The following is a 54,788-nucleotide window of genomic DNA, read 5'->3' as shown; positions in this document are numbered from 1 at the left end:
TCTAGGGTTAGTTGGCAGCAGGACTGGTGAGAAAGAAAGCAGTTACCTCCCTTCAGCTTGCCTTCATGGCTCCAATCACAGCCAGAAATGGGATTGGAGGGCAGCTTGGCTCAGTGTGAGGGCTGACGGGGGCTCACGCACATAAAGCAGGCTTGCAGTCCCCAGGAGCTTGTTTTCCAATGAAGGAGAGAGAAGTGAGAAGGCGCCCTTAAAAGACACTGGGAGCTGTCATCACCTGGCACGAGCTTAGCACAGAATATGCACTTGCACAGTGGCTATTTGCTTGCTTGGGCTGCACGGCCAGGGTGTCAGGACTTGAAGCACTCGAGGTCTGTTGAGTGAGTCAAGGAATCATTTAAAGGCTTCACTCTGGCCCGTGAGCAGCTCAGAGACCGCAGTATCCAGGAGAAACTCTTCCCTTTTCCTAGCGTAAGGCATAGAGACGTGATTCCAAGACTCCCCTGGCTCTCTCCTCCCCTTCCCAGATGTCCATCCTCAGATCACCGTTCTGGCACAGGCCAGGCAGGAGCATTTTAAGAGTGGAACTTGGCAGTTTGGAAACTATGTGACAAGAGCAGCTAAGAGTGAGGAGGTAGCTGGGGCATCCTAGCAGGGCCTGGAATGTCAGCGTGAAGGGTGTTGGCGGTTTGGTGAGTTAGGGAGTGCCACTGAGAGGTAGCGGCGGCGGGTGGGGGGACACCAGGGTCTTGGTAGCTCTGGGTAGCGACTGAGGTGTGGCCCACTCCCTCCTTGCTGCTCACACCTGACATCCAGCTTCAGGGCGCTGCAGACCCCACCCTGGTTAGGTTACCCACGATTGACCCACACCTGCGCCTTCAGAGGGGCGAAGGCGAGGGCAGAGCATTTCCTCTGGACTCGCCACCCTCTTCCTGGGCGGCCGCAGGCTCAGCACAGGTCCTGGGGGGCGCGCAGCCCTCCCGGTGCGTGGTCCACGGCCTCAGCACCACGTTGGGGTGCGGGAACCCTCCCGAGTCCCCGGGAGCCGACCACCACGGTTCTCACCTCCCGGAGGACTGGCTCTGGAAGGCCCCGCCTCTCCTCCTGCCTTTAGCCAATCAAGTGTGTAGGCGAGGAGAGAGGCGGGCACCAGGGAAACCGGCCAATCACAGCTGACGTTGTCGGGAGCGGACCGTTTTTTGTCCACGCCCCCAAGCCACAGAGGGTTGCTAGGGCAACTGTCCCCGCGCTCTGGATTTCTTTTTTGTTTGTCGGTCCTCACCTAAGAATATTTTTTCCATTGATTTTTAGAGAGAGTGGAAGGGAGGAGGGAGGGAGAGAGAAAGAGAGAGAGAGAGAGAGAGAGAGAGAGAAACATCGATGGAGAGAGACACATGGACTGGTTGCTCCCGCACATGCCCCCACCAGGACAGGAGGAACCTGCAACCCTTGACGGGGAATCAAACCCAGGACTCTCCGATGTGCGGACGGAGGCTCCAACCACTGAGCCCACGGCTAGGGCCCGACGCTCTCGAATTTGAAACTTGCCCCTTTCCCTTTAGTCCGGCGTCGGTTGCAAAAGGAACCAATGACTGGGGGCTGGACTCCTGGTGTCGTCGCCAGCCCCAGAGCCTTCAGACCGGCCTTGGGCCTACCACAGAGATACCAAGCCTCCTGCGGTCCTAGACAGGACGCGGACGGAGGGCCAGGGCCACTTCCGGCGTCCTGCTCGAGCCCCCATCACCTGGTTGCTGCCCCGAGACCCGGGGAGCCCGAGCCTGGCGGCCACATCCAGCCTTGATGGCTGGCCCTTCCGCGGCGCCAGGGAGACCCTGCCCGCGCCTCCGGCCTCGGCCCGGACACCTGCCGCTGACACTCACCCTCCGAGCGGAGCAGGGCCTGACGGTGCAGCCAGTGAGAGCTGAGCGCTGGCGCGGCCACTGCCTGAAGGAGACTGCGGTCCGGCGGGGGGGGGGGGGGGGGGGGGGGGGGGGGTAAACTGAGGACTCCGGTGCGAGGTGAGGGGGTGGTAAAAGGCGGGAACACATTAAATAGGGTCTTTGCAGCATTCACTCATTAATTTTTCAAATATGAAACGAATGCATTCCAGGTTCTTCGCTAAATGCAGAGGAATAGGCGATGAAAAAGCCACACAAGATCCTTGCGCTCATGAGGTTGGCCCTGGTGGAGGAGACTGACAAGCAGATAAATGCTACATTAATTTCAAGTAGTGGCAAATGCCAGAAAGGAAGGACAGGTGAAGCAATGGAGGATGCTAGCAACTGATAGAAAAGGCCCATGCAAGGAGGGAACGTTTAAGCTAAGACTTGAATAATGACAAGAAGCCGTTTTAGGAGAATTTGGGGGCAGACCCTTCTAAGATAGGAAAACAAAACAAAGCCAACAACATCAAGGCCCTGCCAAGAAGAGATGGCGTTTCATGAGGCGAAATGACAACCCCGGTGGGAGGGAGGGGAAGCTAGAGAAGTGGGACTTGGGAAGGGCCGTGGCCCGAGGTTTCTCCCTGGTGTCTCCTGGATGGTGGAGAATGGGAGGTTATGAGGACGGTCCAGCCTTCCTCGTCCTCATGTTCCTGTGACAGGGTCAGGCCGCCTCCTGTCTGGGTTCCAAATGCAGCACCCGGTGGCCTGCGACTCACCTTCCGGAGCACTCCGGTTTTTCTGATCTCAACGAATAAAGCTCCAGGCCAGCCATGAAGAGTAAGACAATGGAACAGGCCACTGACCAGAGCAGGTTGGGCTGAAATCTTCAGGGGAAAGTGGAAAAGATGCCAGGGGTCCTAACTCCTGCAGCTTCCGGGTACTCTATGCCCCTGACAAGTTCCCAGTGGTGATAATGCCCTGAGACTAACCACTCTTTGCTGAGCACTTACTGTGTGTTAAGAGTTAATACTGGCCTACTTGGATTCTCTCATTTATGTAATCCTTATAATGACGCTATGAGGTAGTCAGGATTCAGTTCAACTCCAAATAACAGAGGCTTAAACATGGTATTTCTTTCCCTCTCACATTACCTTCCTGAGTATAAGTCCAGGGCTAGTTTGGTGGCTCCACAGTCAGGAGGAATCCAGGCACCTTCCATCTTATTGTTTTGACACCTCTGGATGTTACTCTAATTTGCATGGTCCATGACACTATGTCCAAATTCCTGCTAGCAGTTGGGGAAAAGAGACTAGGGACGTGACCTATCCCTTTCCAGGAAGATGCATACATCACATCTGCTCACATCTCATTGGTTTCACTTTAATTACATGGCCATACTTAGCTACAGGAGAGGCTTGGAAAATACACTCTTTATTCTAAATGGCCATGTGCCCATCTAAAGATTCTTACTATAGAAGGGGAAAACTGATATTAGTGAACAACTAGTAGTCTTTCTGCTACAAATGAGAATAGATGTTGCTTAATATGAGCATGGCGATAAGAGACAAACAATAGACAATTGTAAATCATTAAAAGTACTTTAATTAGCCAAGAGAATGATGTCTGCTGCCCTAACATTGTTTAGGGAGTTCTGGACAATGCTATAATGCCAAGAGCATAATGCATATAAGTTCTGGAAATGAATATAATTTTTTTGGAAAGAAATTTTTACTTTTTTCATTATAGATTATATTTTCTAGCTAGAAAAATAAACTAAAATACTGTCAGAAGGAAAAGAAAGTTCAACTAGGTTGTCAATTTCGTATATCTGTATGAAAATAATTTATCATCTACCAGTAATGCCCAATAGAATATATGGTAGGTGTGTTATTAATTTGTCTGTCAGCCCCCAATACACTCATTTTGTCCTTTGTGATACTGAAGCCTTCCGGATCCTGTAGACATTCCTCCTTTGCTCGTCAGTATGATGTTAGTTTTTGCCAATAGAGGGCGTTGGTAGAACACTATAAAGGGGACTTTCAAGTTTCTTCTTCCCCTTGTCCTTTTCCATTGAGGCCAGTAGAAGGAGGGGAATCCAGTAACACCCACCTCAGCTGTTTGATAGAACAGTCTTGGCTCATGTCCTCCAGCAAGTTCCCCAAGGGAATGCAGCAAAGCGTATGTAGAAATACAGAAAAAATGGAAACTAAATGCCCAGTAGTAAGGGGCTTTAAGTAAAATATGCAACTTTCATGCTATGGAATAATACAGCTTGAAAAACAGATGCATTCTTTTATTTATCAATGCTGATATGGAAAAATATCCCTGATAGACTTTTCAGTCAACAGAACATTACCTGCGGGGAGGGAGAGGTGGAGGAGGGTATGGGGGATAAATGGTGATGGAAGGAGACTTGACATGGGATGGTGAACACACAATACAGTGTACAGATGATGTGTTATGGAGCTGTGCACCTGAAACCTGTATAATTTTGTTAACCTGGGCGCCCCCATAGATTCAATAAAAAGGAAAAAACAAAAAATGACAAAAGATTACTTACATAAAATGATTCCAGATTTATCCTCACCTGAGGATGTTTTTTATTTGTTTGTTTGTTTAGAAAGAGAGCAAGAACATTGATGTGAGAGAAACATCCATTAGTTTCCTCCCGTATATGCCTGGACTGGGGATCAAACCTGAAACCTAGGTATGTGCCCTGAGCGGAAACCAACCCACAAACTTTTTGCTGCACAGGCTCACGCTCCAACCAACTGAGCTAATGATTCCAGATTTACATTAGAAACATTCATAGATGTAGAACTGTAAGAACAGACTAAAATATTAATAGTATTTATTTCTGAGTGGCTCTATTAGGAATATTTTAAACCTTTAGTTATTCAACAAATATTGTGTCAGAAACTATTCTCGATGCTGGGAGTAAGGCAATAGTGTGACCTCATGAAGTTTGTAGTCAAGAGACGGATATTACACAAACATGTCGGGTACTGAATAAAAGGAAGAAAAATAAGGCTGGGCCGAGCCAGGGCGGTGTGTGTGTGTGGGGGTGCTATTTACACAGAGTTAGGGAAAGCCACTGTGAGGGAGTGACATTGAGCAAAGTGAGGGAGCTCACCTTGTGGATCTCGATACCTTTATAATTTTCCATATTTTCTTTTCCACGCTACGCATGCAATGCTTACATAATCAAAACAAGAAAGCCTTTTCTATTTCAGAAAAAGATCTGAGGGCTCAGATCTCCAGGTCGAGGAGTAAGTAGCGAGGGTGGGAGCAGGTCCAAATCTGTGGACAGGAGAACCCCAAGGTTCCCGGATACGGCCCGGCTGCTCTAGCTTCTCCCTGGGCCCGGGATCCCCGCCGCCCCGGAGGCGAAGGTGCCGGTGGGAGAGCGCGGGGCTCCCTGAAGTCAGAGTCCCCGCCTGCCGAGTCCCGTCGGGCAACTGCGGCCGACGCTCCGGGACAGAGAACAGCCGCAGGGGGCTCCGCGCCCCTCACTGCATTTCCCAGAAAGCTCCGCGCTCCTCAAGAGTCGGAAGAGCTGAGAAACCTGAACGATGAGCGAAAGGACTGCCCAAGTCAAACGCAGACCACAACCCGCGGGCATGGGTGTTGACGCGCAAGGTAACTCTCTGCGTTCATTGGCCATCGGTCAAGGCAAACGGGCTCACTGAGCAACGGCCTTCTGGGGGATGTAGTTCCGAGTCCTTAGAGCAGCGCGTGCGCCGTGCCGTTTCCCGGCGAGCTCCGCGCGGACTTCCGGCGCCGGAATCCAGCGGAACTGGGAACGCCAGGGCGGCTGTGGGGGGTGTGGCCCCGGGCGGGACGCGGGACCTGGGCCGCTGGACTCCCAGGTCGAGCTCGGGTCTCCCTGCGGGAGGGGCCCGCGCTCCCAGGCAGAAGCCGAAGGGGGCGTGCACCGCCGAGAAGCGCTGCGGGGAGCCCGGGCGCTGCACCCCCTGCCCGCCCCGCCGCCTCTCGGCTCCGCGCAGGCGAGGCTGCCGGGGATCGAGCCCGGGGCTCGGGCGGTCCGCGTTCCCGCCTGCCGCGTCCTGCCGCGCGACCCTGGTGAGTCCCTCGCCCTCTCCGAGCGGAGCCTCCTCCTCGGTCACTAGAGGACGAGAGTGGAGCGCGAACCTCTCAGGGGTGTTGTGAGAAGTTACAAGAATAAAGTGCGCGCCCGCCGGATTGCCCGGTTTGGTTAGACAAGAGCGTCCCCCTGCTCCGCCGAGGCGGCGGGTTTGCGCCTGGGTCAGGGCACAGTCGAGAAGCAACCCGTGAACGCATAAATAAGTGGAACAGCAAACCCATGGTTCTCTTTCTCTCTCCCCCTCTCGCGAATAAATAAATAAAAATTTTAAAAGGACAGAATAAAGTACTTAGTGTGCCGTAGAGAAAAGGACTGGAACCAACCTGAATGCCTCCCTTGGGTATTGGCTCAGAAGCGAGTACATCCGCACCGCGTGGCTGATGAAGAAGCGGTGTTAGGTGGGAAAGCGTATTGCAAAATAGTTTGTGCAAGAAGACCTCATTCTGTGAAAACACACAGAAAACACTTTCCGTTTCTAAAAGCACATTTTTAGTAAATGTGCTTTAGGGGAAGGCCTGGGAGATTATATGTCAGGCTGTTGATGGGAGGGTGCACTGCAGTGTCGAATGGAGAGTTTCTTCTATGTATTGTGTATTGTGCAGCCCCTCTCCCCTTTTATTACAATGGCTGGTGTCACTTTTTTTTAAAATATATTTTATTGGTTTTTTACAGAGAGGAAGGGAGAGGATAGAGAGTTAGAAACATAAATGAGAGAGAAATATCCATCAGCTGCCTCCTGCACACCCCCTACTGGGGATGTGCCCGCAACCAAGGTACATGCCCTTGACCGGAATCGAACCTGGGACCCTTCAGCCCGCAGGCCGTCACTCTATCCACTGAGCCAAACCAGTTACGGCAAGGTGTCACTTCTTTATTGAAACAAAAAACCAGAGTTCTAAAATACACTCTTTTCGAGACTTTTATGGCAATGTAAGGCATGATACACATGTCAAACATTCATACATACCTGTGGATGAATGGCTTAGCATGATGCCTGTGAGCCCATCGCTGGCACCCCTGGACCGGAAGTTGTTTGGAATACAGAAGTTTTTACATTTCAGAAAGATAATACAGTGCACGTAGTATATAAGTAACCCCTGGCAGCAGAATCTAGGGCAACACTCAATCAAACCTGTTAAATTTTTTTTTATTGAACCATAGTACACATACAGAAATACACATGGTAAGAACAGCTTGATGGAGTTTTACAAACTCAAATACGTGAATACTTCTGCTGTAAAATATAGGAACATGTACATTAAGTGGGATAAATGGAGATTACAAGCATGCTCACATCAGTAGGCCAGCTGGTATAACCTGGGAGTTTGGGATGTCAGAGCTGAGGATAAGGGGCTGTGGACCTGTATTGGTAGCGGGGGGAGTGTCGAATGAGCAAGGCATTACAGGAGAGCCTACATAAGGCCTCAGGGCCCGGAAAGGATGGGAGCTCAAGTCCCTGGATGTCCCTCCAGACGGGTGTTTGCTCATGTACCTTCTTCCCTCCTGCTATTTTGCTCTTTCCCTAGGAGCCTGCGTCCAGATGCTGGCCCAGTTGCCACAGGGAATCCCTCTGGGAGACGGAAGGGCAGGCTCCTGGGTTGAGGCCCACCAACCCTGAGCCTTAGGCCAGGGGGATGGCAGCCCCCCTGGAGCCCCAGGACCAGGCCCCTGGGGAGGGAGCAGGGCTTCTTATTGTGAAGGTGGAAGATTCCTCCTGGGACCAGGATTCTGCCCAGCAGGAGGACAGCAGGGACTCGGAGGCCTGCCGCCAGCGCTTTCGGCAGTTCTGCTACAGGGATGCGGGCGGGCCCCATGAGGCCTTCAGCCAGCTCTGGGAGCTCTGCTGCCGCTGGCTGCGGCCGGAGCTGCGCACCAAGGAGCAGATCCTGGAGCTGCTGGTGCTGGAGCAGTTCCTGAGTGTGCTGCCCGGGGGTGTCCAGGACTGGGTGCGGGAGCGGCGCCCCGAGAGTGGCGAGGAAGCTGTTGCCTTGGTGGAGGACCTGCAGAAGCAGCCGGTGAAAGTATGGCCGCAGGTGAGGGGCCCTTCCCACATCCCCGGGTGGGGGTGGGGAGGGTGCGCAGAGCCAGGGAGCACACCCACAGGAGCATGTTGTCGCAGGGGCTGCCTGTCTGAAAGACACTGTCCAGGTGAATCTGTTTCCTTTTGGTGGCCTTGGCAGGCAGAGCAGGACCGAAGCAGGCATGTTCCAGAAAGGCAGGTTTTAGCGCCACACAAGCTCTGCCAATGTGTATTCATGTTCTGCTCTAGGCCAGGCACTGGGGATACAGTGATGTGCATAGTGAGAGCAGCAGAGGGGGCATGAGAAGGTAGAGCTGTACCTGTGGGCCCTACGGTCTTGTGAGGTGCTGGGTCCTTGACACTGGACGCATCTGGGGAGGTGCTGAGTAACTGGGGTAAGGGTTTCTTCCTTCACAGGGAGGTCTCCCCAGCCCATACACACACACACACATTCCTCCTTGCTAAATGGCTCTGTGATTCTCTCCTTTGGGGGCTGGTTCTTGCCTTGTGTTTGATCAGTGAGTGTCCCCGGGTGCACGGCACTGCCTGGTATCCTCTGGATTTTCCTGGGACCCTGTATTGATCTCTCCCCAAACCCCAGCTTCGTGAGGGACATGTCCCATGTCTCCTTCCCAGGGGTTAAACTCCGTCTTCCCCACCTGGTCTCGGTGCTGATGAACATGTTGTGGTTCCTGCACAGGACGTGCCCTCAGAGGAGGTGGAACCCCAGGCTGCAGTCCAGGGATCTCAGGCCAAGGGACCTCCCCCTAAGGCGGGGGCACAAAACCAGCCACCTGTGCCCCGGGAGCAGCACAGCCACGGTGGTGAGTAAGCTCCTTCCCGGGCTTTGCCCTAAGGGTACCAGGAAGGGTACTTGTTCTGCGAAGCTCAGGCGTGTGTGTGTGTGTGTGTGTGTGTGTGTGTGTGTGTGTGTACATGTATGTGCACATAGGAGAGTGTGTGGGGTTTCATATCTAGCTTGAGCTGGCCTCTCTGAAGCTTTGTTATTTTCTTTCAGCCCAGCTTCCTGCTCCTCTGAAGGAGGGGAGTACCAAACAGAAAACGAATGCCTGCTTTGCCTCTGAGATCCCTGTAAGTTACCCGTCCCTTTGTCCCCTCTGAGGCTACTGGTACTGACGACTCTCTGAGGGCCTTGCCTTCTCAAAGCCTCTCCATCCTCCTGCTCCTGCTTGGGCCCAGCCTGTTCCCCAATCCCAATCCTCTTCCTCTCGGCTGCCAGGCGAGTCCGGAGCAAGGCATCCCTGAGCGGGATCTCTCACCTCATTTCAGGGGCCTGTGACATTTGGAGACGTTCCCTTCTATTTCTCCCAGGAAGAATGGGGGTCCCTGGACCCTGCTCAGCGGGACCTTTTCTGGGACATAAAGCGGGAAAACTCCCGGAACGTTGCTGTGGGTAAGCAGTAGGTGCAGCCAGGACCCTGGGAGTCCTTGGTTTCTCTGAGCTGGAGGCAGTAGCCTCCCTGGGGGTCCCAGCAGCAGAGAGAGGGTCAGGCAGGCCACACTCCCCTGCACGTCCTGCTGGAATCCTCAGTCTTCCTCCTCACTCCCTCTCAGCTGCCTCCAAAGTGGGCTTTCCCAGCCCGTCTGCAAGAGCCCTGGCTGATTTATTTTTGTGTGTTAATGTTCATTTTTCTTTGCCGTTGAACATGTATTAATATATGGTGGGTGCTTGCAACATGCTAGCACTGGCTGAGCACACATATGGACATTTTCTCATGTGGTTCTCACAGCCCAGTACATAGAGGTGTTCTCCTTGTTTTATAGACAAGGGACCTGAGACTCAGGTCAGTGGACACCAAAGGGACAGAGCTGGGACTCAGTCCAAATGGTGGTTGCAGGGCCCTCCAGGCTGCCCTGGGAAGAGGTGCTGACCGTGAAAACACGTGCTGGGCCCCAGGGCCTGGGCCTGTGCGGTAGAGGCCACGCTCCCTGGAACCTCTCCCAGCCAGGACCTTTCTGAGCTCTCTCTGGGGGTCATCTCACATAATCTACACGACGCAATGTGGTGGGCTAGGATCCCTCTGGATCCAACTCCGTTCTTGAGCTTAGAAGACAAGAGCATGGCCCAGCGGGTGTGGTCAGTGGTTGAGGGTCCCCCCATGAACCAGGAGATCTGGGCTGGATCCCCAGTAGGGGGCGTGCAGGAAGCAGCTGATGAATGATTCTCTCATCATTGATGTTTCTCTCTCTCTCCACACTTTCTCTCTGAAACCAATAAAAAAATTTTTTTTAAGTTTATAAAAAAAAGAAGACAAGAGCTTGTGTAGTGAGAGGAACCACGGTAGCTGAACCCATGTGAGTCCCGTTTCTGATAATGAATAGTGAGAGTTTGGATCGTTTACGAACTTTACCTTAATCTCTTAAGTTTTGGAGTTTGAATTGCCAGGGCTCAGAGAGTGGGGTGTTGGATCCTATTATGGGAGGGAAGCCTAGATTGGTGAGGTGTATACTTGGTGCCTCTGGGGCAGGATCAGCGGACTCATTGCCTCTGACTCTGCTTCTGCCCCTGCCCTCTCTGCCGGCCTTTTATCATATCCCCATTTTACGGAGGAGGAAACAAGCTGGGGTCTGTCCAGCCCAGGACTCTGAACCTGACAGCCAAGGCGCTTGCCACTGAGCCCCGTTTCTGCCTTGCCTCAGCTCTGAGCCCAGACCAGATGGGACTGAAGAGCCCACCTCCTCCTCTTCGCTTGCAGGTTTGGGGCTCAAGAGCCAAAGGGGGCGATCCCCGCTGGAGGAGGCAGTGAGGGTGCCCCCAGGCCAGGCGGGCAGCGATGTGACTGTGGCCTGGAGCCCTGAGGAGGCGGAACCCTGGGAGAGTGAGGCCCAGCCAGGGGCGCTCTTGGAGCCAGCAGTGGGGGCGAGGCGGGGGCGGCTGCCCACCTGCAGGCGCCAGTTCCGCGACCTGGCCGCTGAGAAGCCACACAGCTGCGGCCAGTGCGGCAAGCGCTTCCGCTGGGGCTCAGACCTGGCGCGCCACCAGCGCACGCACACAGGCGAGAAGCCCCACAAGTGCCAGGAGTGCGACAAGCGCTTCCGCAGCTCCTCGGACTTGGTGCGCCACCAGGGCGTGCACACGGGCCAGAAGCCCTTTTCCTGCTCTGAGTGTGGCAAGAGCTTCAGCCGCAGCGCCAACCTGGCGGACCACCAGCGCATCCACACGGGTGAGAAGCCCTTCAGCTGCAGTGACTGCGGCAAGAGCTTCTCGCTGCGCTCCTACCTGCTGGACCACCGGCGCGTGCACACTGGCGAGCGGCCCTTCCGCTGCGGAGAGTGCGACAAGAGCTTCAAGCAGCGCGCCCACCTCATCGCCCACCAGAGCCTGCATGCCAAGATGGCCCAGCCCGTGGGGTGAGGGCTGGAGGGATATTCCGGGAGACGGAGCAGCCGGATGGCCACCCCTCTCCAGCCACCACCCCTACTGCCCTGCTCTTCTCTGCCCCAGGACCTGGTCAACACAACCAAGTAATGGAAATCCCCTATGACCTCGCAGCCATTCTGGGGGTTTCTCTTGCCCTCTGGCCTCCCGGAGCCCCAGCACATTCCTGGCAGGTGGTCTTAGCATGGGAGAAAGACTGAGGCAGCAGGGAAGTGTGAGGATTTGGGCAGGACCCAGGGTCCCCCCTCCAAGAAACTGCCCTCAGCCTTGCTTGCCCTGTGGCTCTTTGTTCCCTGCCTTCTTGGCTGGGTCCATGGCCAGGCCCTCTGCCCTGCCAACCTGTGCCTTCCCGTAGGGGTGGAGGACAGGCTCTGACCACGAGTCAGCCCACACTTGTGAAGATCTGGGCCCTCGGTGAGGCCGAAAGGGCTTTCTGGCCCCCACCCCCTCCCACTTCTGCCCTGACCACTCTGCCCTGTCCTGGCAACACGCTACTGATCTGTACCAACTTCCCCCTCGAGAGCCCACCAGAGCCTCAGCTGAGGCTTGTGGTAGCTCCCGGGACTGGAGGTCTGTGCAGACCAAGATCAGGGCCAGTGGAAGCCCACTGCCCCACACTCCCCTCCAGAGACGTGGGGTTTACAGTACTTAACACTAGCACTCTGTCAGCACTTTGTCACTGAGTCCTTAGGCACTGCATTCCATGTTGTCTGCATCGTCTGCAGATTGGCATTCACAGGGACACACCACAGGCTCTCCAAAGGAGCTCGGCCCAGCCTGCCTCCAAAGGCAGCAAAAGGGTTTGAATAAATGTGGAAACTTCCTCCAGGCTGTTCTGTTCTTTAGGTGGCTGCTGGGTAGGGGAGCCTAGAATTTGTACCCCTTGGTCTCCTGACCTGGTAGTCCTATTCGCACATGGTGCTGGGCAGTTACCAGGTAGAGCCACATTCTTGGCTTCCAGGTGAGCTGGGCCCCGAAGGGCAACTATAAGCCTTGAGACTCTGATCCTGCTGTGTTGGTCAGTGTCTGCCCTGGGCTGGGGCCAGTTCAGGATGAGACTGCCAGTAGCACCCTTCCCTATCCCAGCTGAACAGGACTTCGGGGTCTTTGCCAGGCCATTCCCTTTCTCCCCATTGGTGAAATGAGGAGACAGGGTTACTGATCAGGGTGGTGGTGTCCTCATGCTGGTTCCTGTGCTCAAATCCATTAGGGAGAGGGCTGCTGAATCAAAGTGGGCCTTGCTTCCATCCCCCACATAGCCCTTGACATCTGACCACTCGCATGCGCAGACCCCGGTTGGGGCCTGCCTGTAGCTGCTGGGCTCATGTCAGCTCCTTCCATCCCTGCTGCGCCCTTCCCAGTGCACCAGGCCTCAGCAGGCTCACTTGAGGAGAGGTGGGGCTGGCTGAGACAAGATGTTCCGTTCCTTGGTCTCTGTGCCAGCCTCTCTGCCCCCTGGGCCTTTCCTCAGCCAGTCAGTATATTTTATTGACTTCAGAGAGGAAGGGAGAGAGAGAGAGAGAAACATCAGTGATGAGAGAGAATCATTGATCAGCTGTCTCCTGCATGCCCCACACTGGGGATCAAGCCCACAACCCGGGCATGTGCCCTGACTGAGAATCGAACCTTGACCTCCTGGTTCATAGATCAGTGCTCAACCACTGATCTGGGACAGACCCCTCTTCCCAGATGAAACAACTGGGGTCTCACCATGGACAGCTGACTCCAGTTGTGGGTGGGTGGGGGGGATTCTACCTCTGAGACAGTGCCCCTCACTCTCTGTACTTTAATGCTTGAGGCTGCTGTGTGCATGTGTGTGGGCATCTTGCATGAGTGAGTAGGGTGACAGGTGGCAGGAGTAGTGCACAAACTTCTGATGCTGATGATTGGCTCAGAAGAGGCACTCGGGTGTAACAAAATCAGACAGGAGGTGGCCCAGGAGCTAAGAATAGGTTTGGGCACAGGCTCCTGGCTTAGGCAGGGGCATGGCAGTGCCAGCCAGGAAGTAGCCTAAGGGGACAGAGTCCGGCTCAGCTCATAAACAGCTGATAGATCAGAGATCAGGGAGAGAGCAAGTACTGAGACCGAAGGCATTGGTGCTGGGGCCAGGAGGTGAGCTCTGGCTCAGAGGAAGTGCCCAACTGGCATCCATGGCCTTCCTGGTGTCCGGGACACTGCGGGTGGCCGCGCAGATAGCAGATGCTCAAGACAGCCTGGGAAGAAAGGTAGTGGGAGGCACTGCCTGGCCCTCCTCACTCCTGGCTCCCAGCAGAGCCCCACCCCGCCCAACTCTGGCCTTGCCTTCCCAGGGGAAGTACAGCGTGCAGGGTCCAAGGGTGGCCTTGACACTCAGCAGCCCTGAGGTATCGGCCTCTACAGTGGCTATCCTGGAGAGTGTGTTCCAGACCCTGGGCTTTGAGAGCTGCCAGAGGCGGGAGGCCTTGGTCCAGGTGAGCCCTACCCTGCCTACTGCCTCCACCTTCAGCCCCACCTGGGGCCTCCCCAGACCCAGGCCTCCCTCTTACTCTTGCTCTAGGACTTCCTTGAGGAGCTGGCTGGGTTCCGGGAGCAGCTGGATGCCCACGGGGTCCCTATGGGCTGTGTCCTCGTGGCCTTGGTGGCCCCCAATGGGCAGCTGAGGCAGCCACAGAAGTTGGTTCGGGAGCTGAGTGGCTGTGAGGCCCTGCGGGGCTGCCCCAAAGTCTTCCTGCTGCTCTCAAGTGCTCCTGGGGGTGAGTGGCTGGGCAGGGACCCCTATTGTGGGGCAGAGCAGACAGAGTGGGGGTGGACGGAAGACCAAGACCTTCCCTTCAGGCCAACCTTGTACTTTTCTACCCAGCTGCCCCCAAGCCCGGGACCTTCCTCACTGGCTTGAGTGAACTCTGTGGCCGCTGTCCTCACTGGTCCCTGCTGCAGCTGCTGACAGAGATGGGAGCCCCAGATGGGGAGTCCCAGGGAGGGGGGTGAGCCTGTGACACAGATTCATTCACATGCTTCCCACCCGTTCATTCTACAATACTATTCTACAGTTCATTGTATACACACGTGGTAGACGTGGCCCCGTGTTTCACCCCCTTCCATGCCCTGCCTCAAACCCACTCAGACCCTCCAACATCTTCGCATCTCCATGCCTTTGCTCCAGCTGTTCCCTCTACTTGCCATGCCCTGCCTTTGTCCCGGTAAGCCTCATACAGCCCCAGGCTGCCCGTGAGATCCCCTCTCACACTCCCTGAGTCAACCCTTATACTTCTGCCCTCCCGGTTCACACTCATCCAGGTAGTGACTGTTCCATCAGACTATAGGTCCCTGGAGGGCGAGGTTGGGAATGATTCTGTTCTAGATCCAACACCCAAAGATCTCACTGGATGGTTGGGTGGCCCTGGGTGATCCTGCAAGTGAGGGGTGAGCCCCAGCTCTGCTCCAGCCTGGTGCCTTTCCTTGAAAGGCAGTGGTTAATGGTATGGCCACTGTAGAACCCATGTCCAGAGAAGCATATGACCTTGAGCCTGAAATAGAACTCTCCTTGTAGCCTCCCCCTCTTTCATGTGTCTCCTCCTCCCTCTAACTGGCAGAGGAACCCAAAGAGACTATAGTAGCTAGGAGTCTGGTCGAGTCATTCCTTGGAGCCAGGTTCTCTTCTCGTCTTGCTCCCATGGAGCAGCCCCCTGAGGACCCTGTGGCTCCATCCCCCCAGGTCTTCTGCAGGACAGCTGGAGAGTCCTCGGGGGCCACCTACTGCCCAGTCCTTCAGAGCTCCTTGCGGGGGGCGCTGTGCCTGGGGGACGTGGATCCCTGGGGGCCTGAGGTAAGGGGGCAGGAGGAGTGTCCAACCATGTGGCACAGTGGCAAGTGGGACAGAGGCTCAGGGAGACCCGAGGAGGGGGAGACAAGGAGCTGGAAGTCCTGTGACTACGTTCAATGCACCTTGTCTTGTTTATAGCCAGAACCCAGCCCCAGTGCTCAGTATGACCTGTCTAGAGACAGGGCTGCCCTCTTCCTAGCTGTGATCCGGGACCGGCCGGGGGCCCAGTGTGATGTGGAGGCTTTGGGAGGCCTGTGCCAGACCCTGGGCTTCGAGACCACCCTGAGGACAGACCCTACAGCCCAGGTGAGGGGAAGCCCAGAACTTGTGGTGCTGCTCTAAAGAAAGGCACACCCCCACCCCGGACCCTGGGGACTCTCTCCTGGGCCTCTCCCCCGTGTTGGGCAGGAAGGGCAGCCCCAAGTCTAGCCCCCATCCTCCCTGCCGCATGCACTGGGAATGCCTGCTTCTGGAAGCCTGGGCTTCAGGGCTCCTGTGGCTTCCCAGGCTGGCTGTTTGCTCTCCTGATCAAGGCCCCAGTTGGACCCTCAGGTTTTTCCTGGAAGGGTCTCAGGTTCCTTCCCAAAGCTCATCAGCTCACTGCCCTCCCCTCATGCCTCTTAACTTTTTTGGCACCAGAGGACCAGCTACAGAGCCAAGCACATGTCTGTCACCTCCAATAAGGCCATGCCAGGCTTTGCAGCAGGTGTTAGAAGGACTTCCTTCCTGGTCCTGAAGCTGGCAGGAGGTGGGAGGTAGGGTTGGTGGGCTGGAGAAGTCTACCTGGAAGGCTTCCAGGTACTGGGAAGGCAGTGGCCCGGACCCAGGGCTCCTCTCCTTGCACTCCAGGCTTTCCAGGAGGAGCTGGCCCAGTTCCAGGAGTGGCTGGACACCCGCAGGAGCCCCGTGAGCTGTGCCCTTGTGGCCCTGATGGCTCATGGGGGACCTCAGGGGCAGTTGCTGGGGGTTGATGGCAAAGAAGTGCAGCCAGAGGCACTGGTGCGGGAGCTGAGCCACTGCAGGGCCCTGCGGGGCTGTCCCAAGATTTTCCTGCTTCAGGCTTGCCGTGGGGGTGAGTGGGGTCTGGGGCCCTCCCTGGGGTCAGCCTCCAGCCTGGCTCCTGTTCTAGATGTCCTCACCCAGCCCACCTCCTCCAGGAAGCCTGAGCACTAGTCCTTTTCCTGCCCGCGCCCCCTCCCAGTGTCTCCTAGAGGTGAAGTCCGTGAACTCGAGCACTTTGCCCTCAGCACTTTTCATTCAGTGCTCTGAATGTTTCCAGCCTGGCAGACCTGCCCTGGAGTTCTAGGGGCTGGGGGTTGGACCCCTGGAGGCACCTCCAGGATCTGCTGAATGAAAGGACCTGTCTGTCCTCTCCTTCTCTAGGACACAGGGATGCTGGCATGGGGCCCACAGCTCTCCCCTGGTTCTGGCGCTGGCTGCAGGCACCACCAGCCACCCCCTCCCACGCTGATGTCCTTCGGATCTATGCAGATGCCCAAGGTGGGTCTGTCTTCCTTCTGGATCCTGGCCTTGGGCAGGGCTGGTGTGTGTGTGTGTGTCAGGGGCTCTGAGCTGGGGTTCTGCTGCCACCTCTGTCCTCTCTTTGCCAAGAGGATGGGAAGAAAAACCATCTGAAACCACAAGGGCTTCTCCCCTACTTGAGCCTGGAAACAACCCTGGAGTTAAGAAGGTGAAATCGCTTTTTTGAGGCCATACAGCTGGTAAGTGGCAGGGCTGAGATTTGAACTCTAATCTGTCTTTCCTGCTCTGCACTCTTTCCGCTGCGTGTGCTGCCCTTGAGCCAGACTCAGGGAGACTCCAGGGATGGTGGAGTCCTGGGTGCTGAGTAAATGCAATTGATCCCTCTTGCAGGCAACTCTTCTGGGGGCTTCACGCCAGGGAACTGTGACCAAGCAGACATCCTAATGGTCTATGCAGCGGCCGAGGGTAAGGGGAAGGGTCATCAAGAAGCCTCGTTACACAGGACCCAGCCTGGCTGGAGGTCTGGTGTGGCTTTAGTGGCAGCTGGGGCTTGACATGTGTGGCACAGGGTCATCCATCTGATTCCCATTAGGTCATTTTCCTTTCATGTTTATTATTATTATGTTTTTTTAATGTATTTCTTTATTGATTTCAGAGAGGAAGGGAGAGGGAGAGAGAGATAGAAACATCAATGATGAGAATCATTGATTGACTGCCTCCTGCATGCCCCCTACTGGGGAATGAGCCTACAACCCTGGCATGTGCTCTTGGCCGGAATCTGGGACCCTTCAGTCCACAGGCTGACGCTCTATCCACTGAACCAAACCAGCTAGGGCTCATGTTTATTATTTATAACTAGAGGCCCGGTGCACAGATTCGTGCACCAAGTGGGTGCCTCAGCCTGTCCTGCAGAGATTGTGCCGAAACTGGCTCTCTGACATCCTCTGAGGGGTCCCGATTGCGAGAGAGCGGTTCTTGAGTGATGCACCCAGAATCAGGCTCCCTCCTCTCTGGTTCCTGAACCGTAGCTGCCAAGTCACCACAGCTCTGCAGCTCCTGCTTTGAGCATATGCCCCCTGGTGGTCAGTGCGCATCATAGCTACCATTCTGACAGTCGGAGGGTCGTTTAGGCTTTTATATATAGAGATAATAGTAATGCTGGTGAGCATGTGTTGCAGGCTGACTGTGCCAAGCACTGTACCTGCAGCATTCCCTCCAGGCTGTATGTTTCATGAGGGCAGGGCAGTTCTGCCTGCTCAGGGCCCTTCCCAGTGCCCAGCAAATAGGATGTTCACAGTGAATGTTTGTTTAATATTGAAGTCATCATATATTCATTCGGCAAATATCAAGCAACCACTTGTTTCAGAAACAAGAAGCTCCCGCTCCCTGCCCCGTTTGCTTGCCTGACTCCCAGGGTCTTGTCTACTTGCCCCACTTCCACCATCAATAGGCCCCTGGGGATGGGAAGGCGGCTGGTCAGCCTTTCTGACGCGCTGCCCTGTCCTCTGGCCTAGGCTGTGTAGCCTATCGGGATGAGAAGGGTTCAGACTTTATCCAGACTCTGGTGGAGGTCCTCAGAGCGACCCCCGAGGGAGACCTCCTGGAGCTGCTGACGGAGGTGTGTTGGGGAATGGGGGTTGGCAATAGGGGAGAGGCCAGATTCATCCTTCTTAGCCCTGGCGTCCTGATCGCCTCCTGTGCACCCCGTTGGTGAGGGGGGGATCCCCAACCTCAATGGGATGGGACGGCCGAACACATGACACCCACAGCGGCTATCAGTCAGGCACTCACAGCCTGGGGGGCGGACACCCTACACCAGGCAGGGCCACTCGGGGCTGCACTCAGGAACAGAGTGCACCAGCAGGAGGAAGTGACGGGCTTGTCTGAATAGCTTTGCAGGTTGGCAGGGAACTGAAGCCCCTTGGGCAGAGGCTGGGGTGGAGTGTAGCTGGTCTGGCCGGTGGGGGGACTAGCTGGGTGGGGAGCCTTTCCTGCTGGGGGGTGGGGGACGTATCTGACAAGAGCAGGGGGGCTCCTGGCTAGTCCTTTGGAGCCCTATGAGGCCCAAAGATATCAAGGCAGCACTTGAAACTTTCGGCCTTACAATACACTGGGTGCCAGACTCGGCACGAGAGGAGCTGGGCACAGGCTGAGTGTGGTCCTCGCAGGTCAATCGGCAGGTGTGTGAGCTGGATGTGCGGGGTCCGGACTGCAATGAGCGCCGCAAGGCCTGCCTGGAGATCCGCAGCTCCCTGAGGCGCCGGCTCTGCCTGCAGGCCTGACTGCAGCCACCCAGTTGTGCTGACGGAGTGGCCACACCCAGGGCCACCACCGACTCCATCCAGCCTCAGTTCCCTCACCTCTAAATGGGGCATCACAGCAGGTGCTGGGCTCAGCTGCAGACCTGGCCTCTGCCTTCAGGACTGTCAGAGTCCAGATTGGGCCACAAGGCCTGGAACAAAGCATTGACGGTTAGCGGTGCTGTGGTGGGGAAAGCACAGCGGTGCGGGGAGCAGTGGGCAGCTCCTGGCCCAGCGCCAGCCGGGAGCCTGCGGGAAGCGATCGGAGGGGCCCCTCCCCGCAGGAGGGGCCGGGCGGCCTGATTGGGTCTGGAATTTGCAGCAGCAGGACCACGTCTTCAGTCGGTGCTCAAGAGCCTTTGTAGCCGGACCGAGCCCCGCCCACACGGAGCCCGAGGGGCTGGGGGTGGGGAAGGGTGGGGGTGGGGGGCAGCGCTCCTGTTCACTCTGAGCACGAACACCGATGCACACCACGCAGGCGCCTAGACAAGCTTTATGGAAAAAGCCGTACAGCATTTTTTCACAGGGCCGCGTGGCCTAATGGATAAGGCGTCTGATTCCGGATCAGAAGATTGAGGGTTCAAGTCCCTTCGTGGTCGCTGCTGAGGTTGGTTTTTCTCCCTCCGCTTAATATTTCCCCTCTAAGAGCCCGGAGTTACCCGTGGCGACTCCGACGCCACTCCCGGAGCCAGCGCCGGCGGGAAGCAACCGGACTGCGGACCCCGAATACTGGGAACTGCAGGAAATACAGTTCAGATGAAGAAAACCGTCCCAGAGGAGGTTTCGGACTGTTGGGGGAGGTACGAATAGAGGATTTGCCCCAGGATGCCTTTTAAAATGTAAGAGATTATTGTGATGAGAAAGGTTTGGAAATAGTGGTAATGGCTGCACAATATGTGAATGTAATTGATACCACCGAATCGTACATTTAAAAATGGTTAAAGCTGAAACCGGTTTGGCTCAGTGGATAGAGCGTCGGCCTGCGGACTGAAAGGTCCCAGGTTCGATTCCGGTCAAGGGCATGTACCTGGATTGCGGGCACATCCCCAGTAGGAGATGTGCAGGAGGCAGCTGATCGATGTTTCTAACTCTATCTCTCTCCCTTCCTTTCTGTAAAAAATCAATAAAATATATTTTTAAAAAAATGGTTAAAATGGCAAATTTAACTATATATATATATTATATATTTACCACAATAAAGTATTTTTAAAAATGTAATAGATTACTTCAATTTCTTGCACTGAGTGTACCCTTAAATTACTATGTGAATGTATAGAGTGTCCCCAAAAATGTATACACAGTTTGAATAATCATTAATTATTAATTCCAATTAATAATTATTTAAACTGGATTAAATCTGAAAAGAAACATCAATTGAGCTATCAGCTGTTAAATGTGGATACATTTTTGGGGACACCCTATATATTAAAATTTAAATGAAGAGTATGCCCAGGATTGAGCCATCATTTTGCCCAGGAAAAATGTCTCTACCTTTGCAAAGGAATTCTCTCCAAAGGATTCTGACCAATGACCAAGGTGATGGGACCCCCCCCCCCCCCCCGCGCGCCCCCCACACACACCAGGGTAAACGCTGGGGGAATGGCACCCCATGATCAGCTCAGCTGACCTGGGGTCATGCATTGTGTCACTTTCTCTTTTATCATTTTGGTGATGTTTCAGTGGTTTATTGAGGGCTCATAAATATAAAGAAGAAAACGTCATTAAAATAAACATTTTACAGATGAGAAAGAACACCCGTCTTCCGGTAGGAAAGTAAACGCTGGGCTCTCTCAGAGTCTCAGGCCCTGCAGCTGAGCTAGCCAGGTGGAACGGGACAGGGAGCCATTACGCAGGGTCCTGAGGACAAAGGCCTAAGGCCATCGGGCTCTGCTAGAGACCGTGGAGACCTGGGCCCAGGTACCGCTTTGGACCAAAGGGGCAATGTGGGGTGGAGGGTGGAGACAAAAACTGGCACTTTTCTCAAGCTTCTGGCTGAGCCCACTCTCCCCGAAGCTCCTACAAGTTGCATTACCTTCCTGCAGCTCCTTATCCCGGGACCCAGACTCTCCTGAAAGGAGGGGGGAAGGGTTCCTCTGGGATTGAGCCCCTGACTTCCTGCACCCTTAGTGAGGGTGGGATCCCAATCCAATGAGATGACTTGACGGCTGCTGTCCCAGGTTTTTGGCCTCCACAAGTGCGCAGTCTCTTCTAACCTGAGGATGCTCCGGGCGGAAAGCATCTGAGAGGGAATGCGGGTGGATGCGGAAGTGGAGGGGCAGTAGAAGGCTGGGATGGAACTTGGAGACTGAGTGTAACCTGCAGGAAACCAGAAGAGATGATTGAGAGATTGGTGTCAGATTATTGTAGTACACCCTGGTGGCCTAATGGCTAGGGCATTGGCCTCCTAAGCCAGGGATTGTGGGTTCAAGTCCCATCTTGGGTACAAAGGATTGAATTTTAGACCCCTCAATCCAAAAAGTTATCCAGATGTATCCCTTAGATTTCAGGGGGAAATGCTGGCATCCTTTATACTATTTTAAAAACTATTTTAAAAACAATCCATTCTACCTGATGATAAAGAATAATTATTTCTTTTTCTAGGTGTGTTAATTGTATTATGGTTACATATGTATTTTTTCCCAGTTTTTTTATTTCAAGAAAAATGATTTTAAGTATAATAATGTTATATGCAATAAACACCAATTATTCAAGAAAAATGATCTTACATATAATAATATTGCATGCAAGAATAAAAGGATTTTAAGTATAATATTGCCAAAATTGTACTAACATAGTATGATCACAAAAGTTGTAGGAAATATTAAAAATCTGCAAATAACAGGATTACTTCTATTATATTCTAGAATATTTTCCCCCCTCTGGCTCTATTTTTGTTCATCAGTTTATGTTGTTCATTATATTCCACAAATGTTGCGGCCAAGGGTAAACTGAGTGGGGGGTGTGAAAGGATTAAGGAAAGACAGATAAGAGAATGAAAGCTGGGTCTCGGTGGGACGCTGCTCCCTGATGAGGAGACAGCGCCAGCGTCCACAAGCCCTGTCTTTATTTTATAGCAGGTGCCACGAGGCAAAGTAGGGGCGTGATCACGTTGTTTACAGCATTCTCCTGAGCGCCAACCCTACTCAACTACTTGCACCTGAACTCTAGCACAAGGCACGTGGGGCCACATGTTTGGACCATAGGCTCAAGCTTACAACCACAGCCGTTGGCTATAATTGTGCTGGGGGCGGGGCCCTGCCCTCAGGCTGGGACTTGCACGTGGCAATGAGAGGACCCTGTCCTTTCATTAGTCCGAGGCTTGAACCTGGCCAAAACACCGTAACCATGCCCCACACACAAATGCGTAAGATTATGTGATATTTATCTTTCTCCGACTGGCTTATTTTGCTTAGCATGATGATCTCCAGGTCCATCCATGCTGTTGCAAATGGTAAGAGTTCCTTCTTTTTACAGCAGCGTAGTATTCCATTGTGTAGATGTACCACGGTTTTCTAATCCATTCATCTACTGATGGGCACTTAGGCTGTTTCCAGATCTTAGCTATGGTAAATTGTGCTGCTATGAACTTAGGGGTGCATATATCCTTTCTGATTGGTGTTTCTGATTTCTTGGGATATAGTCCTAGAAGTGGGATTATTGGGTCAAATGGGAGTTCCATTTTTAATTTTTTGAGGAAACTCCATATTTTCCACAGTGGTTGCATCAGTCTGCATTCCCACCAGCAGTGCACGAGGGTTCCTTTTTCTCCGCATCCTCTCCAGCACTTGTTCTTTGTTGATTTGTTGATGATAGCCATTCTGACAGGTGTGAGATGGTACCTCATTGTTGTTTTGATTTGCATCTCTTGGATGATTAGTGACTTTGAGCATGTTTCATATATCTCTTGGCCTTCTTTATGTCCTCTTTTGAAAAGTGTCTATTTAGGTCCTTTGACCATTTTTTGATTGGATTGTTTATCTTCCTTTTGTTGTATGAGTTCCCAGTAAATTTTGGAGATTAAACCCTTATCAGAGATAACATTGGTAAATATGTTCTCCCAAGCAGTGGGCTTTCTTGTTGTTTTGTTGATGGTTTCTTTTGCTGTGCAGAAGCTTTTTATTTTGATGTGGTCCCATTTGTTTATTTTCTCTTTGGTTTCCATTGCCCTAGGAGCTGTATCGGTAAAGATATTGCTACGACATATGTCTGGTATTTTGCTGCCTATGGATTCTTCTAAGATTTTTATGGTTTCCCGTCTTACATTTAAGTCCTTTATCCATATTGAGTTTATTTTTGTGTATGGTGTAAGTTGGTGGTCTAGTTTCATTTTTTTGCATGTATCTGTCCAATTTTCCCAACACCATTTATTGAAAAGACTATCTTGACTTCATTATGTGCTCTTGCCTCCTTTGTCAAATATTAGTGGAGCATAATGGCTTGGGTCTATTTCTGGGTTCTCTGTTTGGTTCCATTGGTCTATATGTCTGTTCTTGTGCCAGTACAGGCAGTTTTGAGAACAGTGGCTTTGTAAAATAGCTTGATATCTGGTATTGTGATCCCTCCAACTTTGTTCTTCTTTCTCAGGATTGCTGCAGCTACTTGGGGTCTTTTTTTATTCCAGATGAATTTTTGGACAGTTTGTTCTAGGTCTGTGAAATATTCTGTTGGTATCTTTTTTAAAAAAATATATTTTATTGATTTTTTACAGAGAGGAAGGGAGAGGGATAGAGAGCCAGAAACATCAATGAGAGAGAAACATTGATCAGCCGCCTCCTGCACGCCCCCCACTGGGGATGTGCCTGCAACCAAGGTACATGCCCTTGACCCGAATCAAACCCGGGACCCTTGAGTCCGCAGGCCGACACTCTATCCACTGAGCCAAACCGGTTCTGGCTATTCTGTTGGTATCTTAATGGGGATTGCATTGAATCTATAGATTGCTTTGAGTAGTATAGACATTTTAATGATGTTGATTCTATCAATCCATGAGCGTGGTATATTCTTCCATTAATTTATGTCTTCCTTTCTCTCTTTTTTCAACGTCCTGTAGTTTTCTGAGTACAGGTCTTTTACCTCCTTAGTTAAGTTTATTCTTAGGTATCTTAATTTTTATTTTTATTTTTTTGCAATGGTAAAGGGGATTGTTTGTTTAGTTTCTCTTTCTGTGAGTTCATTATTGGTGTATAAAAAAGCCATAGATTTCCTGGTGTTAATTTTGTATTCTGCTACATTGCCAAATTGATGTATTAAGTCTAGTAGTTTTTTTGTGGAATTCTTGTGGTTTTCTATGTACAATATCATGTCATCTGTGAATAAGGACAGTTTTACTTCTTCTTTTCCAATTTGGATGCCTTTTATTTCTTCTACTTGTCTAATTGCTATGGCTAGCACTTCAGTACTATGTCGAACAGGAGTGGTTAAAGTGGACATCCATGTCTTGTTCCTGTTCTTACAAGAAATGGTTTTAGTTTTTGCCCATTGAGTATGATGTTGGCTGTAGGTTGTCATTATATGGCCTTTATCATGTTGAGATATGCTCCCTCTATTCCAACTTTGCTGAGAGATTTTATCAAAAATGGGTGTTGGATTTTGTCAAATGCTTTTTCTGCCAGCCTGGTCGCTCCTAACTGCCCTCCCCTGCTGGCCTGGTCACCCCTAACCATCTCTGCCTGTGAGAACATGATCTAGAAAACTAGAAGTTTCCTATATATAACACATGCCTGTAGAAGAGATGACCACTGGAGATTTGTCATCCATCCATACAAAAACATAGTTCTGCAACATGCATAATTCAATTATGTATTGGATTTTTAACAATATCAGCCACGAAGCTATAAAATTATTTTATGGCTGTCATAAAATGTCCCTGTCTCTGAACACGACTTAGGCTGAAAGTTTAAAGTCTTGATCTTGTCATCTTCTTTCCGTAAGCAAGCCAGTGCACGCAGTATCCTTTCCATGCCACGGTCCTTGTAGTCACCTTTACCGCCGTAACAGTCCAGTGCAGCAGCCACGTGGTTCCCCAGAGCACTTGCTTCAGTCACCACGCTGTCATTATCAACCAAGTGATTGTGGTTTGATCATGAGGCCACTGTGTGCCATGAATTACCAGTATCCCGTTTCATGTTGGCAAGGAGCTCAGTACTCCGTTCAAGCCCAAGTTCATTACTGAATTAAGGTACATAAACAATCAGAAAAACCATCCATTTGGGGGTGAGAGAAATGGGGAGAGGTTGGTAAAAGGTACAAACTTTTAGTTGCAAGTTATGGGGATCTAATGTATAGAATGATGACTATAGTTAATAATAACATAGTGTATACTTGAAATTTTCTGAGAGAATAGATCTTGTGTTCTCAACACATGTGCGGTAACCAGGTGAAGTGATGATGTGTTAATTAGCTTGATTGTCATAATTATTTCACAATGTATAGTTATATCAAATCATCATATTGTGTACCTTTAATATATATGATTTTTGCTTGTCAGTTATACCTCAATAAAGCTGGGGGGGGGAGAAAATCCACTCATTATTTTAACAGATTATTAATGAAAAAATGATTAATAAGGTATAAAGAATTGTTAATGAGGCAGAAAGGGAACACAGAGAAAGCAGCTACCACCTATATAGCTGGGAGACCAAGGAAAGAGGTGAAATTTTTTAAAGCATTGATTTGAGATTGAAGAGAGAGAGAGAAAGAGATCCATCTGCCACTCCACCCACCCATGCATTCATTAACCCACAACCTTGGGGCATCAGGAAAACACTCTAACCAACTGAGCTAACCAGCTGCCTCCTGCACACCTCCTACTGGGAATGTGCCCACAATCAGGGTACATGCCCTTGACCAGAATCGAACCTGGGGCCCTTCAGTCCGCAGGCCTACACTCTATCCACTGAGCCAAACCGGTTAGGGCCAAGGTGAGATTAGTAAAAATTAGAAGCTTGGAGAGGGTTTAGGGAGCTCTGAAAAAGAGGTGCCACTCAGCTAGTGTGGGTGTTTTTGAGCTCAGAAAAGAGCTGGAATGCAGATCTCTGAGGAAGGAACCTTAGTCAGCTTGCACTGATGTTTCTAATGAGCTATGATGAGGCTGATTCTGTGAGTGTTGGGAAAACTTCAAACTGGATTCAGCTGCAATTTCTGGAATGAACTGTTGTTGCATGGATAAAAAACAAAGGGAGGGGGATGCAATAGGAACAGGAAGGAGGCGGTAGGGAGTCCTTTCTCTTCCAGCCTTTCAGTCTCTCTAGTCCCCCCTCTTGGCAAATCTACACAGTCTCCCTAAATAGGGGCTAAAAGGGCGAGTTTGAAGTGGAGAAGTAAGCGTGTAATAACTGGCACACCTGCCCTATCCTATTCTCCTACTTCCTTTCAGATGCCTCCTGTCTTAGACTTATTTCTAGGAAACTTGTCCAAAAACAGTGGGAGCCAGACTTCAAGAATGAGGTTCCAGCCCTAGCCGGTTTGACTCAGTGGATAGAGTATTGGCCTGTGGACTGAAGGGTCCCTCCCGGGTTCGATTCCAGTCAAGGGCACACGCCGGGTTGCAGGATCGATCCCCAGTAGGGAGCATGTAGGAGGCAGCCAATCAATGATTCTCTCTCATCATTAATGTTTCTATTTCTCCCTCTCCTTCCTTTCCTCTCTGAAATCAATTATATATATATATGGAGAGAGAGAGAGAGAGAGACAGAGAGAGAGAGAGAATGAGGTTCTAAAGTTGAATCACTTGCTGACTGCCTCCTGCATGCTGTATTCCGTTCCCAGATTCACTCTAGCCCCTTCCCCTTTATAATCCTGCCCCCTGCACCTTGCTGGAAGACAGGATTTGAATGCCTGTGAGCACCCTGTTTTCTTGGTTGGCTGACCTTCTCAATAAACGCCTTATATGATTCAACCCGCCTTCGTAATTGGACACAGTGACAGGCAGCCCGAGCTCAACTGGGAGTTTCCCGGGTAACACTAACCCGTCCCCAGAAAGGCACCCACACTTCCCTCACTGCTTGCTTCTCAGGAGCGCAGTGACACCTAACCACTGTTCGGAGGATCCCACGATTCCCATTTTCTTTCTACTTTAGGTGGGGGAGGTGCTGGAACAGGGCTGGATGACCAATAAAGGACTCCCTTCACTGTTGCTTCTCTGTCCCAGGAAGGAAGAAAACGGAGGCAGGCACGGGCACGGGCAGGGGCACAGTGTTGTGGAGGTGAGAGTCCTGGGCTGGGGAGCCCCTCAGGACACCACACCTCGTGGAGGGAAAGGCTCAGGACCCGAGTTAAGAGGCTCTACCTTTAGCTGGAAGTCCAGTTCCAAGTCCTTTACTGTCGGTCTCCAAGTACTTCAGGGGGTAATTCTTAGCCTAGATACTTTTGTGTCAATTTCAACTTCTTAAATTACAAATATATATATATATATATATATATATATATATATATATATATATATATATATATATATATATATATATATATATATATATAAATGAAACACGAATGAGACAAAAACAGGTTATTCTGGTGAGACTGGGGTCAGCTCCGTGAGCTGTCCTCCCTGGGCCAGCAGCAGGTTTTCCTTAGGAAGAGATTTCGTTTTCATAGACCCAGGCACCTCTGCTTAGTCCCCATGGGGCAGAAGTCACACCCAGCGCAGGGCTCAGACCCGCCACCGGGGGTGTGGGGGCTCTCAGGCTGCACTAACTGAGCTGGCCAGGCAGTGAAAGGGCTCATCACCCCAACGCTAGTTGCAGCTGCCTGGAACTTTCGCCCAACACTGGTAGGAACCACCCTGGATCCCCTCGTGCTGCGTTCGGCCCCGGGCGCTGACTTTGCGGGTCCTGTGGGCAGGAAGCGAGGGGGCCTCCGGCGTCCGTCTGCCGCCCTGTGGGTCTCGGTGCCTCAGCAGCTCCAGAGGGCGGGCAAGGACGGGGTGTGGGAAGTGCCGGATTCCAACCACCGACTCCCTCATTTCAACCTCGCAGCCCTTCGTAGGGCGCAGCAAGAGGCAAATCAGGAAGACTGGCGGGGGGGGGGGGGGGGCAGGTGGATGCATCAGGAAGACTGGGGGGGCAGGTGGATGCATCAGGAAGACTGGGGGGGCAGGTGGATGCTGGCTGAGGAAAGAAAAGTTGGGGGCGTTGGAGCTGCCCTTGGGGAAGAAGTGCGCTCCGCTCCGACCCCCTCTGACCCCTGCGTGGGTTCCAGAGGGCTCTCGGCTGGGGACAGGGGCCCCGGTCTGTGCGGACCCCGAGATGCTCGAGGATCCCCTGGGGGCGACAGAGCGTGACGCTCAGGTGCTGCCCTCGGGTCCCACTTGGGTGAAGTTTCCGGGCCGGGGCCCGCCTCCGCGCTCACCCAGGCTCGGCCCCTTCCTGCCACCGCCCCTCCTCCGGTGATTGGCGCCGGGGCTCGGGCTCCGCGGGTCCAGGGGAGGGGGAGGCCGCGGGTCCCCACCGCGCAGGCCTGGCGGCGCCGCGCCTCCTCCCTCCGCAGGTCCCGCTCCCGGGACAGAGAAACCCGAACCGGCGGGAGGGCGGGAGGGCGGAGCCGGCGGAGGCCTCCAGGACAAATGGCAGCCGCTCCTCGGCGAGCCGGCTCGTTGGTCTAGGGGTATGATTCTCGCTTTGGGTGCGAGAGGTCCCGGGTTCAAATCCCGGACGAGCCCACTTTTTCCCCCTCCCGCGACCCGAGGCTTCCTCCCGGAGCGGAGCCGGGACCGCCGGGCGCGGGACGAGCGAAGATGGTCGGTGTGTGCCCCGCGGTCTCCAATCCCGCGACCGGGAAACATGGCTGCGAATACCTTTTTGCTTTGGGTGTGAAAGGTTATAAATTCAAATCTGGAGGAGCCACGTTTCCAAACGCCCTTTTCCTTCCTGGGGGGCTGTCCGCAGGGAAGGAAGGACCCCGCAGCGGAAGGCTGGGGGGAGGGGGGGCGCCGAGGGCAGGAGCTCCTCCGGTCTCCGAGGCTGCGCTCCGGCATGGGGCGTCTTTTCTTCTCGCTGAAGGACTGCAGTGCTTCCTTACTCAGATCTGATGAGACCACCAGCTCCGGCCATTGAAAAGACGGCCTGTTACTCACAGCTCCCAAGCCCTGGGGACACGCGGCCTCAGGGGGAGCACCAGGTGGGTCCAGGGCAGAGGGATGCGGGGGACCTGGGCCAGCGCTTCATGGTGGTTTCCCGGGAGGTGAGACAGGGGGGGCCGGGTAAGCAGGTTTCCCAGTAGATGGGCTCGTTTGAATAATTTCAGCCGGCTCCGGGTTAGGTGCCGTCCTGCGATGTCTGTTTCCTGGCCTCGGGGTGATTCTGGAAGGCGGACCGGGGCTCTGAGTGAGCCAGATACAGAGCTGCTCTGGGGCAGTGGACTCCGGATTGGTTGGTTTGCATTTGAAATGCCTGCTCGTGGGGAGGGGGAGTTGCTATCTCCACAGACTGGGTAACTCCGGGAGGGGCAGCCAGAGCTTCAGGATACAGAAAATAGAAGACACGGCTGGTACAGGCAGGGACTGGAGCTTCGGTGGAAGTTTCACGGGGGCTCCCAGCTGGGAAGAGTTTCCTGATCGCAATCACAGAGGCATGCCTGGCCCAGGGGTTGCCACACAGCCACCCAGTCCCCTTCCCTGCAAGCTGCTTCGGGGCCAGAGTCCCCGGGAGCCTGCAGCCTGGCAGGCAGGCGGCTGGGCCCGTCTCTGATCTAAACCTCCGTGGTTTCTCTACTTATGCCTCGCCTCGGGGGAGGGGGTGATCTGGGTGCCTCTTTCAAGCCTTCCACTCTGGATTCCTGAGTGAGTGGGTCTCCTGGGCAGAAACCAGAGCCCACGCGGATGCCCAGGGAGGGCTCTTCCTACCCTAAGGCCCATGGCGTCAAGGGAGGAACCAGGCTCCCTGGCCAAGGCTTTCTTCTCTGGTGATCAGAATCTTCTAAGACTCCCCGTCCTTAAGGGGAAACCACTACGGCCTCCACAAGCAGGCTAGTTCCTCTCCAAAGTCCTCTTCCGCGCCGGCCCTCCCTCGGGCCCCCCTTCCCACTTCTGCGTCAGGGTCCGCTCCCCTGTCCACCCAGCCTCAGCCCAGGGCCTGGCTGGAGCGGGGCTCAGTGTCATCTGTCCGATGGACGGGGAGTGGACAGTCCAGGACAGCGAAGAGCATGCTGCCGAGGAAGGTCCCTCCCTGTTCAGGAGGCCTTATTCTCGCTTCAGCTTCAAATCCCAGAGGAGCCCTTAGTTTGTCATTCCTGGCTATTTTAGGGCGTAAGTGGAGTCCCCAGCAGAGTGGAGTGCGTCTGGGATTGTGGGGATAGATGGGAGGCAGGCTGCCCGGAGGGTGCAGATCCCAGCTGAGGCCGGGTGTCCAGGGGTGCTCAGTGGACAGGGAGACGCCTGCCCCAGGCTATGAGCAGTGGCAATGTGGGATGTCTCCCCTGAGGGCTCCATGAATTTCCTCAATATCCTTCCTCATCGTTTTGCTCCCTACTGAAATATCCCCACTTCCTGTACACCCTCCTGGTTGGGATGCTGGTCTTGGACTCCAGAAGTTGGGTCCCTGGACAGGAAATGGGGAAATGACAACAGAACCCATTGCCCTGTATGTGGTCAACGAACCCATGAACTTAAAATAATTGTTAGGCCTACTGGATTCCAATTGTTCACATTACTCCAGCTGTTTGTGTGTGTTTTTGTTTGAGTTGTCTGAAAACTATTTTATTTTTTAAAAATTAAGTTATTCTGCCCCAACCTTTCTTGATTTGCCCTTTGGGTAATTCTGAGCTGCCACCTGGCTGTGAGGGCAGAGAAAGTTGGAGACTCTGGGGTGCCCACCAGGTTTCCTGCCACAGGGCCTTGAATGGCAGGTGTGAGCAGCTGAAACGGGATGAGAAAATACTGAAGTTGCTGGATGTGAGCATGGTATTGGGGATATTATAAAACAAAAGAACTTTCTTTGTAGAGATATTTGCAAAAAAAAAAAGGCAAAATGCTTTTATTGGCAAAGCAATATTATATGTGCTTTAAAATATTTTTTTTAAAAAGTGGAGGAAGATAGTTTTCTTTGTAATTTATTGATTTTTTTTTTTGAGAGAGAGAGAGAGAGAGAGAGAGAGAGAGAAACATCGATTTGTTGCTCCACTCATTCTTGCATTCATCTGTTGATTCCTGCATGTGCCCTGACTGGGGATCTAATCAGAAACCTTGGTACATGAGGATTACATTCCAACCCACTGAGCTACCCAGCCAGAGCAGATAGGTTTTAAAAAATATACAAGAACAGAGGAGGCTGTGCGCATGTGGGGGCAGAGGATTTATGAGAACTATATATTTCTGCTCAATTTTGCTGTGGGCCTAAAACTTCTCTTAAAAATACACAGAAAATTTTCAGCCTCTTCTAATACTATTTTAGCCCCATCTTTCTCTTCTCTTGGGCCTCCAATGACTCAAACACTAGATATTTTGTTAAAGCCCACAAATCCCTGAGGCTCTTTTTTTTTTTTTTTTTTTTAAATCCATTTTCTCTCTTTTTTCAGATCAGATCATTTCTATCATTCTACCTTTAAGTTCACGGATTCTTACTGCTGTCTTGTCCATTCTACTGTTGCCCATCCATTACGTTTTTTATTTAGGTTATTGTATTTTTCAGTTCTAAGTTTTCCATTTTGTTATTCTTTATAGCTTCTATTTCTTTGAGACTTTCTGGTTTGTTTGGGGTTTTTTTGAATTCTCAATCGGGTTGTAATTGCTGTTTGGAGTATGTTTACGGTGGCTGCTTTCCTGCCTTTACAACCCTGTCAGGTGGTTCCAACATCTGGGTCGGTGTCTCTCAACTGTCCTATCTCCTCCAAGTTGACATTTTTCCTGGTTCTTAATATGACCGGTGATTCTCACTGCATCTTGGACATTTTCGGTGTTACGTTAGGAAAGTCGATCTTACTTGTCTCTGGTTTACCAGCCTCCTCTGACACAGCGCCCTCTGGTGGGTAAAGAGGGCGCCGCACCGTTGTTGGGGGGGCCGCTCACCCCGGGCGGGGCCTCCTTTGCTGCTGGGCAGGAGTGGAGTTGAAGATCCCCAGGAGGCCTCCACTGACACCTTCTGGCTGAGGGAGAAGGTGGTCGCCCCCTACTCCACCAGGACAAAGAGAAGGATGGGGCAATCTCTATGTCCATCGTTAAAGGCCAGAGTAATGCAGGCAGGACAGGGGGCTGCTGCTGGGCACGGGGCCACAGGCTGAAGTAGCCCTGCGGTCTCTGCTCAGATCCCAGGAAGGGAACGGGGAGGTGAGGAGAAACTTGGACCAAAGTGGAGAGATCTGCTTTGTGAAGTGGATGCTCAGGGTACCCCGACACCACACTGGTCACTATTAACAATAAACAGTAGTATAAGGCCACTGGCCAGACCCTGGTTCACCCTGAACATAGTTGGGGGGCTTCGTGGACCAAGGCCCGGGAGTTATCGGCCCAGTAGGGTTGGCTGGGTGCTTCCCGGGGTGGGGGGCGGGGGCAGGAGTTACAGAAGGTGAGGTGTCCCAGGCTGACTCTGCGAAAAGGGGTAGGGAGGGGGGCCTCAAACGTGAGACTTGAATCACACACCTAAACTTGTCCTGCACCTGCCCATCTCCCCGCCCACCACTGCCTCAGCCTTTCCTGATCCCAAGTGGCCCTGCAGGAGGTGGGGTGTGTTCAGCCCACAGCCCTGAAAGTAGGACAGTTCAGTCAGTATCCCTGGACCTTGGGGCGGGGGCAAGGGGGGGGGCGGGATCTGGGACATTGCCCCATCTGAGGGAGGGGGAGAAAGTAGACGGAATCAAGGACACCTACAGAAGACAGTTCGGTTTGCTGGTATAGGGGTGTGACTTCTGCTTTGGATGCAGGTGGTCCCAGGTTCAGATTCTATGTGAGCTCTGTAATTCGGATATTTTTCTTCCCGGGATGGTCCCGTTGCTACAACCCAAAAGGGCCAGGGTCTGCTCAGGGCTGGCCTGGGCCTGTGTTCACTTCTTTCTTTTTTCTTTCTTTAAAAAAAAAAAATTGTATTTACTTGATTTCAGAGAGGGAGGGAGAAGGAACAGGGAAATAGAAACAACAGTGATGAGAGAGAATCATTGATTGGCTGCTTCCTGCAGGCTCCCCACTGGGGAATGAGCCCCAAACCAGAGCCAGCAGGTCTGGCTCATTTTCTTTCCTAACCTTCACGAGGTGCAAAGAAACATCCGTCTCCAATCGTGGGAGTCCTAGAAGGTGCGTCTTTCAGCGGATGCTGACATTTTTTGGCGACGGAAACCACCCTGGGTGAGACCCATAATCCCTGATTTAGGAGGCCAGTGCCTCCTCCGTTAGGCCCCTGCGCGCTGCCCCACGCGAGCTTCCTTTCTCGGACCCCCACCCCTTGCACACTGGTGGGTACCTCCAGGTGCCCCGCGGCGCCCACGGTGCGGAAGGGCCCCGCGTTCCCCGCACAGGCCCAGCATTTTGCTGTGCTGGTTCCGCTGTGTAGGGCCCGGCGCGGCGTGGAGAACCAGCACCGCCCCACTCAGGTCCCGGCCCCACTCCAGCTCCGCGGCACCTTGTCCCACAAATGCCCTTGGGCTGGGACCCAGGACCCTCCAGGAGAGACAGGCCGCACCCCTCAAATTCCGGGCGCCCGGCTGCGCACCCAGCGACCCCAGACCTCAAACCGGTTCAACCGAGCGCTCAGCGCCCAGGCCCGTGCGAGCCGGCGGGGAAGCGGCCGGATGCACAACCCCGGCAGCTCCGGTGTCAGCTACTGTCCCGCTGCTGTCGGGGCAGAAGCCCCACCTCCGTTCTCCGTTCTCCGTTCTCCGTTCTCCGTCCCCTCCGGTTGCAGCGTTGGAACTTCAGCAACCAAGGCATCCGAGGCCCCAGGACAAAGGCCAGAGAGCCTGGCCGGCTCAGCCTGTCATATGAGAGTCGTGGGCTCAATACGCGCCCCTCCTTGGGCTTTCCCAGGCTCCTCAACAGCTAATCTGCTTAGCGATCTTCGCAAGAAGAGCTCCGGCTCCTCCTCGGCACCACACTTGGGTGAGATTCCTTCCCGGGGTTCGGAGGTGTAATTTGGGGGGAGGTGGTCTAAATACACAAAGGCAGGGTTGTGGGTGAGAGGTGGGGGTGCTGAGCTGAGGCTCTTATCTGAGGGACCAGGCCAGCACCCCTCCTGGGGCCCCCTCTTGTGGCCCTGAACCTGTGGGTTTAACGGAGGCCTCCACCCACTCTGGGCTCCCAGCTGGAACAAGTCTGACCATCTGATTACAGGGTCCAGACCAAACTGGAACCCATCATATAAAAGGACGCAGGTGACACCCCAAGATGTGCCCTCCTGGCCTTTTCCAGACAAGCTGTATGCAGACCCACAGGAGCAAGCCACCGTCCCCCTCCCCGTCAGGAGGAAGCCAGGAGCCCCAGTGACAGTGAGGACAATGCAGGGAATAAGGAACAGACCTGTTTAACACTAAACCTGACCCCGATTTCTGGGGCCTTCTGCCCTCCCTCCCCAAGTGCAGGCAGTCTCATCCCCTCCTTGTCCACCGTCCCAGCTCCAGCATGTAGGAGATCCTTCCAGCTGTAGGAGACCCTGTCCCTGATCACAGCTACTGAGGTCCCCTGGACAGGTTGGCACTCGCTATATCCCCAGCCCAAGGCCTGGCTCAGTCAGTGACTTACAGAAGAATGGATGGCTCCGGCCCCCACAGAACCAGGGGGTAAAACCATTTTCCTCCATGAAAGGGAGAGAGAGAGGTAAAGAAACTGACCTTGACGGACATGTTAATCTAGGGCTACTACTCTCTGGGCTTTGGGAGTGAGAGGCCCTGGATTCAGGTCCCTGACAAGCCCTTTCCTTACACCAGGGCATGTTTGTAGTGTGTATGCCACGGCGGACCCTTTATTTTACGATGAAAAAAAGGACACATATGTAATACCTTTTGTAACACTTTAAGCAATAAAACAATAAAAAAAAATTGTGACTAAAAAAAAAAAAAGAGGGGTTGATAATGGAGATGGTGGAGAGAGGAGGTTCTTGGTGCCTGATCCCGCCCCAACCCCCCAGTTTTCAGATCCCACTTTAGGACACTGTAGACATACAGAGCTAACTCCTGTCCCAGAGCCCTGTACCCAAACTTTCTTGCACAGGCTCCATCCCTGAACCCCAGTCCCTGGAGAACTCAGTGCTTCCTGGAGAAATCTGGCCTGGGAAATTCCCATGGCCAATTGGTTTGTGGCCTGGGGTCTTGAGCCTCCCCCTAGGTGTGAAAGGTCCAGGACACAAATCCTGGGCAGTCCTTTTAGGGATGGAGGAGGGTTGCAGGACTAGGCTCCTCAATTCCCAACCAGGACTCCACAAATCCAGACCTACAATGCTTGGACTCTCAAGGGCCTCAGTTTACTCATCTGTAAAGTGGGGATACCAGCAGGTCAGGCCTCAAAAACTTATTTGGGATATTAAAACTTATTTTTTGGGATATTAAAACTTTCAACAGTGCCTCAAGACTATAACATGAACTCCTGAGTTTCCAGCCTGCCTCCCCACCCCAGTCCCAATCCTTCAGCTGGTCCGGTGGAAGCCAGGTTTTCTCTCCAAGGCCCCACCCACCTCCCTGCCTCACACTCTCCTGACTGGCTTTGGGCAGGAAACGGAACAGTCTCTTGTTCAAAATGGGAAGATCCTGGCTCTGTGTCAATCCCTCCAAAGAAGCTGGATTCTGCGGGCCTGCTCCCACTAGGAAGGATTCGAGTCTGAGTTCAGCAAAATCTTTCGAGGGCCAAAACCGGTTTGGCTCAGTGGATAGAGCGTTGGCCTGCGGACTGAAGGGTCCCAGGTTCGGTTCCGGTCAAGGGCATGTACCTGGATTGCGGGCACATCCCCAGTAGGAGATGTGCTGGAGGCAGCTGATCGATGTTTCTCTCTCATCGATGTTTCTAACTCTCTGTCTCTCTCCCTTCCTCTCTGTAAAAAATCAATAAAATATATTTTAAAAAAAATCTTTCTAGGGAAGAAGGAATCAGTGGGTCAGACCTGGCTTTCCATCACCCTGTGGAAGGTGTCCCTGGTTCCCGTATCTCTGGAGCAGCCTCAAGCTGAATCACCCCCCTCCAATGGCTTCAGGGTGGTTCTGGGACCCAGGGACTCAGGGCACAGAGAAGGACTAGGACCCAGCTTGGTGCCTGGCAACATCAGGGGGTCTCGGGCTACATGTGACCTTTGGAGTCTGGGTTGAAGGCAATGGGTACAACTGAAAATGTCCATATTCCGGTTTCGACTGTGGCATCACATTGATCTAAAACTCGGCTTTAACTTAAAGATTCAGTAAGCTGTAGCTGTGTGGTTTCCCGCCAGCTCAGTCAGTGGAGGAGACTCTTGATGTCAGGGCCGTGGGTTTGAGCCCCAGCTGGGTGGATTTTTGCTGGGCGGGTTTTTAAATCGCCAGTTGTGGGCATCTGGGTTCCCGGTCCTTGTGGGCTGTTTTTCTGCTCCTTGTAGGTTGTTTTTCTGATCTGGGTTTTCCACCTAGGTCTAAAAGCTCCCTGATGGGGCACAATGAGAGTTAAAATAAAAGCAGTTATAATAGTTACTAGTGGCCTGGTGCACGGATTTGTGCACTGGTGGGGTCCCTCGGTCTGACCTTCACCCTCTCACAATTTGGGATCCCACGGGGGATATCAGACTGCTGGTTTTAGCCTGATCCCTGCTGCGCCTGCCACTGCTGCTTGGTAGCTGCCATGGAGGCAGGAGAGGCTTGCGCCTCTGCAGCTGCACTTGCCAGCCATGAGCCCAGCATCTGGTGCCCATCAGTCAGCTGAGCGGTGCTCCCACTGTAGGAGCACACTGACCACCAGAGGGCAGCTCCTGTGTTGAGTGTCTGCCCTCTGGTGGTCAGTGCACATCACAGCGACCAGTCAACTGGTTGTTTGGTCGTTTAGGCTTTTATATATATAGATAATAAAAGCAGATGCCTGCTCACCCCGGCTATGCTGGGTTTCAGCTCTTGAACCAGGGTCTGCCTTCTGGACCCCCATTTCTGGAGGGCCAGGAGACTAGCAGTCCCAGGCCAAGACAAGGATCAATGACGCCCTTTAAGGCCGACCTGAGGGCTTCCTCACTCCCTGTTGGCAGAGGCCCTGGGAAGGAGTCCCACGAGGGTTACCCTCCCCAGGGCTGTCCCCAACTAAAAGACAAGAAACTCTGAAAACTGGACTCCTCTGGGACTTGACCCTCTTCGAACACTAAGCGAGAATCATCCCTTGAACGAATGAGCCACCCACGGAAACTCCTGTTGCTGCTAACCTCTCACTCAGCAACGCTGTCCAGACTCCAGTCCCCCTGGTCCCCATGGGGTCATGTTGGGGGAGAGTTTGATTCAGATGTCTGATCAAGTAGAGGGGTACAGGGATCCTAACGTTTAGTAGTCTGGGAATTCCAGTGTCTGTTTTGTCCCTGCCTCCGGTCCCTGCCCCCTGCCTCCTAAGAAACAGGGGACAGATGATTGGTCTGTGTGGCAGCAGCCTGGCTTGGGGTATGGCTTCCACTCCCTGACTCTTGTTTCCTCCACTGGGGAAGCCCATGGGGAGACCACCCACCCTGGTAGGAGGCATAAGAGGTTTTGGGACGTCCCAGAATTGTAGCAGCTCACCAGAGCCAAATGTATAGGTGTGGTCCCTAACAACTGAGCCACCTGGTTGATTGTGTAAGTTTTCCCTTGTCAGCTGCCGGAGGAGAAAGAGAAAGTAAAAGAAGGGGGGCAGGGGCAAGGCAAGCGTGGCATGGTGGCTTCTTGATCTAAGGCAGGGATTTTCAACCCTTTCCATCTCCTGGCACACAGAAACTGATGACTAAAATCCTGCTGCACATCACAAAATATATATTTTTTGCCGATTTGACAAAAAAAAATAGGTATACAATAGTTTTGATTCATTCACACGGATGACTATTGTTCTGTTGGCTGTTTTTTTTGTTTGTTTTTTTACAATCTAAGGGGAAAGTAGCCAGTGCCCCTGACTAGTCGGGTATCACATGGGTTTTGTGTGTGTGTGTGTGTGTGTGTGTTTAAAATATTTTTATTGATTTCAAAGAGAGAGAGAGAAACGTAAATGATGAGAATCATTGATTGGCTGCCTCCTGAACGCCCCCTACTGGGGATGGATCCCGGAACCGGGCACGTGGCCTGACCAGAATCCACCGGTGACCTCTGGTTCATAGGTCGAAGCTCAACCACTGAGAACCACAGGCTGGGCAGGTATCACGGGTGTTTTTTTAAATCTTTATTGTTGAATATAGTTTATAGTTGAAAGTATTACATATGTTCCCCTTTTCCCCCCCATTGACCTCTTCTAACCCATTCCCACCCCCACGCCCGCCCCAGGCACACGGATTGAAAATCGCTGGTCTCGGGGGGTCTGCTTCGCGCTTTGGGTGCCAGTGGCCCCGGGTTGAGTCCAGAATGAGCCCCCCTTTCCCTTTCTCTGTCTTCAGCGGGATATAGGGGAGACTTACTGGGCCGAGGCTCCTGCCGGCACAACCAGGTGGGCGCCTAGTAACGCAGAAGCATCCCTGGCGCTGGGGGTCCGCCTCCCAGCCAGCCGGGGTCAGAGGCGGAGACTCCGGAGGCTGCTCACGGGGGGAGAGCGCTACGCCGGTTGCTCGGGGAATAAGAGCTCCTAGCGTTCCAGACCAACGCCATCAAGTCCGGGGAAAAGCCTACCCACCATCCGCTAAACTTGCGATTTAGTGGGGGGCTCGGGCTTCCGGGAGCGGAACTTCAGCGGCTCCTGCCCCTCCCGCCCCCTCCCAGGCTACCGGGCCTTCCTAGGCGAGAGCGCAAGGAAATTAGCCCCACCGATTGGATGGGATGGGAGGGCGCGTGGGGCTCTGCGCTCTCTCGGGAAACCGGAGGGAGGACCCGCCTCCTCGCCCCGGGGAGCTGGGGCGCTGGGGAGGGCGCCGCGGACCCGCCCAGGTACCGCCACCCTCTCCCGGGGCCGGGCCAGGCAGGGCCCCTGAGGCCAGGACCTTTGCTGGCCGGTTGCTTTGGTCCGTAGAACAAAACGACTCTCCATGTCAGCCTCCCTCCCAGCCTCCTAGCCTCCCAGCCTCCCAGCCTCCCAGCCTCCCTCCCAGCCTCCCAGCCTCCCAGCCTCCCTCCCAGCCTCCCAGCCTCCCAGCCTCCCAGCCTCCCAGCCTCCCAGCCTCCGGGGCCGGACGCCCCAGGTCGGAAACTCATGTTCTTGGTTTTGATCTCGGGGTGGAGCGGGGAGCGGAGCCGGGGAGGAGCAGAGGCGGTGGCGGCTGCTTCACCCACTGGGTGTCACACCGTGGGGGTGCGGCGTTTTTCAAAGTGGGGTCCCCAGGAATCAGGGCTCCAGGACCTCCACGCGCCGTCGCCCCAACCGACCGGGAACTCCTCGCGCGGGCTTTTGCCCCAGCGGGTCCCGCGCGCTCGCGGCAGGGAGGGGCGCCCGGCGGTACCGGAGGCGGCGCGGGGTTCCGGGGCGGGGGTCTGTGTGGTCCCAGCGCAGGGAGGAGGCGGCGCGGGGTTCCGGGGCGGGGGTCTGTGTGGTCCCAGCGCAGGGAGGAGGCGGCGCGGGGTTCCGGGGCGGGGGTCTGTGTGGTCCCCGCGCAGAGAGGAGGCGGCGCGGGGTTCCGGGGCGGGGGTCTGTGTGGTCCCAGCGCAGGGAGGAGGCGGCGCGGGGTTCCGGGGCGGGGGTCTGTGTCGCCCCAGCGCAGGGAGGAGGCGGCGCGGGGTTCCGGGGCGGGGGTCTGTGTGGTCCCAGCGCAGGGAGGAGGCGGCGCGGGGTTCCGGGGCGGGGGTCTGTGTGGTCCCAGCGCAGGGAGGAGGCGGCGCGGGGTTCCGGGGCGGGGGTCTGTGTGGTCCCAGCGCAGGGAGGAGGCGGCGCCAGCGGAGGGCTGGGCGCGCAGGGCTGCTCCCCGGTGTGGGCTTTGGGAACCCGGGGCTGCCTTCCGGGCGGTCTGAAATCGGGGCCTCCTGCCCTTGCACATCTACCGCCTCCGCGGATCCCGCCCGGCCGCCACCCCGGCCGCCAAGAGCCTCGGCAGAAGCTCGTTGGTGTCGGGGTGCGATCTCCGTGGGTGCGGGAGATCCGGACGAGCCCTCTGGGACTCTCCAGATGTGGACCAGAGATCAGAGATCTAGGCTCGGCCTTGGGATCTCAGCACAGGGTCACGAAGCTTGGCTCCGAGGGGGAGAATTCATAAAAGGCTGACTAAGTGCATCGCACTACCGCTTTAAACAAATAAAATGAAACTTTCAAAGCGCCAAACCTTGTCTCCCAACAAGCTGGTGGCGTTGCGGGTCCGAGTTAGGTGTTCCCTCCTGTGTGCATCAGGCATCCGTGCTTCTCTAGCTGGACGCCGGACGCCTTTTCAACACCCAGCCTGGGGCTCCCCCTGCAGTCCGAGCCCCAGAGGCAGGGCCTCTCCAGGGGGCCTGGGAGCTGGGAGAGGCCATGGGTACCGGCTACTAGCGTTACTAGCGTTCGCCGCTGGCATCCCCAGGCTGCCTCCCCAGCCGTTCCTGACGCTCCCCTTTTCCTCTGGGGAGGTCGGGAAGGATGCCTGGGGGTGGCCAGTTCTTACAAAACACTCCCTCACTGGGAAGGCATCTTTCTCCCCAGTACCTGGGGGTGAGAGGAAAGTGGAGCTGTGGGAGGTGAATTAGCTCCTTCAGCCTTTCCTGCTGGTCCAGCACGTGGGCCCAGGGGAAGTCCTCCTGCAAGTGTCCGCCTGCTGGTGCCTTCAGCATGTGATGGCAAGGAGAGTGCCCAGGGGTGCCAAGAGCATCTGTCTCCAACGGGGTCTGGGGGCTGGTTACGCTGGAGAGGAGTGGGGTGGTGGAGAGGACATGTGGTTGGACAAATATTATTCCTTTTGTTTGGGATGGTGAGTTTGAGAGTGTGCCATGAGCCAAGGATTATGAATTATCCAATTCTGTGTATGCAAGGGCCAATTGGAAAAAAAAACAAAAACCCTCAAGTAAAAGATTTAATTTACACTGATCCATGACTAGTAAGTCCTTGAGCCCCTCCCTGGTAGAAATAAACAATTTTCTGTGTGAAATACACTTTTATTCCAGATCTCACAGAATTCCCCACACAAAAAAAGTTTAGGAGAAAAATAGGCAACTCACAATAAAAAAACAACAAGCAAAGAAGACACTATAAGCAATAACCAAAGAACAGGCAATGGTAATAAAATTGCAAAGATTTCAGATGCCAAGATGATAAGACAGAATATAATACAACTATCCTTATTATGTATAAAACCATGAAAGACACTAATAAAAGAGTATTTGAGGATAGAAACTAGGTAAAATAAAAAAAGAGCTGTCTTCTAAAAATAAAAATACACAAAATTGAAACAAAAAATATATGTATGTAGCTGTCAAAAAGTAAAGAGAAATAGTAAACTACAAATAAGTAAAAATAAATAATACAAAAATAAAGAAAAACTAAAATATCCCAATATGATTGCAAATTAAAGGACACACATCTAAAATGTGTATGGGTTAAGAAAGAAATTGCAATGGTATTTAGAAAACACTTTGAAAATGATGATGAAAATATTACATACCCAAACCTGTAGGACACAGCTAAAGCAGTAGTTAGAGGGAAATTGATAGCCTTAAATGTGTATAATAGACATGAAATGTTGAAAACGAATGACAGGAAGTTAGAAAAAGAACAGCAAAAATAAATACACAAAAGTTAGAAGAAGGAAAAAATGATAAGAGATTAAATTAATCAAGTAGAAAACAGGTATATTATAGAGATTAATGACAAATCCTGAAGACAAATCTTGGAAAAAGCTAATGTTATTGATAAAACTGCAAAAACTGATTAAGGACTAATGAAAGAAGACACGCTTAACCCAGGGATAAGAATGACTTTACAGTTGTGGCAGTTAAGATACATCCCATATTCTAAACAAGTCTCTGAAACATATATATATAAATATATATATATATGTATATATATATATATATTTGTATTTTTAGAAAATATATTTTTATTAATTTCAGAAAGGAAGAGGAGAAAAAGATAGAAACATCAATGATGATCAGCAGCCTGCACATCCATACCTGGGATAGAGCCTGCAACCCCAGCATGTGCCCTGATCTCCTGGTTCATAGGTCAATGCTCAACCACTGAGCCACATCGGCTGGCCTTTGTTTTTGTTTTTTTAAAATATATTTTATTGATTTTTTACAGAGAGGAAGGGAGAGGGATAGAGAGTTAGAAACACCGATGAGAGAGAAACATCGATCAGCTGCCTCCTGCACACCCCCTACAGGGGATGTGCCCGCAACCTAGGTACATGCCCTTGACTGGGATCAAACCCGGACCCTTCAGTGCTCCGGCTGATGCTCTATCAACTGAGCCAAACCGGTTAGGGCTGGCCTTTGTATTTTTGAAATATAAACTTATCCTAATGGAATAAAAATGTAAATGATCCTAAAACCAGTAATGAAAGTGAATCAATAGTCAAATATCCTCCAAAGGAAATTCTTGATCCAGACGGTTTTAGTTAAGTGTACTACCAAACATTCAAAAAGAAAATTTTGATGGGAGGAAGGGTGGGGGGACTAGTGAAAATGGTGACAAGTGTAAGAAGTACAATTGGGCCCTAGCTGGTTTGGCTCAGTGGGTAAAACGTTGGCCTGTGGACAGAAGGGTCCCAGGTTCGGTTCCAGTCAAGGGCACATGCCCAGGTTGCAGGCTCAATCCCAATAGGGGGTGTGCAGGAGGCAGCCAATCAATGATTCTCTCTCATCATTGATGTTTCTATCTCTCTCTCCCTTTCCCTTCCTCTCTGAAATCAATAAAAATATTTTTTAAAAAATAAAGACATTCTCTTTAAAAAAAAAAAAAGAAGTACAATTGGTAGGTACAAAATAGTCATGGGGATGTAAAGTACAGCATAAGGAATATAGTCAATAATTCTATATAATAAAAGCATAGTATGCAAATTGTCCCCTTGACCAGAGTTCTTCCGGGAGTTTGACCAGAGGTCTGGCCTGCCAGGGGAAGGGAGGGAGAACCCGGCCAGCAGCCAGCAGCCAGCAGCCACTAGTGCACGAATTTTGTGCACTGGGCCTCTAGTATTGTAATAACTATGTATGATGCCAGGAAAGCGGGGGTTCCTAGACTTATCAGGGGGATCATTTTTTAAATTACATGTCTAATATTTTCAAGTGTAATTGAAAATAAATAAATAAAACAAAAAAAGACCAAATAATGGAAGATACCAAAAGAAAAAAGAAAAAATTTTGATCTCACATAAAACCTTACATAGACTAGGGTGTTTATCCCAGAAAAATGAAGACTTATAACTTATGTTCACACACAAAAAAACTGTACATGAATGTTTATAGCTATTATATCGTAACAGTAAAAACAAAGGAAACAATCCAGATGTCTTTCAAGACCAATTATTTCACTGTGGTTCATTTCACCCTAAGTTTTCACTTGTTATTTTGTTAAACTTTTATTTGTTTACCTCTTTCTCTTCTTCTGGCTGCTGGAGCTGCTCCTTCCTGTGCTAGAGGTAGGCTCCCCGGTGGTGGGAAAGGGGACCAGGCTGGAGTCCACCAGGTGGTGAGGGAAGTCTCGGACTGGGAGCACCCCTGTTGTAGCATTGGAAGCTTTAGCTCTTGACCTGCCCTTGGTGCCCAGGTCCAATTCATTATCTAACCTAGTTCCCACCACCCTCAGGCACTTGGAAAATTTTAGACACAATAACACATCCTGAGAGACTTTTGGCTAGGCCAGTTGGTAGAGCAGGAGACTGTTCATCTCAAGGTCATGGGTTCTAGCCTCACATTGGGTGGTTCTGTTTCTTGGTTTGGACCTAGGAGACCTGAGAAATTCAGCAGGTGCAGGCAGCATTTAGTGAGCATCCATAGGGGTGCGGCCTTTCCAAGGCGTCTTGGTGACTGAGGCTCAAAAACACTCAACGCTGGGGACCTATTGCTGTATTGCACCACCACGCCCCCAGTGCCCTTGTCACTGAGAGGAGTGTCTGCGAAGTGACCCAAGGAAGGCATGGGGATGATGGGATCGAAAGCTCTGCCGCCCACCCTTCCCAGCCAGAGGTTCTCTATTGTCAGAGCTGGAGCCACCATGTGGGGGGAGGAGGGTGTGCAGGGACTGCTCCTCATTTTGTTGGCAAGAGGGGCACTGGGCTCCCTCCGCCCCACCCCCCTCCCCGCCAGCTGAACCCTTCCCTGTGGGTGTGGAATCGGAGTCTCTGTGCCACTTTACAGGCGCTACCTGTCCCATCCCTAGAGAGTCATCCTATGCCGGAAGCCGGTCCATCCTTGCTGCTTGACACAGTCGCTGCAGGGAAGAAACATCTGCACAGCTTATGTTTCAAGGGACCTGGCGTATATGGCATACTGTTCTTAATATGTTTGCTCCCCTTCTTGGCGCTATGTGTTTTAACCAAGGTCACCTCTCCAAGAAAGGTTGTTTCCCCAGGTAGGGATTTTTCCCTGAAGTTAGGGAGGGAATAAAACCCCTTAACTAAGTGCCAGGCGGGTGGTTAATCACTTTAACTACAAACAATCACGCTTAAGCTACATAATCTTTACTCGCTGGAATGGAGATAACCTTTGGAATAGAAATTGATAGGATTAAAATCAACTGGTATAAATACAGATGTAATAAGACAATAAACACAGAACTTGGCTGGAGATCCTGGCTAGAGAACCTGGCTATGATGATCAAATGAACGCTGTCTCCGTGTCCTTCATTCTTCGCTGACTCCATCCACACCTTTGGGAACCCCTGGACCTGCTGGGGCTGGACCCCAACAATCCTATATAATAAAAAGCTAATATGCAAATTGACTGAACATCAAAACGACCGGTTGTTATGACACACACTGACCACCAGAGAGCAGATGCTCAATGCAGGATCTTCCCCCTGGTGGTCAATGCACATCCACAGGGGGAGTGCCACTCAGCCAGAAGCCGGGCTCATGGCTGGTGAGTGCAGCCGTGGTGGCGGGAGCCTCTCCCACCTCCACGGCAGTGCTAAGGTTGTCCGACTGCTGGGCCTAAGCCATCAGTCAGACATCCCCCAAGAGGGTGCAGGCCAGGCTGAGGGACCGCCCCCCCCCCCCGCACCCCGAGTGCAAGAATTTCGTGCACCGGGCCTCTAGTGCAGTGATGGCGAACCTATGACACACGTGTCAGAGGTGACACGTGAACTCATTTTTTTGATTGATTTTTGTTAAATGGCATTTAAATATATAAAATAAATATCAAAAATATAAGTCTTTGTTTTATTATGGTTGCAAATATCAAAAAATTTCTATATGTGACACGGCACCAGAGTTAAGTTAGGGTTTTTCAAAATGCTGACATGCTGAGCTCAAAAGGTTCACCATCACTGCTCTAGTGTAATTATAAAGAAGGTCCAGAACTTTGGGTAGCTTGTTGGTCTGGGTTAAGATTCTTGCGTAGGGTATGAGAAGTCCTGGGTTCAAATCTCAGATAAGTCCCCATTTTTATTTTATTTATTTATTTATTTTTAATATATTTTATTGATTTTTTACAGAGAGGAAGATAGAGAGATAGTTAGAAACATTGATGAGAGAGACATGTCAATCAGCTGCTTCCTGCATACCTCCTACTGGGGATGACCGGAATCGAACCCGGAACCCTTCAGTCCGCAGGCCGACGCTCTATCCACTGAACCAAACCGGTTAGGGCCCCCTTTTTATTTTTTTAAAAAATATTTCTATTGATTTCAGCGAGAAAGAGAGAAGTAGAGAGAGATAGACACATCAACAATGAGAGAGAATCATCAATTGGCTACCTCCTGCACACTCCCTACTGAGGATCGAGCTCGAAACTCTGGCATGTGCCCTGACGAGGAATCTCTGAAATCAATAAAAATATATATTTTAAAATATACGGGGAAGTCACTGGAGAGGAAGATGAAAAAGTTTCCTGAAGGAACTTGTGGGCTTGGCTCAGCTCTCTGCCACCTTATAATGGAGCTTCCCAATCATATTGAAGCCTGATATGCATGTTTTAATAGTTAATTTTCCCCCAAACATTTAAAGTAGTTAAAAATATTTAAAAATTAAAGAGTCTATTACAACTCACAGGTCTAATTCCAATATTTTACTTATGCCCAAACCAGAATATTTTAAAATTTTACTTTGCTAGTGAAAAAGATTCCCTCCTTGACCAAACTCTAGTCAGGCTCCTCCCTTTTGTGGACCAGGCCTAAAAAACTTGAACAAACACCAATGTGGCACCTGACAGCTCAAGACCACATCTCCAGGACGACCCTGGCCCCCCTTACTTTTGCCTCAGAAAAAATAAGGCTGCCAAACGAATTTGCTCTCTGTTCTGGGAATATTGAAGAGGGGGGTCCCTTTCCTTCTGTCCCTGCAAGAGGCTGGGAGGTTAACTTTCATAAGAGCAGACCCAGATGGGTTTCACAAGGACCAACCCCGTGATCCCACTTTTTTGTAAAATTCCACTTTCCTGGGTGCTTACGCCCCGGCCACTCCCCCTCCCCACTTCCTCATTTTCCCTTTAACGCCATCACCTCTGCAGAAATTGGAATGGTGCCCGCCCCTTCCCCTGCTGTCAGGAGTTACTGAATAAAATCGGTTGTCACTGCTTTAATTAACCTCCGGTTGTGTTTTATTTTCACATCAGCTTTAGTGGAAGTAAATTAACCAAAATCTACTTCTTGGCCTATCTTGGTTTCAACGGAGGGAATTGCCATGTCTGACAATTTCTCTGGGCCAAACGAAGGTCTTCAATAATATTAAATGAACTTCCATCTTAAAATTGTGATATTTCGTTTAAAGACTTTTGCATTAATTTTGATTTTCATAAACCACTGCATTGAAATATTTGTTGATTACTAAGCTTTTGGGGCCCCCTTAAATTTCCCTCCCACTTTCTCCACGTGCGTCTCCCGCGCGCTGGGAGGACCGCCTTAGATGGTCCGCTAAGCTACCGGCAGCAAAGTAGGGACAATCTCACCTCTTCCCCGAAGCGCTGCGCGCACCCTCTACCGAACGGGACCAATCGGAGGCTGCGGCTCCTGGCTCCTTGCCCCGCCCCTTGCGATCTTCCTTTAATTATCCAATAAAAGCGGACCGTCATCTCCTTCCCGCCTGCTCCTGCCCAATTACACAGGAGGTGGCGGGGCATCAGCTCAGAGCCGTCTCCTTCCCTCTCCCTCTCCTCCCCTCTCTCCCTGTGTCTCCCTCCTCCCTCTTTCCCTCTCCCCCTTCCCCTCTCGGGGAGGTTCTGCTGTGCAGGAAGTGCCTGAGACTCTTACCTGAAGTAGCATAAAGAGGCACGCTGGGGTTGGTGCCCGCCAAACCTGGACAACTGGCGCGTCCTGTGAGTCTTCCACATTCCACCAGCTCCCTTCCTCTAGGCCTCCAATCCCAGCTGTCTCCCCTTCCCGGTTAGGGAGGTGTTAGGATTTCCAAGTCCTACTTCCACAGGCTGGGACTGCTGGGGGCCAGGGCTGACCTCGGACCTGATATCCTTTCAAAAGGCGAGGTCGGCTGTGAGCCAGCAGCGTGTACAGGTACGTAGGGGGCTCGGAGTCAGTGTGATCTGAGGACCAGGCATTGCCTGGGTGACTGTTGCAAATGCATTATCTCAGGCTCCATCCCAGACTTCCTAAGCCCGGATCTTCTCTTTAACAACATCCCCAGGTGATTTCTGTGCACGTTAATGGTTGAAAATAGCTGCTTTAAGCTTCCCAAGATTTCTGGTCTAGGAGGCAATGCTGGTTTGTGTATTTGGTTCTGCAGACCTAAAGGCATGTGAAGGTTTGAGCTTCGTGAGTCAGATTCAGGATGTTTATGACATCGCAGGCACCACTTACCACTTAATCAAGATGATGTATAATGAATGCCATGTGGGATGATATAGGTAGAAAACCTCGGATGAGGATTGGTATCTGAGAGCATTCAGAAACACTCGGGAAGGGAAATGAATGTACCTGAAGGGTGCTTAATCAACCTGAGGTTGCAAGACTGACAGAATGTCTATTAGGGATGAATGGGTCTATTCATCAACTTGGCATCCTACAAATGTAATTTATTTATTTGTTTATTTTATTACTAGAGGCCCAGTGCACAAATTTGTGCACGGGTGGGGTTCTGCTGGTCTGCCCCAATCGGGCGGGCAGGCTGGGCTGGCCAGGGGGAGGAGACCACAGGTGGTTGGCCGGCTGGCCCCACCCCCTGGTCAAGCTCCCAGTCAAGGAAACAATTTGCATATTAGACTTTTATTATATAGGACTGTTGTTGAGAGTATTAAAGATGCCCCTCCACAAACATTTCTAACCAAGAAACCCACTTTATAATAAAAGAGATATAGCCAGTTGCTAAGATGGCCCTCAATGATCATAGTCTTGAGCAATCCCTTCTCATTTTGAATTGGGCTGACTTTGTGTCTTAATCCATTGAGGCTGCACTAACAAAATACCACAGACAACAGAAATTTATAAACAACAGACATTTATATTCTATAGTTCTGGAGGCTGCCAAGTTTAAAATCAAGATGCTGGCACATTTGGTGTCTGGTGAGAGCTCACTTCTGGTTAATAGGTGGTTTTCCAGTGTAACCTCACAGGGCACAAGGGACAAGGGAGCTTTCTCAGGCCTCTTCTGCACTAGACCCATTGGTGATGGCTCTGCCCTCATGACCTAGTCACCCCTCAAAGGCCCCACCTCCTCATTCCATTACTTTTAGGGTTAGGATTTCAACATATGAATTTTGTGGGAATACAGTCAGTCCATAGTAGTGTCTAAGCAATAGGATGTTGTGGAAATGGTGGCGTGTGACTTCTGGATCTTAGTTGTAAAGGATATGGTCTCCATCTTGCTCTCTTGAATCACTTGCTCTGGGGAAACCAGCTACCCTGCTGCAAGGACAGATCAAGTTTGCTCTATGGAGAAGCCCGTGTGAGGAACAGAGGCTTCCAATAGCCCTATGAACAAGCCATCTTGGGAGCCGGTCCTCCAGCAACAGTCAAGCATGCAGACGACTGAGGCCTTGCTGACAGCTCAAGTGCTCTCTCATGAGTAGCCCTGATCCAAAACCAGTCGGCTAAGCCATGACCAGATTCCTGACCCACAGACACTGTGAGATGCATGTTTATTGTTTTAAGTAGCTAAGTTTTGGGATAATTTGTTACTTGACAATAGAGTAACTATATAAGGAATAAGGCTGGGGCCCATGGGCTCATTGGCATTTACTTGTACACCATCCCCAAGGAGCAGTTGACCCTGTGGAATAGAGAAATGATCTTTACAGACTCAGTTTTGGCACCAGTTGAGTTACCCTGTGAGGCTAGGCTGCCGTGGGCAAACTACGGCCCGCAGGCTGCATCCAGCCCGTTTGAAATGAATAAAACTAAAAAAAAAAAAGACCGTACCCTTTTATGTAATGATGTTTACTTTGAATTTATATTAGTTCACACAAACACTCCATCCATGCTTTTGTGCCGGCCCTCCGGTCCAGTTTAAGAACCCATTGTGGCCCTCGAGTCAAAAAGTTTGCCCACCCCTGGGCTAGAGGGTTGTTTTACAGGATACAGTATACGTTTCATACCAATACATGCGGAACTTTCTCCCAAACTGGAATTTATGGGGCAAGGAAACAAGAGGTAGACATAATACCTAATGATCAGCTTGCAAAATTTTTCTTCTTATCCCAACAACAGTGGACTCGGAAGAGACTTTTTTTTTCCCTGGCCAATTTGGGCTCCATTTGCTACTGGATAAACTGACCAAAAAGGAAATTCTTTTTTAAAAAAATATATATTTTGTTGATTTTTTACAGAGAGGAAGAGAGAGGGAGAGGGATAGAGTTAGAAACATCAATGGCCAAACCGGTTTGGCTCAGTGGATAGAGCGTCGGCCTGAGGACTCAAAGGTCCCAGGTTCGATTCCGGTCAAGGGCATGTACCTTGGTTGCGGGCACATCCCCAGCAGGGAGTGTGCAGAAGGCAGCTGATTGATGTTTCTAACTCTCTATCTCTCTCCCTTCCTCTCTGTAAAAAATCAATAAAATATATTAAAAAAATAGAAACATCGATGAGAGAGAAACATCGATTAGCTACCTCCTGCACACTCCCTACTGGAGATGTGCCTGCAACCAAGGTACATGCCCTTGTCCAGAATCGAACCCGGGACCCTTCAGTCCGCAGGCCAACACTAGTAAGTAGACTGTTGCCCTGGGAATCCATCTTGCTGCAATGGCTGCCACTACTAGAAAAAGTTTCTCTTGGTTTCCCCTTCTTCATGTCAAAGGCTAAATCAAGATATCTGATGGGTAGTCATATGCCCACATCTCAGCTGCAAGAGAGGCTGGGAGACAAGTTATTCAGGGTTTCAGTATATAGGAAGAAGTAGGCTTTTTACCCAATCATTTATAATAAATAAATATATACATAACAAAGGAAGGGTGAAAATATGACTGGATGATATAGTCTTCATTTCCACAGGTAGCCATGAATCCTTAGTTGATAATAATTTTACTTATCCACAATCTAACTCATGTTCCCATTGTCTTTAGCCAGCATTTCAGTTGTCCAAGGTTATTAAAATCTGATATAGTAACCTCATCTTTCATGTTTGAGAGATTTGGCACCCTTTTGTTCTTACCCATATAAGATTATCCTGATCTTACACTGGACATGGCAATTCTAGAATCCTCTCGAGGAGATCTTTTCATCCATAATCCTCTGTTACATTGTGTAGCAGCAAAACAATATTAGAATCTCCTTTTTGGCCCTAACTGGTTTGGCTCAGTGGATAGAGTGTTGGAGGAGAGAAACCAAGATGGCTGCATAGGTAAACACTGGAAATTGCTGCATCACACAACCACTTCAAAAATACAACTAAAAGACAAAACGGACATCATCCAGAACCACAGGAAGGCTGGCTGAGTGGAAATTCAACAATTAGAAGGAAAGAGAAAAGCACACTGAGACTCAGAGGAGGTTCAGAGGTACGGAGACACACGTGGAAAGGGCTGGCAACTGAGGACACGGTTGTCTTTTTCAATCAGGAGAGAGTCTCAAGCTCCCAACTGCTCTGAACTCCAGTTCCGGGTGAGTCTCTGGGGACCCAGACTCATACGGGGAGAAACTGGACTGTCTGGCAGTGGGCAGAACTCGGAACTCGAGGGCGGCTTTCTTTCAGAAGTGCTTGCAGCGATTACCAGGACACTGAGACACGGGGCCTCTTAGGGTAGGACTGAGGAGCAGCCATAGCTGCTTGCTCCGCCCTGTTGATCCCCTGAGACCCCGCCCCACCAAAGCTGTGTGCAGAGGCTTTTGCATATGAAAGGTCTGGCCCTTTACAATCTGAAAATTACCTAACAAACTGCAGCTGGGCCAGACAGACCCAGAACTTCCAAGAGAAGGCCCAAGGCCCAGCAGCAGCTTGCATTGCTTCACAGCTGGGCTTCATCTGGGAACCTCCAAATCCCAAACAAAGAAGAGGAATCTACAGATCTCTCCATAGCTCCTTCTGGGTAGCCTCAGGCAGAGGCTAAATTAGCACCTCCTTAGAGATCCAAGAGCCAGTGTACCCAGTGGTCAGAGTGGGACCATCCAGATTACAACTCCTCAGATCCATAAGGGACACACTCAGGGGGCAGACTCAGTGAGCACCAAAGCCCCACTGAAGCAAGTCTTGCCCCAGAAGGGTGTTTCCAGCACAGAAGTTCTCCCACTGCAGACACAGCTGATTCTCACTGCCAATTGGCCTGGAGGTCAATTCCTCCCAGTGATACCTACAACAATCAAGGCATAACTACAACAAGATGGTGCACAAAGCCCACGAGGGGGTGCACCAAGAGTGTCCACCTCAGGTAACTGGGGAGGCTGAGCCACTTGGCCCTACAGGACACCTAGCACACAAAACCACTCTACCAACACAGGGAAGCATAAAAAATGCAGAGACAAAGAAACAAGTCACAAATGACAGAAATGGAGGAAAGCAAACTACTGGATATAGAGTTCAAAACCAAACTTATAATGTTTTTCAAGATTTTTTAGAGCCCTAACTGGTTTGGCTCAATGGACAGAGTGTTGGCCTGCGGACTCAAGGGTCCCAGGTTCGATTCCGGTCAAGGGCATGTACCTTGGTTGCAGGCACATACCCAGCAAGGAGTGTGCAGGAGGCAGCTGATCGATGTTTCTCTCTCATCGATGTTTCTCTCTATCCCTCTCCCTTCCTCTCTGTAAGAAATCAATAAAATATATTTTAAAAAAAGAATTTTCTAGAAACCGCCAATAAATTTAGTGAGACCCTCAAGAAATCTAGTGAGACAGAACCTAGACACAGAACCTACACAGAACCTAGAGACAGAACCTAGCGAGAGAACATGGCAAAAGATCCTGGACAGAAACTGGCCTCAGAACCTAGAGACAGAACCTAGACTCAGAACCTAGACACAGAACCTAGTACACAGAACCTAGAGACAGAAGAACTTCACTGGAGAGAACATGGCAAAAAATCCTGGACAGAAACTGGAGACAGAACCTAGAGACAGAACCTAGCGAGAGAACCTGGCTGAAGAACCTAGAGACAAAACCTGGCTACAGAACCTGGATACAACATGGCAAGAGAACCTGACTAGAACCTGGTGACTGAACCTGGCTGGAGAACCTAGCGAGGGAACATGGCTACAGAACCTGGCTGGAGAACCTGGAGAACCTGGCTGGAGAACCTAGCAAGAGAACATGGACACAGAACCTGGCTGGAGATCCTAACCAGAACTTCACTGGAGATCCTGAACAGAACTTGGCTGGAGATCCTGGCTAGAGATCCTGGCTAGGCTGCTGATCAACTGAACGCTGTATCCGTGTCATTCCTTCTTCACCGACTCCATCTACACCTTTGGGAACCCCTGGACCTGCTGGGGTTGGACCCCAGCATAGCACTAGTTCACGAGACAGGGAGGGGAGCTAAACACAGCAGAGGGGGAGGAGTATGGATCCAACTCTTTCTTGGCTGCATCGCTTCCAGGAACATAAAATACTAACAGATCTGCCCCAAAACGTTGCTCTGCAATGTCAGATACAGAGTCTGGAATGCCTCTTGTGAGGCCACCCAGTGCGATGCTGGACAACTTCTGTCAAGACTGAGACAGACAGCCTTGTGTATTTTGATTTGGAGTGATATGAAGATATATCGTGGGAGAAACCAAGATGGCGGCATAGGTTAACGCCGGAGATCACTGCCTCAAACAACCACTTCAGAGATATAACTAAAGCACAGAACGGACATCACCCAGAACCACGGGAAGGCTGGCTGAGTGGAAATTCTACAACTAGGAGGAAAGAGAATATCATACCCAGACTCAGAGGAGGCGCAGTGCTGAAGTGAAATACTCAGGTGCGGAGTGTGCGCGCGGAGCGGGCTGGCGGCGGAGGGCACGGTTGTTGTTTTCAATCGGGAGGGAGTTTCAGACTCTGAGCTCCAGATCCGGGCGAGTCTCTGGGGACCGAGACTCAAACGGGAGAAACGGGACTGTCTGGATTCGGTCGGAACTCGAAGGCAGCTTTCTCTCCGAGGTTTGCAGCCATTGCTGGGGCTCTGAGAGGCAGAGCCCCTGGGGAAGGAACTGAGAGTCGCCATAACTGCTCGTTCGGCCGCCCTGTAGATCCCCGGGGACCCGCCCCGCCCAAGCCCTGCACAGAACCATTTGCCGGATAGCCTCAGGCAAACGCTAGATTAGCACCGCCCTAGAGATCCAGCACAGAAGCCCTCCCACTACAGACACAGCAGACTCTCATAGCCAGTTAGCCTGGAGGTCAAATCACCCCGGTATTGCCGACATCAATCAAGGCTTAAAGGCAACAAGACTGCGGACAAAGACCACTAGGGGGTGCACCAAGAAAGCATAAAAAATGCGGAGACAAAGAAACAGGACAAAACTGTCAATGGAGGATATTGAGTTCAGAACCACACTTTTAAGGTCTCTTAAGAACTGTCTAGAAGCTGCCGATAAACTTAGTAAGACCCTCGAAAAGACTGGTGAGACCGCCGATAAATGTAGTGAGATCCTCAAGAAATCTAATGAGACCCTCGATGTTGTGATAAAGAACCAACTAGAAATTAAGCATACACTGACTGAAATAAAGAATATTATACAGACACCCAACAGCAGACCAGAGGAGCGCAAGAATCAAGTCAAAGATTCGAAATGCGAAGAAGCAAAAAACACCCAAATGGAAAAGCAAAATGAAAAAAGAATCCGAAAATATGAAGATAGTGTAAGGAGCCTCTGGGACAGCTTCAAGCGCACCAACATCAGAATTATAGGGGTGCCAGAGGATGAGAGAGAGCAAGATATTGAAAACCTATTTAAAGAAATAATGACAGAAAACTTCCCCCACCTGGTGAAAGAAATAGACCTACAGGTCCAGGAAGCGCAGAGAACCCCAAACAAAAGGAATCCAAAGAGGACCACACCAAGACACATCATAATTAAAATGCCAAGAGCAAAAGACAAAGAGAGAATCTTAAAAGCAGCAAGAGAAAGAAACCCAGTTACCTACAAGGGAGTGCCCATATGACTGTCAGCTGATTTCTCAACAGAAACTTTGCAGGCCAGAAGGGAATGGCAAGAAATATTCAAAGTGATGAATACCAAGAACCTACAACCAAGATTACTTTATCCAGCAAAGCTATCATTCAGAATTGAAGGTCAGATAAAGAGCTTCACAGATAAGGAAAAGCTAAAGGAGTTCATCACCACCAAACCAGGATTATATGAAATGCTGAAAGGTATCCTTTAAGAAGAGGAAGAGGAAGAAAAAGG

General features: G+C 51.5%; 3 protein-coding genes and 3 non-coding genes across 7 annotated transcripts; all 6 read left to right on the top strand.

Moving 5' to 3' along the window:
• The first annotated feature begins 5,628 nt into the window (after positions 1 to 5,628).
• On the top strand, positions 5,629 to 12,189 carry ZNF213 (zinc finger protein 213). The gene is made up of 6 exons (XM_036310585.1): positions 5,629 to 5,924; positions 7,473 to 7,979; positions 8,667 to 8,790; positions 8,985 to 9,058; positions 9,257 to 9,380; positions 10,684 to 12,189. The coding sequence occupies exons 2-6, from the start codon at positions 7,581 to 7,583 to the stop codon at positions 11,340 to 11,342; spliced, it is 1,380 nt and encodes a 459-aa protein (XP_036166478.1). The 5' UTR covers positions 5,629 to 5,924; positions 7,473 to 7,580; the 3' UTR covers positions 11,343 to 12,189.
• A 946-nt stretch (positions 12,190 to 13,135) lies between these two features.
• On the top strand, positions 13,136 to 19,994 carry LOC118656869 (caspase-14-like). The gene is made up of 11 exons (XM_036310623.1): positions 13,136 to 13,591; positions 13,676 to 13,816; positions 13,903 to 14,098; positions 14,206 to 14,300; positions 15,061 to 15,171; positions 15,307 to 15,474; positions 16,018 to 16,240; positions 16,552 to 16,668; positions 17,041 to 17,115; positions 18,165 to 18,268; positions 18,819 to 19,994. Exons 1-11 carry the CDS (start codon positions 13,517 to 13,519, stop codon positions 18,930 to 18,932), a joined length of 1,419 nt encoding a protein of 472 aa, XP_036166516.1. The 5' UTR covers positions 13,136 to 13,516; the 3' UTR covers positions 18,933 to 19,994.
• Positions 19,477 to 19,549, top strand: TRNAR-CCG. The gene has a single exon. It is a non-coding gene; the product is annotated as a tRNA-Arg (tRNA).
• Positions 19,995 to 21,320: 1,326 nt separating the features above from the next.
• On the top strand, positions 21,321 to 21,393 carry TRNAR-CCU. Its single transcript has one exon. It is a non-coding gene; the product is annotated as a tRNA-Arg (tRNA).
• A 6,774-nt stretch (positions 21,394 to 28,167) lies between these two features.
• LOC118656856 lies at positions 28,168 to 35,788 on the top strand. Of its 2 annotated transcripts, XM_036310601.1 has the most exons (4): positions 28,168 to 29,066; positions 33,054 to 33,219; positions 33,425 to 33,969; positions 34,201 to 35,788. In XM_036310601.1, the coding sequence occupies exons 2-4, from the start codon at positions 33,185 to 33,187 to the stop codon at positions 34,392 to 34,394; spliced, it is 774 nt and encodes a 257-aa protein (XP_036166494.1). In that variant the 5' UTR covers positions 28,168 to 29,066; positions 33,054 to 33,184; the 3' UTR covers positions 34,395 to 35,788. The 2 variants fall into 2 exon arrangements, with proteins under 2 accessions (XP_036166494.1, XP_036166495.1); XM_036310602.1 differs by lacking the exon at positions 28,168 to 29,066 and having other exon boundaries at positions 33,024 to 33,219.
• On the top strand, positions 28,537 to 28,608 carry TRNAP-UGG. Its single transcript has one exon. It is a non-coding gene; the product is annotated as a tRNA-Pro (tRNA).
• Positions 35,789 to 54,788: the final 19,000 nt, after the last annotated feature.

This window comes from Myotis myotis, unplaced genomic scaffold (genome assembly GCF_014108235.1).
Source record: "Myotis myotis isolate mMyoMyo1 unplaced genomic scaffold, mMyoMyo1.p scaffold_m19_p_5, whole genome shotgun sequence".
Taxonomy (NCBI): Eukaryota; Metazoa; Chordata; class Mammalia; order Chiroptera; family Vespertilionidae; genus Myotis; species Myotis myotis.
Note: the sequence above shows the minus strand (reverse complement) of the source record. Positions and strands in the feature narration are given on the sequence as shown.

Bases quoted from the DNA above. Each gene is read 5' to 3' on its own strand.
- LOC118656856 (XM_036310601.1), top strand. From the start codon at position 33,185: ATGCTGACATTTTTTGGCGACGGAAACCACCCTGG. The intron at 33,220-33,424 runs GTGAGACCCATA...TCCGCTGTGTAG, and splicing joins GGCGACGGAAACCACCCTGG to GGCCCGGCGCGGCGTGGAGA. The intron at 33,970-34,200 runs GTGAGATTCCTT...ATCTGATTACAG, and splicing joins CTCCTCGGCACCACACTTGG to GGTCCAGACCAAACTGGAAC.
- LOC118656869 (XM_036310623.1), top strand. From the start codon at position 13,517: ATGGCCTTCCTGGTGTCCGGGACACTGCGGGTGGCCGCGCAGATAGCA. The intron at 13,592-13,675 runs GTAGTGGGAGGC...TTGCCTTCCCAG, and splicing joins AAGACAGCCTGGGAAGAAAG to GGGAAGTACAGCGTGCAGGG. The intron at 16,669-17,040 runs GTGGGTCTGTCT...TCCCTCTTGCAG, and splicing joins GATCTATGCAGATGCCCAAG to GCAACTCTTCTGGGGGCTTC.
- ZNF213 (XM_036310585.1), top strand. From the start codon at position 7,581: ATGGCAGCCCCCCTGGAGCCCCAGGACCAGGCCCCTGGGGAGGGAGCA. The intron at 9,059-9,256 runs GTAAGTTACCCG...ACCTCATTTCAG, and splicing joins GCTTTGCCTCTGAGATCCCT to GGGCCTGTGACATTTGGAGA. The intron at 9,381-10,683 runs GTAAGCAGTAGG...CTTCGCTTGCAG, and splicing joins CTCCCGGAACGTTGCTGTGG to GTTTGGGGCTCAAGAGCCAA.